Genomic DNA, 72089 nt, shown 5'->3' on the forward strand with positions numbered 1-72089 from the left:
ACAGGCAAAACATTGTCTTTACAGCTGAGTGAACAACATTTTGTTATGTTTATTAGTGTTAATAATCTGTTGTGGTGTAATTTTTTTTATTTGCTGCTATGTTTAACTTCATCTGGTTTGACAATGCAAGGCAGTTTGTACTAGTTTGCGTTTTGTTAGTATGTGAGGTCACATTTATTTCAAAAGGAAGGTGCAGCGTGCAACACACCCTATAGGACAGGTGTTTAAAGAGAGGAAAAAGGAGAGGGTTGCTTACAAAAGAGGGATATGTTTTGTACATGGATGTTAATGGGTTAACTAATATGGCTAAAACAAGCAGAGTATTTAGTTATCTTAGGAAGGAAAATTGAACCTTAGGTAGCAGCTTTATGAGAGATTCATTTTGATGTTTAAGAGCATGCTACTTTGAAAACTAAATATTGGTCTTGGGGAGCAACATCTTCGTAGCTGCACAGAGAAGAAGAGTGGCGCTCTTGATTACTAGGAAATATCCCTTAAACGATCTTCTATTGGAATAAGTGGTATATAGGAATATCGGTTATTACACTATTTGCTGTTTTTTTACCTCCAGGAACCACACAGAAAGAATTTAAAGAATTGTGAGAGAGTTGCTTGCTTTTCCAGATGGCACTGTATTTGGGGAACTGGAGAGTTAGTAATGAAAAATGAATCCAGTCCCCTGGGGTGGAAATAATACCCACAGCTTTCTACTCTTATATTACCAAAGGTGAGTGTGCTACCTGGTGAGTTACCAACATGGGGGATAGAGGTGGGCCTAAGGTTTATAATACTTCATATATCAGGATAGGTGGAGGAATGCATGATAGAGTGATGGCACTTAGTTCAAATATAGATTCCAAACTATAGCCAGCCCAATATGCATTTTCTTCTAATAGATACAGATCTAGAGCATGATTTGCTATGATTTTTGTAATGACTAAGTATATTTAGCTAACAAACATGAAATGTTATCAAATCATGATTTCAGATCATGCACATCTGGATTTTTCTCATCATACTTTGGCACTTTCGTGTTTGGAATGACATTTGCTGGTTCACTACAAATTATGTAAAAGAAGATATCTTTGCTAATTAGTGTAAATATTTGTTAAAATAATCTGATGTTTTGGGAAAGGATAGGCAGACTTTAATGATTGAATGTTGCCAACTTTAGGTAAAATTAAGACTGAAACAAGAAATCATACTAGTCAGCTGAGAAGTAAAACTAGATTAGAAATGAAAAATAAAATAAATCAGCTGGTAGAGTTGCAGAATAAATTTTATGAAGGATCATAACAGTTCAGTGAGAGATGCCACAGTGAAACAAGAGGTTGAGGAGTTGTTGGATAAAAGAAAATATCAAGTTTATTTGGCAAACACTGAAAAGTAAATGTTTCTCTAATTTAGCTGATTATGAGAAACCTTGGCAGTAAGGCAGAAGTAGCAAAAATCTATAAGTATTGTAGCGGACTTAAAAATGAAGATAAATCTCATTTCAGTAGAGGGTGATATAAGAATAGTTCTGACAATGTTACAAGCAGTTATACCCTACGAAACACGGCAAAATGAGCATGAGATCTGGGGTACCCATACTAAGTTCAAAGGTAACGTTGTAAGTTGACAGCAAAGATGCTCCTGGGAACCATTTAATGAGACTGTGAGAAATGTATCCTAAGTAGAAATTACTGTAGCCTGGAACATTCTGTGCAATAAAGTGATCTCAGAGTTATAAGTAAGAAAGGTGTGGTGGTGCAGGACAACCTGCCCTCTTGCAAAAACTGCTGTTTATGTATAACAGTGAATTTCATACTTTGCCATTATTTCAGGTGAATTGCAGTTCATTTTTCATAGAGTCAGGATTTGCAGTATCAAGTCTTGAACTTCCAATTGGTTCACTGAGATTTAAATAGTTTTTACAAGGCTTGAGGCTGCTGCAAGTATTTGGAATGTGAGGTTGATTGTGTTATGGCACTGATTAAACAAAATAACTGAGTGCTGTTCTTAAGGGTCAGGTTAGAGGTAAAACTCTTGGAATTGATGACATACAAACAAAACTTTAGGCTGTTTATAAATCTTCATACCAACAGTTGTTTAATTTCTTAATGCAGTATTAGAAGTTAAGGTTACTCTTTTTCCTTGGAAGGATTGAGTGATTGCACTGATGCAAGGAGAAGAGAAAGACTTAAGTTTCCCATCCTCATACAGGACTACTTTATTGTTGACTCAAGATTATAAATTTTTTATTTCAATTTTATGGAAAACCTGGCAAGAAAATATGACAGTTAAATGGTAATGATTGCTGTAGATCTCTGTGAAGAAGACAAACTTTTAGATAACAAACTGAAGACTGATATGCAGATTAAATTTACCCAGAACTAATAGAATCCACTACTGATAGGGAGTTTGGATGCTGAAAAATTCTTTGCTAAGTTAGATTTGTGTTATTTGATGCACTGCTTGGATTTCTTTTCACAATGGAATTTGTTGATTTATTAAAGGTTATTTATGTGGCCCAAAGACTAGAATTAAAAGTGGCCTGGCATGACACTTTCCTCCTCATTGTCTAGAAGTACTTAGGAAGGATGTCTATTGCTATGTCATCTGTTTGCTTTACTTCTTTAGCCTTTGGCTTCATCTGAAGAAGGAATCAAGACTAGAAGACCAGAATATAAAGAATAACTTGTCTTTTAGACAGCTGTTTTCAAGCTCCTGAAGAGTTTGGGCAACAGAAGATGCCTTTGGATGCTGGCCAGCTGCTATATCCAATACAGCCTATAACCCGTATAGCTAAGATTACTGCAGTAATGATCAATATAATGAACATGCAAAATAAGAAAGAAAATACAACATGGGTATATTCTGTAAACTTAGTAACCAAACTACTGAAATCCAACAGAATACCACCAGCCGCTTTTATTAAATAGTAAAAAATGTTACATACTTTTATCCACAAAATGAAAGGACTTCATCAGAACAATCAATTTCACTCATTTGCATTATTTAAATGCAGACCCAACCACCTGACATCTCATTAATTAATACTTAAAGGAACATTTACCTATTAACACTGGTCAAGAAAAGTTAGTTGAACATACATAATAGCAAATTGACCATGGAAAAAGTTTAAAAAAAAAACTATTCAGTACACCTTCTTATAAAGGTAAATTCCACATTGTTTGATGGGAAGCTTTTGTTTGTAACTATTAATGTCAAGGATCTTAATTCTGTTATACCTCAAGGTTTGGTGGTAGAGTGGTTTAGAGAATTTTTAACAGAATTCTGGGAATTAACTAACCAAAAAATCAAAAGGAGCTGGTACTGAGTAATAATTAAATTTTTTTCAAGGGCTTATGTTACCATCAAAGGACAGGGGTAGCCATGGGGGCCATACATACCCCTGTTTTGCGAATATATTTCTGGCATATTGGGGAAAGTATTTTGTTTTCAAATTCTCTTTTGTTGGAATTTTTATGTCTGCTTTTAGGATGACATTTGTATTTTTTGGAATGCCAGTACAGAGAGGTTGGAACAGATTTTGGAGTACATAAATAGTACTGTTGGCTTTTTGGAATCTACCCATACTAGTTTGGATAGGAGTATTACTTTTTTGGATGTCTGACTAACTAAGGATTGGATAAAGCAGACTTTCAGTTCCAATATATTCAGAAAACCCACATATTCCAATAGTGTGTTGCATTTTCCATCTGGCACCCTTTTTATCAGAAAAGGGCAATAAACAAAGGGCATACGGTCTAGTTGGCTTGAATGGTATCTGAAGAGGATACCTTCTTAGTGGAGAGTAGGAGGCTGAGAGAGATGTTCTTCACCAGGGGGTACCCAAAGTGGTTGATAGATGAGGTGTTAACAGAGGTAACCATCAAAAGGAACAAGAGTGTCTCTATTTCCCTACTGGGTATTGGCCAGGGGACAGTCAGTTAAAATAAGGTTCATAAAAATAATGATTTTCAAAAGACAATGATTATGACATAATCTGGATACTAAAGGAATAAGTATTTTAAGCTACAATTGGAACTTATTCCAGGTGAAGGATGAATTTTGTAAAATCTTGGGGGATGAACCTCATATTGTGCTGAGAAAAGATAGAAGTTTTAAAAACATGTTGGGGAATCAAACACCTATCATAGGATATCAAAGGAACAATAACAAGGATACCTATAAATGTGATAGATGTAATCAGTGTAATTATACATTGGTGGGAGAGGATATATATTACATGATCGAATGTTTAGTTAATAGAATAACTAAACGTCGATCACTAAATAGCGAAGATCCAAAACAGCGTATGGCACCCGTGGGAGATATAATGTACATGTTCAGTGTTAGTTGGGTAAATAGAGAAGTTATTACAACTATCGTTCAAAAAGGGTTGTGCATGTAGTGATATGCAAAGTATGCCCTAGTTTTTATATAGATAAATCAGAGAAGCTACTAAGAGAATGTGTATATGGGCACATGTATGACATTAAAAAAGTAAATCTTTACAATGCCCTAGCCAGACATGTTGTGGAGTTTTCTAAGAACCATTTTAATTTTTTTTGTATTTGACTCAGCTAATGCTGACCCAAGAGGAGGACCATGGAAACACAGGTTGGAATTTTTGGAACTAAAATGGCAAATTATCACAGCAGCAGACAAGTCTCGGGCTTAAATGAAAGTGTTTCAATAGGCAGTGCCTCAAACTGGGACAGTTTAGGTTATAAAAAGAATATAAAAATGTTGTAAAAAGGTTTTATTTGCTGTGGGGACATCTATGGGACTTTATATACTGAGTAGTTTTTAAGACTATATATAGTGAGTAGCTTTTAAAAAAGCTTTTGACACAGTCAATTTACTATTATGTATTTTCAACTAGCTTTTATTTAAAGGTATGAATAGGTAAATGTTCCTTTAAGTATCAATTAATGAGATGTCAGCTGGTTGGGTCTGTATTTAAACAATGTAAATGATTACATTTGATTGTTCTGATGAAGTCCTTTCATTTTGTGGACAAAAGGGCTGAATGTTTTTTTCTGTTTAATAAAAGCAGCTGGTGGTATTCTGTTGGGTTTCAGTAGTTTGGTTGTTGAACATCTAAAATGTCATTATTTGGAGGTAATCTACTGATATATTTGATTAATATTGAGAAAGATATTATTTTTGATTAACATATTTGGTAAAAGTTTAGGATGTAAGGTTATCAAGAGAAAAACAATTGTGATAGGGGTTAATTTTGTCCCTGTCCTGCCTTGAGACAAGCTTCTGGTATTTATGTCATGAAAAGTACAAAAAGTATTTAGAAATCTGGCTGAGGAATTCTTTTGAAAGTTCTAGTAGTAAGGCAAATACGGAATGGAAGAAAATATTAAAAGATTTTCAGAGATGGAAAATGACTAGATTTGAATTGGATGAAAAACTTCAGGTGGTATTTGTTTACCTTTATTGTTGCATGTATTAGGGACAAATATTCTTGGTGATTTCATGAGCTCTATTAAATACAATACATTTTTATGTTTGGGGTGGTAGTAAACTTACAGTTTCATGTGATATGTTTATATTTCTTTCTGAAGGTATGGAGGTTGAATGTGCCAGGTCAACAGCTACATCATGAGGCATTACATTTGAAAATAATGTACCTATTCTCCATTTGTGACAATAACACTAAATATAAGTAGTTGTTAAGGATAACTTCATGAAATCAGAGTAGGTTTGGTAAATGTTCTTTTTGGATGCATCTGACTCAAAGGCTGGAAATCTCATATTTTAAAACCAGTTGTGACAATTTTACGTAATTTATTAATGAATATAAAATAAGCCCCTGGTTAATTTACTTAGTACCAGTTGGTGACAGCAATTTGAGAAGTCTGGAGCAGATGGGATTGTGGCACTCTAGAGTCAGACTGGATGTTGAACTGGATACTTGGCTGCAGGTAAAATAGAGGTATGATTTGCACAGTTTTCCACAGCTGGTGTATCAGAGAGGATCTATATTATATTCTCGAAAGCTGACAATGTCGAATCTGACATTGTCGACACGAGAATATCGAACGCTCAGAATCTTGAGCGTGTAAACGGAAATCTCCGTAAGGGGAGATTTCCATTTACTGCAATATAGTGCGGTCTTGGAGTTGGTATATTTAAGTAGTGGGGGGGTGGGGGGCTGAGTGGCTTGCCCCCCTGCTTAACCCTATTACGGTACTTTTTTCTTTTTTTTTTTTTGTCTTTTTATAAGGTCGACGTTTGAAGACATCGACCATATGGTGTCGACCATATGTTGTTCGATATTTTCAACCATCAATCTTATAGTATAGACCCATCAGAGATTAGTTAGTACAGATAAGCAAACTGGTTTATTGAATGATATTCTACTAGCAGTGATTTCATTGTAATTACAGGCAAGAGGTAAAAAGTCTAATGATAAAAAGACTAATAAGAAGGGCATGTAAAGTATTTAAAGATTTAAGTAATGTGACATAACTGGAGTAATTCACTCTAAATAGAAAAAGATGCATCTGTGTGGAAATTAATTCATCTGTTACCGAGATAATGCCAGAAAATCACAATACTTTAGCATTTCTGCATGAATGTGATTACACAAATGTTTTGGTAGGTTCATAGGTGAATACTAGCCTTACTGCTTTGAAGGGCCATTTTAAACCTAACCAAAAGCCTAAGAGCAGGATTAATTCATATGCCTTGTGTCTATGAGGTGAAGACCTTAACCATTATTTAAGCCACAAACACACCCACACACACACACACACACACACATTGTGAAGGATATTTCTGAATATAGATTTCCACCATTGGAGATTTGAGGAAGGGGTGTATGGAGCATGATGCCATATTTTGGTATTGTGTAGTTTTATCTGCTTTTAAGAAAGAACTGGAAAGTTTAGTGTTCAGTACCACAAAAAGAGATAAAACTTGAAAAACATGCTTATATTCTGTTTATTATACAAATGTTTTTAAAACATGCAGATTCATCTTAAACAAAAGTAAACTGACAACCAGTACCATCAGAATAGTTTCAAACTGCTAGGTTGCATTTTCTTCATGTGTGTGTGTGTGTGTGTGTGTGTGTGTGTGTGCGCACACGCGCGCGCACAAGCACGCGCCTCTGTCTGTGAGTCTCTCAGCAATTCAGGGCTCCTTTAACAAGAACAAATTCCAGCTTCTTTCTGGTGTCTTCTTCCAGTTTACCAGAGCTGCTGCTCCAGACATTGTCTTTTCACAAAGGGCAAACAAATTTTGCAGGGAATTGTTTCAGCTGTCCTTTTGCATAGAATCAATTACTTAATTAAGTAAACCTGTACTGGATAACACAATATGTTTCAGTCTGTCCCTATAGAAAAAAGCTTGCTATGGTAAAGAAGCATTCCCACTTAAAGGACAACTACACCCTAAGCACAATATTTCCTTTCCCCAGAGTGTATTTTCTTCTCAACTGAATGATCTACATACTTTCATATATTAAAAACATTACTTAGGGGTTTCTTCACCTCTGTGGCATTTCTGTTCTAGTCAGATTCCTTTCTGCACAGCATGTTTATATTAAATGAAATCTTAGGCTACTTTTTTAGGGATTTGTCTCTCTTGCTCTTACATCCGTTTTACTATCACATCTGAACATTTTTTGCTAAGGAAATTTCAAGTAGCAAAGTATTTGCAGTTTTTTTTGGTAATTGCAGTCCCTTAAGGTCTTAAAACTATTCAAGCTCTAATGATTCACAGCTCTACTATCATTTATAGCTGCATTCTTTCCCTTCCCTGGGACCAAAAGCTACTGAGCCTTTTCATAGTGCTGAATGTTATGTACACACCCAAAATAATCATACTTTAAACATCTGGGAATATGTACAAAATAAAGCAATGGATATAGGTAGCAGAGAGGCATGTCATAAGTTACAGAGTAAGTCACTGTTTAAAAGATGCATAAAAAAAACATTTTTATGTAATACTATGTATGAAATAAAACAGTTCACTTAATACTAAATGATTGTTACTGTGCAAACATATATGCAAGAATACAGAATATGATTTAAAATTGTGTATTTTACTGGGCACATTTCTAAGGATACTTTGATTTTTGTATACTTATGATTCCTAAATGCGTCATCTGATTTAATCTAAAACTGAGCAAAGGAGAAGCTGTAAGTAAGATTTGCTGTCAGGACAAAGCACAATGATTTTGTTATGTGTGTTGTTATTTATGATTGACTAATTAGCTATGGGTTTCCTAGGCAGAAAATATGATGCTGTTGATAACTGATAGAAGAAAGGTGGAGAATACCAAGTGTGCCTTTCAAACGATATAGCTTACTTCATACATTTCTCTGGATACTTTGATTTGTGTGTACTCATGAGTCATGAATGCATTGTCTGATTTAATGTAAAAAAAAAAGAAAACGAAAAAAAAGAAAAAATAAGAAGATCCAAGTCAGACTAGAAATGGCCAGTTGTCCTGACAGCACCAGAAGTAATTATTTTTGTGTGTGCGTGTGTGTATTGCTATTTATGATTAGAGAATGGGCGGCCTGTACATCGGCACCCTGATTGGAGTATGAATGTTCTCCGGTAGGATGTTAAAAAAGAAGTCTGCTGCTTCAAGGCAGCATTTAGGCTGCCACAGAGCTCGGACTGAAAGAAAGCTTATGGCTGCCATTATTTTACATTCATAGGTAGCACCTTTGCTGTTTAGCAAGTGCAAAATAAAAAAAAAATTAAAAAAAAAAGGAATAGAAAAGCGTGCGTGTGTGTGTGTGTGTGTGTGTGTGTGTGTGTGCATTTGACTGTGTGTATACTTGTTTCTGTTTCTGTCTGTGCATGTGAGTATATATGTGCATGAAAGTGGACGTGTGTTTCTCTGTGTCTGTCTGTGTGTGATGAGTGAGAGAGATCGAGCAGTGGCACTGGCAGCAGAAGTTAAGAGGTATGCTGAAAAACAGGAACAGATTGTAATAGTGCTCTTATAAAATTACAAAGTTGCTTGAATAACAGAATTTGTGTTAGCATGCATTTTCCAAAGTGCAAATGTGTTTGCATGTGTGTGAGAGAGTGAGATTGACTGACCAGTGGCAGTAGCAGTTAAGAGATCTGCACACCTTTCTACCGCTTAGCTCAAGAAATCTGAATAAAGCCTAAAATAAAGGGAGAACAAAGGCTAAAATTAGGACAGATTTTAAATATTGCTGTTATAAAATTAGAAAGTTGCTTGAGTAACATGATTTGTATTAGCATGTATTTTCTGAAGGAAATAAAGTCTGAAACTCAAATGTATCTCATTATTTAGTGATTTCAATACCCAGTGACTGGCAGCAAACCATACATTTTAGGAATAAGGGACCAAAAAAAAAAAGAAGTAAATATCTGGATATCTTTTGAAACACACACAGATGGATATTGTAGTATAGTGTGCCAGATCCTGCCAAAATACAAAGTGCAAGTGACCCAAACATTTGTAAATAAAGACTAGAAAATTCACTCCGGGGATCACTCCAGTGGCTCTACTCGACAGAGGCACTGGGAACTAAGGTCAGGTGGCACGATGCCAGGGTAATCCTATGGGCTGCTAGGCTTGTAAAGGCTCCAGGGCCATTAGCCTAGTACACACCTATGAACCTTCGAACCTATGTTATATTTTGGATGTAAAATGCTTCCTCCAACACCATTTACATATACTACAGCAAGTGTGAAACATTAGGCAGAAGAACTATTTTACATCAAAAGTATACAATAAAAAATGATATAATAATGAAATAATAATAAAAGATAAGTAAAACACAACAATTTAGCTGATAGCCCATTCTCTAAGCACAATAATGCCATCCAAGGTGTATGCTACTGTGTAAATAATGCTCTTCCAGGGGTATAAAGGGCCTCCACCTGTGGCTTCAGGCCTTATAACACACCTGGGTTGATGTTATTTACACACTATTTCAATTCTAAGTGAATAGAAGTTTGATTCGACAGTAGAGACTACGGCAATATAAGTTCATTGGCTGTACTCTCATAGTGTATCATTGGCAAGATGTAGCTTTTCAAGAAAACAGCTTATTTGTCTTTATGACAACATTCAGGATTGTAAAAAAAAATTGCAATTAATTATTGTGGAGCTAGCAGGTTTAAACTGTGTAGAACTTTATGACACGATAAAAAATTACATTAAATTATTTTTTCAGTTTCTGCTCATAGTGGCCCTTTAAAGTTCGTGTTTTATTTAAAACCAATTTACTAAAACCAAACTAAGTACATTATTCTCATCTTTATTTACAAATGTTTGGGTCACTTGCACTGGCATGATCTGGCACACTGTACTACAATATCCATCCGTGTGTGTGTGTGTGTGTGTGTGTGTGTGTGTGTGTGTGTGTGTGTGTGTGTGTGTGTGTGTAGATATATATATATATATATATATATATATATATACATATATATATATATAGATCCCATTTGATTAATCAAAATTACACTACTTGTCGCCTCACAGTTAGATGTTGCCCATTCGATTCTCAGTTAGAGTGTCTTCTATGTGTCGACATGCGTGAATGGGCGTTCCTTCGTTGGAGGTTGTGCGTTAGGCACGGCAAGCCAGCACGTAAAAATCAACTGCCAATCATTAGCGGACCGGAGTTCCACTGTGGCGACCCCTAACCAGGAAAAGCCGAAAGACTATGCATGATATACACTACATTGAACTCCAAAATACTGACTCCACCTACCCAAACTTCAAGATCCCACTACAGTGATGGAAAGGATACATCTCTGATGCCCACTGTACTGCAATCTCCATTGAAAATCAATGACTGCTGTTAACATAACTTCAGAATATAAAGCACATCCATCCAAAAGCACAGCATAATTACCTTTTTTCCAAAAATGCTGTCATATCTGCTGAGTTGTGTAAGTGATATGGTGTACAACAATGTACATACATACTGTACCCTTCTACTTGCCGTATGAACACCAGCAGCTTAACTGTTTCTCTGAAACATAACTTGAACAACTACTACTTCAGCAAAATGGGGTTTCGGCATAATGGAGGCAGTATTTTGGAGTTTGATGTAGTGTAATTTCAATAAATCAAATGGGATATGGGTCTCATTCAGAAGATCGAGTCAACAGAAAATCGATCATCATATAACCAAGACTATATGATCGACTTTCTGAAATGTTGAAGCTTTTCAGTGGAGATGATGGTACAGTGGGGATTAGGGAATTTACCCTTTCCCCACTGTAATGAGATCTCGGAGTTGGTATATATAATATGCAGGAGGTGTGGAGGGAGCAGTCCCCCTCATGGGGATGCAGGGGAGCTTCTCCCCAGTACAAATGTAGATTTTTGTTGCTTTCTATTCTTCAACATTTCAGAAAGTCATTCATATGGTCTTGACCATATGAAATTCAACTTTCTGTTGAGTCGATCTTCTGAAGTAGGTCCATACATTTATATACTCACACACACACACACACACACACACACACACACACACACACACACACACACACACACACACACACACACACAGTCAAATGACATGTATATCAGTTATTGCCTATAGAATATCCAGCTGTTATGGTTGAGGTTTTTTTTTGTTAAAGGTTATGATGCTTGCTCACTTGATTGTATTAAGTTGTTTAAAAAATACATTTTTATTTATAATCATCCTGTGAGAAACACTTCACTTGCATTATTAACAGAATATATAATTTTGTGCTTTATGTTGAAATTTGACGTATAAGTTAAAATTGTTTGATATAATTTACACCTGTTGTCTATTTGAAAGCAGAATGCAATAAAGATCTTCTTTCAGCTGTTCCCATTAGGGGTTGCCACAGTGGAACATCTGTTTCCATTTATTCCTGTTCTCTGCATCTTGTTCTGTCACACCAACCACCTGCATGTCCTCTCTCACCACATCCATAAACCTGATCTTAGGCCTTCCTCTTTTCCTGTTACCTGGCAGCTTCATCCTTAGCATCTTTTTCCCAATATACTCAGCATCCCTCCTCAGCACATGTCCAAACCAGCGTAATCTTGCCTCTCTGGCTTTGTCTCCAAACTGTCCAACCTGAGCTGACTCTCTAATATACTGATTCCTAATCCTGGCCATCTTCGTCACACCCAATGCAAATCTTAACATCTTTAACTTTGCCATACCCAGGTCTGACTCTTGCCTTTTTGTCAGTGCCACCATCTCCATACCATATAACATAGCTGGCCTCACTACCCTCTTGTAGATCTTCAATTTCACTCTTACTGGTACCCATCTGTCACAAATCACTCCTGACACTCTTCTCCGCCCACTCCACCTTGCCTGTATGCTCTTCTTCACTTCTCTTCCACACTCACTATTACTCTGAACTGTTGATCCCAAGTATTTAAACTCATCGACTTTTGCCAACTCTACTCCCTGCATCTTCACCATTCCTCTATCCACTCTCTCATTCACACACATACATTCTGTCTTAGTCCTGCTGACCTTCATTCCTCTCCTCTCGTCTCTAGAGCATATCTCCACCTCTCCAAGGTTTCCACAACCTGTTCCCTACTCTTCTGCAAACATTATAGTCCACAGGGACTCTTGTTTGATCTCACCTGTCAACCTAAAGATATTCCTTTTTAAAAATATAATATTGTGTCTCTTTAAATATATAGAAGAAATTTTTCTGTATAGATATTTCAGTAAAAGCTAAGAGACTAAACTATGCTTCAGCAAAACTTTTTAACTTCTGTATTTATTACAAAGTATCTTTAAAGTATGACAACCTTGATTGTTCAGAGGGTACAGAACATTGTAAAAGAGGCAAACTTATGCATAGACCAACTAAGCAGCAACATTGGGTGCCATGATTGTAGGGACACCCCTAACCAATGTATTTATTTATTTTAGAATAATGCTTCTTTGTACTAAAAAATTAAGAAATAAATAAATAAACAGCCCCACTGACAGAAAATGAGCTAATGGCACAGTGGGTGCTCCAAAGGGAGATGCTTCAGTGCACTCGACTTCCAAGTCACCTCACATTACTCTTGAACTTTGTAAGGTTACAGACTAGAGACCTCTCAACTTTCAAACGTAGGTAAGAAACCACCTGAAAGGTTTTTTTTTTTAATCTCAGTTGCCTAGCTATACTGAATAACTAATATGCTCATCATTTTGTCAGAAAAAACAAGGGACAGAGAGGTCAAAGTTATGAGACAACATTACTGACATTCGGCAGTTGAGATGAGAGGAATGATGAGGTTAAAATAAAAATGTTATTATTATTTTTAAACTCACACTGGCAGTGATCAACCAGGCAATCACTGAATGAAAAGGTCATTTAAAAACAAACTCTAAAATGCAACTCAGAGCATACAGAAACTCATAGCTTTTGGGCGCTTTGCTGTCTCCAGATCTCCAGCTGAATGTCATAATTTCCTCCATAGTTATCAGTGTCATCTTGCCTAGACAGAACATGTTGAGTGAATAAATAACTGCATGAAAAAAACTGAAGAGTAAAACTGTGAGAAAAGGGAAGAAAAAAGTAAATTGAATAATGTGAATAGGCCAGGATGAGATGGGCTGTGTGTGTGTGTGTGTGTGTGTGTGTGTGTGTGTGTGTGTGTGTGTGTGTGTGTGTGTGTGTGTGTGTGTGTGTGTGTGTCTGTGTGTGTGTGTCACTATATGAGCTTTTGTAATAAATATGAATATGTACTTCAGCCTCCTGCTACGCACTTTGTTGGTTAACATTGTATAACTGGCTTTGCCATCTTAACTGTTGAAATGCAGTTTCCAGTACTGCACCCAGTCTGTCTTAACTGCCATAACAAGCAAATCAGTCTGACTAGTTGATAAGATTGCATTGAGGGGAATATCCTAGTATCTGTCAGTAGTTTGGTTTTGCAGTTTTCCATACTTGTCTTCTACAGAATACCTCCATTAATTTTCTGATCGCAAAGAATATACTAACCAGTCTGAAGTGCCCACTTTTTATTACTGTATCTGTAAAACAGAACCTTGGTGTCCTCTTCTAGTCCTTTGTGGCAATTACTGTCTTCAGATATTTGCAGAACACTACTGCCACTAAAAGTCTGCATTCTTTTATTAAGGTACTGGTACTGTTTCTTTTATACATTTGGTTAGTTGTTTCTTTAGAAATGTTGATGATGTATGAAGCTATATCACTTTACATAACATATCTGTGAGCGCATGCTGTATCACTTTACATAACATATCTGTGAGTGCACACTGTATTACTTTCTATAACATATCTGTGAGCGCACGCTGTATCACTTTCCATAACATATCTGTGAGGGCACGCAGTATTACTTTACATAACATATCTGTGAATGCATGCTGTATCACTTTCCATAACATATCTGTGAGTGCATGCTGTATCACTTTACATAACATATCTGTGAGCGCACGTTGTATCACTTTCCATAACATATATGTGAGCGCACGCTGTATCACTTTCTATAACATATCTGTGAGTTCATAGTGCATCACTTTCCATAACATATCTGTGAGTGCATGCAGTATCACTTTACATAACATATCTGTGAGCACACACTGTATCACTTTCCATAACATATCTGTGAGGGCACATTGTATCACTTTCCATAACATCTCTGTGAGTGCACGCTGTATCATTTTCCATAACATATCTGTGAGTGCATGCAGTATCACTTTCCATAACATATCTGTAAGCACACACTGTATCACTTTCCATAACATATCTGTGAGCACACACTGTATCACTTTCCATAACATATCTGTGAGCACACACTGTATCACTTTCCATAACATATCTGTGAGGGCACATTGTATCACTTTCTATAACATATCTGTGAGGGCACGCTGTATCACTTTCCATAACATATCTGTGAGCACACACTGTATCACTTTCCATAACATATCTGTGAGCACACACTGTATCACTTTCCATAACATATCTGTGAGGGCACATTGTATCACTTTCTATAACATATCTGTGAGGGCACGCTGTATCATTTTCCATAACATATCTGTGAGGGCACATTGTATCACTTTCTATAACATATCTGTGAGGGCACGCTGTATCATTTTCCATAACATATCTGTGAGTGCATGCAGTATCACTTTACATAACATATCTGTGAGCACACACTGTATCACTTTCCATAACATATCTGTGAGGGCACATTGTATCACTTTCTATAACATATCTGTGAGGGCACGCTGTATCATTTTCCATAACATATCTGTGAGTGCATGCAGTATCACTTTACATAACATATCTGTGAGCACACACTGTATCACTTTCCATAACATATCTGTGAGGGCACATTGTATCACTTTCCATAACATCTCTGTGAGGGCACATTGTATCACTTTCCATAACATATCTGTGAGTGCAGTGAACTATGTTTTCCATAATAAAATTCTAAACATTTTTTAGAAGTTCAAGAAGTCACAATAAATCTGTAGTATAAAATTGCAACAAAAGCACAAGCAGCTAGCATTTAAAATAATCATATTTTCTTTAAGCTGCATTTATGTCTATTTGTAGGTTGTTGTGTAATGGGTGGAACACTCAGGTAAACTGAAAGCAGTGGCATTTCCCAATACAAAACTCCTAAGAAAGTGCTAAAGGAAATGAAGCAGAAGGTATGTACAGTTGGGCTTGCCAGGTGGGTATGTAATGGCTGTTACACCCAGAGAAACTGAAAGCGGTGCTTTGTCTTGCTTTATACTTATGAGAAGGTCACAAAACAGCAATAAACAAAAGGTGTGTACATTTTGACACACCCTTTATATTTTTTAGGCTAGTTGTATTGATTAACAAGATGCCATACGTCTTGTCCTCAGTCTAAATGTATCTGTCATAATGTTACAAACATGACAGAGTAGATTCCTTAGAGCCAATGACTCTTCTACAGGTATGATCCTGGGTCTGATACTATAAAGTGATGGAAGGACACGTAGATCAGTATGTGATCGTTTTGTCACTGTAAAATCATATATATAACACACCACAGGAAACAGCATCTGAAAAATAGGATGCCATTAGTCATCAGTAATATTGAATAGTCGCTTGTACCATGGGCAGTGAATATTGACACTGTACACAATACTTAGCAATTTTCATCAGATCTTTTATGAGGCACATGTTAGTAACATGAAAGGTGAGGCTTAGAGTCAGTTAAGCTTATAGTGCAGTAAGTTTGTTATACACTTTGTTTTAAGTTACTCCCAGATGTATCTACATGCAACAGGCAGATGCTTCTTAATCCCAGTACTCAAGTAGGTGACAATACCTGTTGAGTCCAAACTGGCTACATTTACACTATAATATAGTCCATCTCATCAGCAATGCAACAAGAACACTCCCCAAAATCATTTAAAACTCAGCTAAAGTCCTAGCTACTCACTTGCTAACTCTTTACATGTGAAGCTCCTAGATAATTTCCAGATCTTTACTATCACCACTCTTTTATGTACCTGGCCATAATACAGCTACTTTATCACACTCTGTAACCATCCATCTTTTATCCCTCTCCACTACTATCTGTCTCTCTCTTTTATCTGTGCATCCTCAGTACTGCTTCATAATTTGTAACCATCTTCATCCCATAATTACTTCACTGTCTCCTACTCAGTGTCTATTTTCAGCTGATTCCATTTGATAGTAATTAGACTCTTATAAGCTTGATACTAATATTTTATTGTATTCTTCATGTAACTCCCATATCATTACAATTCTATGCTCGTTTACTATTATATGTATGTACATTTATTATTTGTTGATTAACTGTCATATTATTACTAGTCTATGTATGTAAATTTATTATGCAAATCTTGTACAACTGCCTTCTACTCATTCTGTAAAATGAAGCATTTCTCTACAGGCCTCTGCTGTAAATGGGACTTGTTCCCCGTCAGACTTTTTTTTTTTTTTTGCCATTGGACAATTTCTTTTACGTTGCAAACTGAGCTGCACAAAACACATTCACAGTAAGTTGTTTTTTTTTTTGCTTCACATTGTCCTCCCTCAAAAAAATTAGTCTTTATTGAAGTCTCCTCAATTGTTTTGGAAAATGTCTCATCATTGAGCTGTGAGCCATGGGAAATCAGAGCACGTCACATGACTCTGTCTCCATAATATCATCTTCTGTCTGGGTTTCTAGAACACCTTCAATGAAGTAATCTGATTTATGAAATCAAGCTGGCCATTCCTACTCTTAAGTGTTACATGAACTGACCATCCATTGCGAGAGGAGTGTACCGTTAGAGATCCATTTGTTTGGGGTATGCTATATGGCACATATTTTTTGTGTTGTAGCCTTTGACATCCCCTCATGATTTGTAGCCTTTTTTATCCATAATAGGCACTTTCAGTTGGCTGTTTGCCTCCTCCGTTTGTTATTTCCCACACTTGCTTTGATGACTAACTAAAGTCTAATTCTTGAAACAGCTTGTTCTGGCTGCCCTATGATATTTCTATAGATCTGCGACAGTCCTTATTGCCCTAAAACTTCTGCTTGGTTTGTCAGCCATGTTCTGAGATGTCTTGATTTGTACTTTTCTCTTGATATCTAGCTTTTTAAGTCTCTACAATACCTCATGTTTGGACTGAGGAACAGCTTTATTGGTATCATATTACTCATTGTACACACTGCAGTATGATGTGTAAAAAGAAAATTACCCCTCTTGTCCTGGTAATGGCTTATAATAATGAATATAGTCTTAATGACTGTCTTAATTATTTGCACAAATCATTCTGCCAACCGATTTTTGGTTGAATGGTCTGAAATGTATAATGTGATTTTGCTTTCATTACATTTGGAATTCTTTTATATGAACTGTAGCTAATTACAATGGCACATATGATCAGCAAGCTGTTCCTCAAAAATATTGTCCAGAACACTGCAATAGTTTTCTCAAAGGTGGAGGATTTTTTTTTTAAATAACTGCTGGTTAATTGGAAATTAAAACAGCAATCAAACCTCCAGAATTGATAAATGGTCTCCAACAGTGAAGTGTTCCTTTACTGACATGGCATGAACAAGAATGTCTGAATAAAAATGTGGATGTTATAGCATATTTTGGACAACTTGGCATCAATGGACTTGTCCATACAGGCAATGGAATTAATTTTTATAGCCAACAGATACTGTATGTGGACAGTGACTAACACTCTGGTGCATAGTTTAGAAAGAAATGTGTCACTGGGTCCCCATACTGGGGCCATTGGAATCTCCAGCTATACAGACAATCACTCTTTTTTTAGTTCATATGCATTTTGCAGTAAATCATCTCCTTTTGACTAGCCTTTTGCAGCAACCTCATATGCACTGAATAACACTGGATTATACCTGATTCTCTTTAGATGACTGTATTTAAATCTGGTAATTGTCCAAGGATTTTGGTGTAACGCACATACTGTGACTTAGTACTTAGTGCTTGTTTTTTTCACTTCCTCATATTTTAAATGTGAAAGTCCCTCAGCATTAATATATGTTACTGTTCCGCTTTGACCCTAAATGTTCATTAACATACAGATGGCCTCGTAGAAAAAATGCCCATAACTGCAGGTATATTCTTGTTATTGCTAAGGCAACATTCCCCTAATTAAAAATGTTCATTAAGGTTGATGATTTGTTGCCAGAATGAATAATCTTATATGCAAGTGCTGATGGCATGTCTTCATGACACAAGTTTGAGTGTAATTGTACTCACTTGTTATACGTTTACTTAATCACTTCATAACTTGGAACTCTAGACCTATTTTCAGCCATATCCCAGGCATACCTGTCAGCTGCCTCCCCACCCAACACCTTTTTGCCTCGTAATTTTGTCTTATATTTTTTTTATTCATAATTTTTGCTAAATTACTAAGGATTATAGTCAGTCAGTCAGTAATGCCATACAAATTAGTTTCATACTTATTGTTCAGAAAATGCAAGTTGATGCAAACCTGCTGTTTGATTAACTTTTTAAGTAAATTAAATTATTACTTAAAATTGTGTCTGATTGTGTGGCTTTCTCCCCCTTTATGTTTGGCTTTGTACAGAATTCTTAAAAAAAGAAGTTGAGAGGTATAGCTACATTCAAAACACAATAGGCAGCAGAGAAGTGGACTTTTGGTCATAGACTTACAGTCAGTATAATAGCACTAATTATACAGAATGTAGCAAAGCCACGTCATTAACTAATCATTGTTAACTGGGTAAGTTAGCCGATATTGTTTGAGAAATAAATACAAGCAATTTACCTCACATGCAATATTTTGATGGAATAGCAGTTTAGCTCAATTTTCCATATTCCTTCTCTGCGATATATTGGTGGTCTTCCATCGTTCAGTACATGCAAGTCTAATATCTGTTACTGGTACACTGATTTCACTGTCAGACACCATTTTTCTACATGCATATATCTTTAAATGTACTGCTATATCTTTTTAGGGGTATCTTCATAAACAGTTTGTTACGATCTATACCACAAAATTTTCCAAGGATGTTAGCAAAGATAATGTGGAGAAACTGCACGTGTGCCATTATTCACTAGTGACATCATTATTTAAAATTTTGTTTAGGGGAATACAAAAGATAAGCAATTCATTTAATGGTGTTGATAATGGGCAGGAAATCAGAGAAGTAATTTCAGCTGTTTCGGACATTTATTTTTCCACAGTTTCCTAACAGACACTAACGGACTCTTTTACAGTATTGTGGCTCAAAGCAGACTTTTCCCAAAATAAGCCTAAACCATGAGATTACGAAACTGATAATACAGAATTCATTAAATTACTATTACATCTTTATTAGACTATAGTGTCAGATCATAAGAAACATGGTGAGAAATTGTTGTATTAGATGCCAATGATATCAAATATAGACACTGGAGATGAAAAATATGAAACAGGAGTGGTCATACTATTGAATTTATGATTTTCTTCAATAGGCAGATGTGCTGAATTTTATCAATTTTTTTTGAAAGTGTGAATAATTTCTATCTTACAAGATTCTTTTTGTCGATTTTCAAAAAAATGATAGAATTCGTAGAACATTAACAACTTCTCAGTAAGTTCTGATGACCAGATACAATTTGACAATTATTTAAATCCTTTCTTTTGAAGATTAGTAGATGGCCCTTAAAAGGACATAGCAAAACATGCTAGTAACATTTGGACAGCATGATTTATAGCTGCAGAGAATACCTTGGCAGTGCAAGGCTATAATGCCCTTCAGACAGTTAGACTAGCTACTACACAGGCAGGCATTAAAGGTAGACGGGTCTCAATTTACACCTGCAGGCTGGTCAGATAACAAGCCACCCTGGTGGAATCACAACATCAATAGGATAAATAACAAAAGGAAGAAAACCATGGCAAAAATTAGGAAGTGTAGCACCCAGCTGGATAAAAGTCCTTCATCAAAGTAAACAAAAAACTCAAATTACAAAAAAGGTCTACCAAAGTCACATTTGAGGTAAATCTGGCCTCCCAAGGCAAGGACAGCCACAAGGCATTCTTTAGATATGTTTGCAATCTCAAAGGTGATGAACAATTATGTATAGAGCTCATTTGTTAATAAGACACAAACAGTGACCCAGAAGCTCCAACTTTATCCCTCTCCCCCCCATGCTAGCCTCCCATCAAGAAAGAAATCTAATGTAACTCCCTCAACGATCACTATAGAACAGGTCCTCAATGTTCTATCTAAGGCCAAGAACACTGCATCAGTGGGCCCCACCAACATCACAGGCTTCTTTCTAAATAGCATGAAACATGACATATCAGGCCATCTGAAATCAATGTTTAAGCATAGCCTCCAAACATGCTTCATACCTCATAAATGGAGAATGATAACCATAATCTCTCTGCACAAAGGTGGGACATCTGTGGTCCTTGGAAATTACACCCATAAGTCTGACTAGTCTCATATGCAAAGTCATGGAAAGAATAATGGAAGTGATCAGTAATGACAGGAATCCCCCCGACTCTGGGCTTAACCCAGTTTGGCTTCATCAAGGGCAGGTCATGCCTACCAAACCTGGTGGACTTCTTTGTGAAGGTACCCAAAACAATGGATGATGGTAAAATGGATCACACTGCCTACCTTGACCTGACAAAGGAATTTGATACAATACCCCACTCAGGCATTGCTCACAAACTCACAAGGTTAGGTATAAACTCTTATATCACCAGGTGGATAGCCAGCTGGCTCACAGACAGGACCCAGAAAGGTACAAATGGGGAGGCCACCTCTAGAACAAGGCCAATCAGCAGTGGCGTCCCTCGGTGATCTGTCCTGGGACTACTTTTTGGCATCTATTTTTCCAGAGTTAAGGCCAATGTCAAGGGCCTCTAACTGACCAAATTCCCACAAGATTGCAAATTAGGAGCAGTCATAGAATCCCCCACTGGCATTAGTGTTCTCCAAGAAAGGCTGACACAGACAAATAACTGGTGTCAGAGCCATGGACTAAAACTAAATTCCAAGAAATGCATAATAAAATCCTTCAGGATGTTGGCCACCCATGGTAACTATCATACTGATGACACACCCGTAAGAGTCAAGCCAGCAGTCAGGATACATGCAAGCAATAATGCCCAACAGGGTGTGTATTAATGTGTAATTAATGCCCTGCAAGGGATGTTCGGCATCGGGCCTCTACACCTCTAAAAAGGTATTAATTACACATTAACCCACACCCTGGATGGCATTATTGTGCTTAAACAGTGGACTCTCTGTAAAAGTCTTGTGTTTTACTTAGTTATGTATTTTTAAGTACTATTTTATTTGTTTTATATATTTTTGATGTAAAAAAGTTCTTCTGCATAATGTTTCAAACTTGGAGGAAGCATTTTACATCAAACATATATAAAAAATAATAATAGTGCTTAAAAAAATAAGAAAGTGGAACACAACAATTTTACATACAGTCCATTCTCTCTCCCATAAACACATACACAGTCTCTTCTGGTTTCACACACATACATGTACACACACAGTCTGTTCTTCTTTCTTAAACACGTTCAATCACACAAGTTCACTCTCACTCCCTCTCAATCTCTCTCTCTCTCGCACACAGTATTCTCTACTTACGTGCATGCACTCAGTCACATCACTCTCGCTTTCTCTCTCACTCTCTCGATCTCTGTCTCACACACACACACACACACACACACACACACACACACACACACACACACACACACACACACAGAGTCTCACTGCTTTCAGAAACTTAAACACACTTTTCTGTTTAGCTTGCTGGATTGCTCTCTCTCTCTCTCTCTTACTCTCATACACGCATACACTCTCACACACGCACGCTTTATTTTAAACTTTTTCTTTTTTTATTATACACTCGCTAAACAGCAAAAGTGCTGCCTTGTGAGTGTAAAATAACTCTCTCACTCTCACTTTCACTGACATGCACATATGCACTCAAACACAGTCTTAAACACACACATACACATACACATGCGCACACACCCCTACCTTTTTTTTTTTTTAGTTGTCTTCTTTTTTATATTTTACAGTTGAGTGGCATTCAAAAGGCATGTGTGCCTTCATTGAAGGTTGGGCGTCAAGCTGGCACCTCGGCACCATAAAAATCTACTGCCAATCATTAGCGGACTGGAGTTCCGCTGTGGCGATCCCTAACCGGGAAAAGCCAAAAGAAGAAGAACAACAACACTTGCTAAACAGTACCTAATCAGGCACATCCAACAATTAAAATGCCCACAGATGTTCTTCACTCAAAGTATACAGGGCATAAATAATATCTCCTATGCAGACCACCTCAAAGCCCTATCTCTGTATTCTGTCTGTTACAGGGTGTTGAGAGGAGAGTTATGCCTGGCATACAAGGCAGTTTTGGACCCAACTCTGACGGATCTCCTATATATCTGCAAAATAAACTGCATCAGAAGTACCCATTCTAAAGACATAAACCTTACCTGTGATAAAGATAAGGCATGTTGGAGAGACAGGTATGTATCCCAGACACTACCTCTTATGTTGAACAGGCACTCTATGCATGTGAAACAGAGTTCTTCCCTAACCTAATTCAAGTGTAACTTGGACAACTGGATGGGGAATTAGAAATTTACCAGTAGTTTGGCACCTGTGTCTCTAACTGACCCAGGCAGCCTGTAAATGAGTAATCTCCCAGGCCCCTCCTTGTAAATGTTTCATCTCCCAAGACCCTGCTTACATTACCAAGCAAACTAGAACTTGTCAGAGATTTCAGATGCATGGCTAAGCTTAAAAAGGCCTCAGTAGTTGTTAGTCTAGTACGTACCTGTGAACCTATTAACAAAGAATTTAGTAGGACAATGCTATTTAACTGAATTATCTAAAGCATGAAGAATGTATGGGTGCAGCGGTTACATTGTCACCTCACAGCAAGAGGTTCTCCGGTTCGATTCTTTGCTGGGGTGCCTTCTGTGCGGAGTCTACATGTCTTCCCTGCATTCGAGTGGGTTTCCTCCGAGTGCTCTGGTTTACTCCCACGTTACAAAGACATGCATCTGGAGCATTTCTCCCCAAGCCTCCACTGAAATTGGCTTTGTTCCAAATCTGAATTTCCCAGTAAACAAATATTAAATAAATAAATAAAATAATTTTTCAAGGCAGCAGAAATTTAAAAATCTTTCCTATGTATATTAACACTGAAAGCCTGTTCAACTTCTCTTACAAAAGATTAAATGTCATAGGTTCCATTAGTAGTCCAGGGGGCAGTCCTGGATAATTTTTCTATTTCCCATCCATAGATCCAATTTGCACTTCAATATGGACAGGGATGAACTCTGTTTTATGTGGATAGGGTGTTTGTTCCAGAATAGTGGTATCCTCTGTAAGATATATCTGTCCTTCCAAATCATTCTGTTGATATTGCAGGAAGAGGTTTAGATCCCTGGACCACGTTTTTCTGCTACAGTCTGATTTGGTGGTGTACAGTAGGTCCCTCAGTATTGGGTCAGAGGATGACTTGCATGCCAGACCCAGGCCGATTGTATGGTTCCCCTGCATTTTGCACTGCTGGGGCTGACCTTACCTTATGCCTGCCCTACAACTTCAGACATTTTTGGTGATCATTTCCCTACCTATATCACAGGAAAATTCATACATCTGTATGTGTTCTTTTAATTATTATTCAAGTTATGTAGCCTTAAGAGACTTCCTAAATGCATGAATGAGTCCAGCTTAACACTGTTAGTTAGTCACTACTAAATGCATACCTCAGAATAGAGGATGGAGCTATGTTTTACCCAGTTTTATAGTCAGCTTATTAAATCAGTGTGCCCTCTGCTACAAGCAGGGATGTACATGCAGAAACTAACAACAGCAGACACCACCTCAGTAGTTAGACATGCCATGTCTGGAAAGGATAGGGCTTGGAGAAGTTACTAAACAGAAGGAAGGTAACTGCACACAAGCATAAGTAGCTAGTAGCTGTGCATTAAATGCCAGTATTAATCTGAACTGAGAAAAAAGTATTCTGTGTTATGTTATAACATAATAGTCTTAGCAACCCATCTAACGTTTGCAGGGAATGTACCTCTCTAGCTTGGCAAAAATAGCTCTGAATCAGCTACCAGCTATGGGGATAAATCACAAATGAATGCTGGTAATAACTTCAACATTTATTTCTCATATAGTCAGTACCCTAACTGAAAGCTTACCATTCCTGGAAACTAAAACTAGATCTTATTAAATAAGTAATCATTGCTTCAGTTTCTAGCATACCACTGTAATCACAGTAAAGACAGCTCACAATAAAATGAACACCTATTGATTTCTCTCAGCTTATAATCTTCCATTACCCTTTATCAGACCACTTGAAGTACAATCTATTCGCACTAGGGCAACCCTTATAAACAGGTAGCTCCACGAGGACAAACTTCCTACAATATGGAAAGAGAACAAGATGATTGCTGGAGGGACATAATCCTTGTAAGATGCACAACTACTGGCCCATCAGTTTCCTAACTCCACTCAGCAAAGTTTCAGCAATTCACCAGAAAGTAATGGCACACCTTTTTCAGTATAGTCTGATATCTGACACCCAGCTCAGTTTTAGAACAGGTCACGATACAGGTACAGCTGTTACTCAGGCAGAATGGCCAGGTACGTTGGTGGCATTCTATGCAGGCACTGTATTTTTAGATAATCCAAAGTAGTTGACAGTTCACACTCTATCTCATCCATTTCTGATTGTTATTCTAGTGGCAAACGGCTGTAATCCCCTCTTATCATTTTCAGACCCCTAGTAACCTTTCTGACTATAGTGAGTTCATACCACACTATAAATGTTACACAGTGCTTTCCAGTGGTACACCTGCTCAGTATTAGGACCTGCATTGCTCTTATCGTTTTACCACTTGCATGAGGTAGTGTATTGGAGATACAACTTTTTTCTTAAACACCTTTATTAAATTATCACTTAAGATATAGGCAAACATACATTAACAGAAAAGAAAACAAACCATATTAAGATTTTTTTCCATTCATATACATTATTTATCACATATCTTTTCTTTTTTGTAAATATCATCAGTCCAATATTACACAAATTGCTGAATTCCTGTGTTCCTTTAAAACTCCCTTTTCCTCCTCCTCCTGAGTATTATTCTGAATGTAATGTTCCCACAGTTTCCATTTATTTCTTTGTAATTTCCTTTCCCTTTTCTAAAGATCCATCTTCCAGTTCTTTTATCTCTTTTATAATATTCAATACTTCAAATACAGTTGGTTTAGACTTTGATTTCCATTTTCCAGTAATTGTTTTTTTTGACAACCACCAAATTACACCAAATAAGGTCTTACTATGACTAGGCAATTCTGATCCTGTTTCCCAGCTCAAAAGAATAATTTCCTTAGTTACAACCATTTTCTCACCCAATATTTCTGATGGAGCACTCTGCACGGAATTTTTATAATCTGTCAACTCATTATACTCCCAAAACTTAAGTTCCCAGTTAACTTTTTCTTCCCCATCACACCTCCAACATTTGCCATCTACCTGAGGAAAAATTGGAGATGCAACTTTAATCTGATATGTAAATAACTCATGCCCTGCTGCCAGAATTCCATCACTCTGTCATGGTACACAAAACAGCTTTAGTTCTCTGTCATACTAGTGCTGCTAAATATAAATAATGCAAACCCAGTAGTATTTGACAAGCAGTTAATATTATAATAGTACATTATATAATATAATATATAATATATAACAGATTGTGTTAATATCAAAACATCTCTGACATAGCATTTTGTTTACTTCATCATGGAAAAAATATAGTGTCTGAACCACATACAAATTTCTGTAATTTAATCGGAAACTGTGCTTTTCATGGAATGAAGAACTAACTTACGCCAAAAATGATTGCATAAAAAGGAAACGCTTGTAATTTCCTAAAGTTTTGCAATTTCAGGGTTGCTGTTGTTTATGTAAGTGGGGGTTGGAGATCACTGTTACTGTCTTGAAGATCTGACTTTTTTGAGGAGTGCAGTATGTTGCTGTGGTTCTGCAGATTCCCTACTCAGATATGTGAAATTATGGCTTTGACCAAGTGTGTCATGGAATTATACCCCTATGAAATGATTTTCCATTATTTCAAGTAGGTTCCATATACCCCTTGTATTTAATGGTAAAATTCTAACTTTGTTATTGTTGTTCCTGTACACTTTATTCAAAAAGCATCTCCATAGTCATGACTGTTCTTATCATTGCATTGTATATCCTGTTGGCTCGGACAGCCTTCCTCACGTATCTGTAACCTGCCAAATGTTTGAATAACTGTGCATGTGTTTTCATATGTCTCTAAAACAGGTCCTCTGAAAATGCAGAATATTGTTCCATAGAATGTTATATTTTTGTGAATGAAGGAAGTTTTTACCTGCACTCCCTTCAGCAAAATAATATTGTGCCTTTGATATTGTTAAAGTAATATCACATTGGCTTGAGTATAGATTTTTAACAGAAGTATTTAGCAGGAGTCCTAAAACCCTAAATATACTCAGAAGGTTTATGATGTAAAGTTCTAACACAGCATATAAAGTAACAACCACATTAGAAATTATGAGATATAAGGTAATACTCTGTTTGAACTGTTAACTCTCCAGGCTTATGTTTTTCTTAGCTGAGAGGAAGAAAAATCATTTACTTATTACTTTGTATTTGAGAGTATGATGTATGCTAGCCCCGAATAAACCCACAAATTTCTCTTACAGGGAGGCTTTTGCCTATATAAATAATTATTTCAAAATGGATTCCTAGCTCCGTAGTTAATTGTGACTCACTTACTTGCCACCAGTTAACTGGGTTATATTTCTTTCCTTGTTTGTGTATATACAATACCAAAATGGGGTGCTTCTACACTCTGAAGACCCATTTTAATCAGACATACTTCACATGAGTCTTTTTTAAATAACTATGTCATATTATTTGTGTCTTACATCACACAAGACTGGTGTAGAATTGTTTCTTGACATCTTTATTACCATTAAGTGGAAAAAGGAAAAGGAAGTTCTCTTTCTTGAACTGGGAACACGGCCTACAGTGGAAGCTGCTGCCCATTCAGTTTAAAATCTATTGTAGAGAAAATCATGAAATCTCAGCTGAAGGAAAGAGTTTTGGACTATCTAGAAGGCAGTGTGGTATAAGAACAAAGGTACGTGGAATTACAAAAGGAAGATTATGCCACACAAATGTAACTGTGTGAGTGCTGAACAAGAAGTCATTTAATAAAATTCTTTGCTTAGGTAACCAGGAAATTAGGCTAGATTATGGAAATATGAACCACTGAGACTTTACCAATCCTTTACATACAGTCTCACATAATTAGTTTAATGAAAAAAATCTGGGGAACTTTGGTGAGTTTGGTCCAATGGTAGGTAGTTAGGCAATAGGATACAGAAAGACATAGAAAATGGCGTTCTCTCAACTGAAAGGATGGTGACAGATGAGTAACACAAAGGAGCAGTACCAAAGTTAGTTCCTTTGTATGTCTGCATAGATTGCATTCTAGAATGACTAAAAGGTGAGGTTTATATTTTTTACTGATGACATAAATATATACCACAAGGGCAAACACCAACAGAAGTACAAGAAGAATGAAAAGAGACTTTGGCAGCATATCTCTCAACCTTTTAGAGCAAGAAATCTGGACACAGCCCTAGATAATGGGGTGGGGTGGGGATAAAAGACCAGAATAGGGACAATTGTTAAATATTGCTCTTACAAATGTAGAAAGTTGATAGAATAACAAATTTTGCGTTAGCATGCATTTCCTGTAGGGTACTGAAGTCTGAAACTCAGATGTCTGTCAGTATTTCCTGACTTTAATTCTCCATGATTTAACAACGACTGGCCAGAAAAACAAACTTTTATGAGGAACAGACCAAAAATATTAGGCAAAATCTGGACAGTTGAGAGGTATACATGGCAGGATTGGCTGAATGATATCAGACATATACAGCTTCAGATAAATGAAAGAAACCCAGCACATCTGGGATGCAAAACCCCCCAAAGGCATACAAAGATGGAGAAGATGTAGTAGCAATAAAACATGATGAAAGGTACTCAGAGATAATCCTTACATTAATAAAATTTAAGAAAGTATCATGAAAGAGCAGCAAGTAATGCTAACTGTACACTGGATCTACAGGAAGAGACATCTCAAGTAAAGAACTAAAGCCTAATATTATTTTACAAATCACACCATTGTTAATGGACCCACCTATGCTAAGCTAGAAGATATAGCAAACCTGCTGGCAGACACATTCAACTCTAACTGTACCCTTCTCCTCAACAGTCTCCCCACAGGAAATAACATCAAATGTAACCCCCCTACTTTCACCAGGGAATAGGACCTCAATGTTTTCTCTAAGGCAAAGAACACTGTATTGATGGGCCCCAACAATATCTCAGGTTGCCTTCTAAAGAGCATGAAACATCACCTATCAGGCCCTCTGGAATTACTATTTTAACCATCACCTCCAAACAGGCTTCATGCCTCACAAATGGAAAACAGCAACCATCATCCGTCTGCACAAAGGCAGGCAGCTACAGACCCTGGAAACTACAGATCCATAAGCTTAACTAGTCTCATAAGAATTATCACGAAAATGATTAATAATAACATACGAAACCTGAAGACACTGAACCCAACTCAGTTTGGTTTTGTCAGGGGCAGGTCATGTCTATTCAGCCTAGTGAACTTCTTTGAGAATGCCACCAAAGCAATGGACAAGGGCAAAATGGTTCACACCGGCTCACAAACAGGACCAAGAAAGTTAGAACTGGGGAGTCTACCTCAACAAGGAGGCTAGTCACCAGCAGAGTCCCCCAGGGATCTGTACTAGAACCACTCCTTTTTGGCATCTGCTTCTTTCAAGTCGAGGCCAATGACACCAGCCTCTGGCTGACCAAATTTGCACTGGATTGCAAATTAGGAGCAGTTGTAGAATCCCCCACTGACCCTAACATTTCCAAGAAGGGCAAATATCTGGTGTCAGAGCCATGGACTAAACCTAAACACCTAGATATACATAATAGTATACATGGGGAAGTCATCCACCCCTGGTAACTATCATATTGACAACACACCCCTATCATTTGGGAAGTCATCCACTCCTGGTAAATACCATATTGATAACACACCTCTTAAAGTTGACCTAGTAGTCAGGGACTTGGGGACACACATAGACAGTAACCTAGCCTTTAATTATGATGTGTCTATGGTAGTGAGGAAATCATTCCATGTTGTACAACTTATAAACAAAGGTATGGTATCTAGGTCCAAGGATGTCATTGTTCCACTCTATTCAGCATTCATCAGACCTATCATTGAGTACAATGCCCCCTTTAATATATGCCTAACAAGGCACATCTAACAATTGGAATGTCCACAGAGGTTCTTCAGTAAAAGAATATAGGGCATAAATAACATGACCCATATGGGTCTATATCACTTGTTGAATCACTAATGAGCGAACGCCTATTCATCGAACCTTTTTATATCTAAGCCACTAATCATCGAACAGCAAGTTTTTCCTAGGGCAAACCAATGGTTGGCCACCTATGGAATTTGCCCTTTTCCCCATGGTAGTTCAATCTTAGAATTGGTATATTTAGTTGGGGGGGGGGCATAGACCTCCCCTCCCAGGTAGGTTTTAAATTTTATGATTTTTTTACAGTCGATTGGTTGGCCTACCATTGGTTTGCCCTAGGTACAATGTTCACTAAAATGGCATTTGATGATTTGTGGCTTCAATAAAAAAGGGTTTGACGAATAGGTGCTCACTGAATAGTGATTCAATAAAGTGATATAGACCCATCCCATGCAGACCACCTGAAAGCCCTATTCCTGTATTCTGTCTCCTACAAGCTGTTAAGGGGAGATCTATGTGTGGAATATAAGGGATCATCAGACCCCACTTAGATGGACCTCCTGCATTTCAACAAAACAAACAGCATCAGAATTACCTGTTCTAAATACTTAAACCTTGCCTGTGATACAAATAGGACCTGCTGGAGATACAGATATATATCCCAGAGGATACCCATTCTCTGGAACAGGCTCCCTGTCCATGTAAAGCTTGCATGGGGAATGAGAAATTCATCCCTGGTTTGGCACCTATGTCGCTAATGGACATAGGCAGCCTGGAAATGTTTTATCTGTCATGTCCCTGCTTACACTTACCAAGGGTACCAGAACTTGACAGAGATTTCAGATGCATAGCTAGGCTTAAAAGGACCCCAGTGGTCATTAGTCTAGTGTACACTTGGAAGAGCTTGACAACTTATTTTTATATGATGCAAGAAACTACAACTGATGTATTTAGTGGATGAACATAGTAGCAAATGCATTCATTTAGGTAGTGAGGTAGTGGAGGTTCAGTCTTTCATGCTGTCATGGCAGGAATTTTCAGCTCTGAGAAAAAAATATCAAATTTCTGTCCTTATTGACAAAATAAAATGCAAAAACAACACATTTTGCATCAAAACCTGTAGCATACCTGTCAACCTCTTAGTACAAGAAATCCAGAAAAAGCCTAAATAAATGGGGGACAAAGGCTCAGAAATAGGAACAGATTTTAAATATTACTCATAAACTTAGAAAGTTGATAGAATAACAGGATTTGCATAAGCATTCATTTTCTGTAGGATAAGAAATCTGAAACACAAATGTATGCCATTAGTTAGTGACTTCAATTCTCAGTGATTTGCCAGAAAACCACAAACTTTATGAGGAACAGACTAAAAATATGAGGCAATAATCCGGACCTTTTGTGAAAATCTCTACAGCTGAGAGCTATTTGTCATTGGGTATGGTAAGGAGGATATATTCATCTCCAAAGGCTTGCTGGTTCTACTTCCTTTAGAACATGACCAATACAATTTAACAAGCTTGCAGTTTTGTGAAAAAATCCACATTCCTTGTCTATCTAATCTTCTTCTTCTTCTTTCGGCTTTATCCCGGTTAGGGGTCGCCACAGCGGATCACCTGTCCGCACATTGAATGGCAGTGGAGTTTTACAGTGTCGAGTTGCCAGCCCGGCGCCCAACCTTCCACAGAAGGCACACTCACACGCACACCTAGGGCCAATTTAGAGTGTCCAATCCACCTGCAGCATGTCTTTGGGATGTGGGAGGAAACCGGAGCACCCTGAGGAAACCCATGCAACCACAGGGAGGACATGCAGACTCCGCACAGAAGGCACCCCAGCCGAGGATCGAACCGGAGAACCTCTTGCTGTGAGGCGGCAATGCTAACCACTGCACCACCGTGGCCGCCCTTCCTTGTCTATCTAATGATTTCTGATAATGAGTCTTCCCATAATATTGTCAGAGCAAGCACTTTTAACTTTGAACAGGGCAGTGCTTCAATTCATTAGATGGCTGTTTATAAGAAATTTAAAAAAATGAATTAATTTGTATATGGAGCAGGACAAGGAACTCACAGAAGTAATAAATATTATCTGTACTAAGTTAGTAGACAACCTCTGTCAGTCTGCCAGATGATATAAAAGATATATTGATAATATTAATGCTTCAGCAAAGGTGTGCTGGGATATTCTTAGGCTAGAGATTTATTGTGAGGGCAATACAAAACAGAAGTAAATGCTGTAGTAAGAAGAGTCATTCCTGACCCTTGCATTTTATTTTAACCCAGCATTCTTCTTGCTAGGTATACCCAAATCCTGTAGCACCTTGGCTACAGAAACATGATCAGGTTACTAAGAGCTGCAGTAATTCATCTGATACACCCATCGCATCTAATGCAGCCATTGTACTGCCTTTATGGCTTTGCCTATTTTTAAATTAAAGGTTGCCAGTGTAAAGTACATTAACAATAAATAACAGAAGTCCTACATGGAAACCAAGAACACTGATCCAAGCTGTGTGATTTAGAAAGCTGAAACAGCAAGGCAACACTGGAAAACAGCTAGGCACTGAATTTTGCATAGTACAAAATGTGTGATACAGCCGAACACACCCAGTATACTTGCAACCACCAGCAGCAACCCTATAAGTTCTTTATGCCCAGGCTTTGCAAAACAAGTTGCCATGTTCTTTGTACACCAGCATGTAGTAAATGAACTGCCAGTGTCTGTTGTTTTACATAGTAAGGCCCATGACAAGCATGTTGCCAGTTTGCTGCTAGTGTTAACTCTGTAATATTAGTCAACTGTTGTGCTGCCCATAGTAAGGGTAAGCCAAACATGCTTTTCCATCGTATCCACATAAGTTGACTACCATTCTTGCAGGGTCTGTTACCCACAGTATGTGAGCAACACCACAAAGCTACACTTCCCAAGATAAACTACCCATAGCATTTGAGTAACACTTTCATCTGCACTTTCCTAGGTAAACTACCTATAATATGTGAGTAATATTACTCAGCTGCACGTCTCATTGTAAGGTACCGCTGCAACTGTCAGACCCTCATTAGTTAAAACTGACCACAAATTAGTCACCTTCATACTGACACTAACACCAGAACTTACAAAGGGTGAAAACACACTAAAAAACATCACCAAGCCAAGCTATACCCTCCTAGGTGAAGGTATAAATGCATTCTAAGCCCCAGCCCAACCTGAAAGTGGTAACTATGCCAAAGCTTACACTAAAGCCCTGTACAATCACTTATACAAGTGTATAAACTTGGCTGTACCAGATAGAATCAAAACCAGAGCCCCAAGTAAAATCAAGCTGCCATGGTGGACTTCCAGCATCTTTACAATAAACACAAAAAGTTGCTGTCCAAGAAAACAAAGACAAGGACCCAACAATAGAAAAGCACCCTCTACAGCCTTAACAGGCAAATAAGCCAACTTGTCAAATCATCCAAGAGCTCCTTTGAGAGAAACCTAGTAAGTACTGCCAAGGATAACCATAAGGCCTTTTACAGCTATGTACATAACCTAAAGGATAAGACCCAATCATGTGCAGAACTGATGGCCACGGTATCACACACACTGATCCCACAGAGATAGCGAACCTCATAGCAGATAGGTTTGGTAAAATTTCCTCCCTTATTCCCTCCTAACTTACAACAAACCCTCCCCCAAACCCCCCTCCCTACCTTACATATCTGAAGAGCAGGTCCTCAAAGCCCTATCCAAGGCAAAGAACATGGCCTCTATGGGGCCAGATGACATCCCAGTCTGTCTTCTAAAACAGGGTAAAACATAAACTAGAATCATCACTAAGTACTCTTTTCAATCATAGCCTAACCACAAGGTTTGATCCTGCAGAATGGAGAACAGCTACAGTTATTACCCTCCCTAAAGGTGGCCTACCAACAGACCCAAGGAATTATAGACCCATAAGCCTGACCAGCCTCATCTGTAAGGCTATGGAACGTATCATTATGGCCCTCATAAATAAAGACATAGGTGACCTCTAAACCCTGGATCCTGCCCAATTCAGCTTCATGAAGAGGAGATCCTGTCTGTTAAATCTGGTTGATTTCTTTGAAAGTGTGACCAAGGCCATTGATGAGGGCAAATCTGTGCACACAGCATACCTCGACTTATCAAAGTCTTTCAACACAATCCCACATTCAGGCATTACTGATAAACTTAGCAAATGGAATGTAAACCCCTTTGTTGTAAGATGGGTTGCCATCTGGCTGACAAACCAGACACACACTATCAGAATGGGTGACTGCACAATGAACAGCATACCTGTTACCTGTGGGGTGAAACAGGGGTCAGTGCTGGGCCCCCTACTGTTTTGCAGATACTTCTCAGAAGTTCAGATCAAAACTAAAGGGTTGTGGCTGACCAAGTTTGTAGACAACTGCAAACTAGGTACAGTCATTGAATCCCCAAATTATGTCAGTATTCCTCAGGATGGTCTCATGTAGACCATTGACTGGTGTATTAGTCATGGTCTCAAACTGAATGCAAAGAAATTCATCATCATTCCCTTTGGCACAAACAATCTCCCTTCACACTATCAAATCAATAACAATACCCTAAGTCCCCATGAAGTGGTAAGGGACCTGGGATCACAGGTTGACCACGATCTAAACTTCGACCACCATGTGTCTACCATTGTAAGGAAAGCTTTCTAGGTAGCTTACTTGATTAGTAAAGACATCGCCTTGAGAGCAAAAGACATTATAATCAACCTCTATAATCAACACTTATCCAGCCCATAATTGAGTATAACGCCCCATTTGGTATGTACCACACTAAGCATCTATTGCAATTAGAGAGACCTCAGAGGTTTCTAACAAAGAAGATCAAGGGCCTCCAGCATGTGCCTTACACAGTCTGACTAAAATCCCTATCACTATAGTCCATATCTTATAGACTTCTTAGGGGAGACATGCCTGGCCTACAGAGCAACCCAAGACCCAAACCTAATGAACTTACTGCATATCCATAATGAAATGGGTCTAGGGCTACCTGATCCAGGGACTTAAATATGTCCTGTGACTTAAATAGGACATGCTGGAGGAATAGATTTATCTCCCAGCGACTGCCACATCTTTGGAACAGGCTACCAATTCGTGTGAAACAGAGCAAATATATAACACTGTTCAAGAGGAACCTGGATGAGTGGATGAGGCACCATAAGTTCTTACTGGGGATAGCACCCACAACCCTCCTGGACATGGGCAGTGATCACTAAATTGAATCATTGGTACTGACCAGTACCTCTATTGTATTACACTGGGTTGAAAAGGCTATGCTTAAAATGACCTCTGGATCTATAGCCTGGTAATCTTCTATGATCCTATGCAGTGTGTGAGTAACATCACTCAGTTGTACTTCCCAATATAAACTACCAATAGTATGTGAGTAATATTACTCTGCTGCACTTCTCACAGTATGTGCGTAACTCCACCCAGCTGTACTTCTCATAGTAAGATACCCACAGTATGTGAGTAATATTACTCAGGTACACTTCTCATGGTAAGATACCCACAGTATGTGAGTAATATTACTCAGGTACACTTCTCATGGTAAGATACCCACAGTATGTGAGTAATATTACTCAGCTACACTTCTCATGGTAAGGTACCCACGGTATGTGGTAATATTACTCAGCTGCACTTTTAATAATAAGGTGCTCACAGTATGTAATAGTATCAGCTGCACTTAAACTTCTCATAGTAAAATACCCATAGTATGTGAGTAACATCACTCAGCTTCACTTCTCATAGTAAGGCACCCACAGTATGTGAGTAGCACTACTCAGCTGCTTTTCAAATTGTGAGACAATTTCTAAAATCAGATCCTTTGCTGTGTGCACTAACCTTTTTGACATCTTTCATCATGTGCCCACACAGTAAGTCTAGTGCCAGGATCGCTAATCTAGAGTGCCCATGTTATATGTACTGGCAATAGTATGTGTGCACATGATAACACAGATCACTGTCTTATTACAGTATTATTCTGGCCTGCCTATGTGTCTGCTTTATTGCTGCATGTGAGAGAGCCCTCACAGTTTGCAGGAAATCAGTGCCTTGACCACATAGGTTACTATGATGTGTAAAGAGGCATGAATGCACTGCAAATTCCATTCTTCTTCAGTACATAGAAGTGGGATCCACACTTCAGATATATAAGTCTTCCATTTGTAATGTGTGAAGTATGGGACCTCTTTAGCAACTTATTACATAAGTTGCTACAATACGGCCTGGATCATATCTAGTATAGCTGGTTGAATGTAAAGAGCATCATATTTCTTGGCATTTAGCTTCTACACTTGTTTTTATTGATTTATGTTTGATGAGTAGGTGTGTGGGCTGGTCAAAATGGACCCTTTGCAGTCAAGATCTAGATATAGACGAGTAATATATTTTAGCACAAAGAGCGATAAATACAGCGTTTCAGTTTTCTGAAAATGTACACCTTGTGTCTGTATACTGTGTCACATATGACTGCCTGTCTGGAGCACACTTCTGAACAAGGTATCTTGCTCCTGTTGTCATCATGCACTGTTCATATACATCATCATGGACATGTTGAGCAAGAACATTTGGCAGCACGTTTACTGTGAGCTGTGGACTGAGTGCTACTGCTGATTTACCAGGGGCAAGAGACCCGGCTAGTGTTATAAGAGTATGACTAAAAGTGTATCTTGGATAAAACTGCACATGGCATACAGGTTACCACTACTGTGTCAAAGCACTTCATTCTCCAATACATTTTTTGGCTGTGGTGTACACTGGACTGTGTCTGCATGCCTTTCTTGTATCTGCTCTGGCCTCATCCCCAAAACAGGCCATGGATGAATTGATGAACAATCAAATTGGCTCTAGATGGGCATACCAAGACTGAGTATATTTGAGCATTCTGCAGTGGGCTGCTGGTGGCCCTTCCAGGGTTATTTCCTTTGCCTTTCACTTACTAAAGATAGGCTATGATTTTACCCTGTCCCTTAGTCATATCAAACGGGTAATCAGAGCATGAATAAATGTATTTTGGCCTTTATTTGTTTTATTACATTTATTTTTGTATTTTGTTCATCTTATTGTAATGAATATTTTTAAACGCACTTGTAAACTGAAATCCCATAATATTTAGGTTAATTTTTACAGTTACATTTACTATGGGTCGAACAGTGGAGAAAAGCAATTGACTTGTAGATGTAATGTGAGAGTAATACAGGCAAGGGATTTACCACAGCTGGTGCGTCCAAGTAGTGCTACTTGCATGTAGTGACAGCCGACCAAGCACAATAGGCAGCAGATTTACAATGGGCCGTGCAAGATAATAAATATTATGTAATTTGGGGAGTGGTTCGAGCACGATGTGAAGTAGCTTTATTATGGATAACAGATTTGGGGAAGAAAGGGCAATATTCACTGAGGGCAGCATAACTAAGTAAGGCTGGCAATAGAGTTACTATAAGCAGTGTGATAAAGCAAGGTTAAGTGACATACTTACAGGCGGTGCTTCAGAGCAGTGATATTCATCTGATGTGAACAAGAGATGAAATGAGCCAGGCATTGTACTCATTATGTATAATGCAAGGAAGCATTCATTAAGAAATTACAACAAACAGCAGACTGAGTAAGGCAGGCAATACACTAACTCTGGGCTGCAAAGTACAAGGCCTGCCAGTTGACATCCCACGATCAGAATCACAGCACTAACATGAGCAGCCTGCCTGAGCAATGTTTGTTGTATTCACTCCTTGGGTAGCATCACTACAGTGACATAACTAACTTTTGTATACTTTGGGAGGCTGCTTTTCCATTGTATATGGACACAGTTTGCCTGTAGTTATGTTTGTAGATGTCTGCTACTATGTACCTTGTTTCTCAATAATGCATGCACAGTTTGGCATTTATTTTAAAATTTGCATATCCTTCTGATTTGCTTATGCTATTCTGCTTTGCTTAAACACTGACCTTGAAAATTTTTTACCATGCTGATCAGTTGTCTCTGAACTTCTAGCATAAATTGTTTGTGGATTTCGTATGTTATTAGAAATAGTCTTTTCAAACATTACCACAGCTTTCTTTATGGCCTTGTGTGAAGTTTACCTTTGACTGAGTACTGCAGTCCTGTCACAGATGTATCGCCTGCAAACAGACTAATCTTTACTCTTCCCATCACAGTACATCCCACATTTCAGAATTCTCCTTTCAGAAACCAAATTCATTTAGCACTAGTGACATGCAAATATTTTCTGTTAATTTTTAGAACAGATATACAAGACCACAAAAACTAAAGAACTACTATGTTCAAACGTAACTGAAAGGCTTGTATCAACATCATTTCATTTTGTGTGCTGCTTGCTCTGATCTGACTTTTGGAGAATATACTAGAGATATTTATAGATGTGGCCCCAGGGTCTTTGTTCAGTCCTGATGTCAGTATATGCTGATTAAAATTGTCTGACGTAAGCTGACATTGCTACAAAAGCTAGTGCGCTTACAATGTTACTGTTCTTTGTGTGCTATCTTTGTATGTCTGTGTCCCTGGTTATGGCTGAGAAAAGAAAATATACCAGCCCTTCTACCCAATTTATAAATGTAAAAATAATAAATAAATAAAGTGCAGATGTGAATAAGCTATGTCTAGATGCATATTGGCATTGTGTGTTACAAAATTTTCATTTTTCAAGGTAAGGGGGCAATCGAATATTGGAACAGTGGAATACTGGTGCTGCAGTTTTGTGTTTTAAGAATCTAAGTCTTGACTATGTCTTAATAGTTCTGACTCTGCTGTAATTTGACATAACTACAGTGTCCTCAAAAAGTATGTAGGACTGCTACTACTGTTCAAATTTTAACCCACCAGGAGCAGCTCTAATAAACTTGCCCACTACCAAGAGAGATAGGAGAGAGAGAGAGAGAGAGCGAGGGATGTATGGGAGAAGGTGGGAGATCTCTTACTGCAGGAATGATCCTATGTACCCTCACACAACTGTATTGTATACAAGGGATTACAAAGCATCAAAAGGATCCTGCCCCAAAACAGAGGATGAGGAATACAGCACACCCTTCAGGCAAAGAAGCAAATCCATTGCTGTTTTTGTACTGAATGTCCAGCATGTAATACTTGGAAAAATGATGGGTAAACCTCCACATGGTTGCCCAACAAATACTTTGACATGATACATTATTGGGGAAGGCAGCAGTAATAGCATCTCTCCTAATGGATAGAGCCCTGGTCTGACCTACTATGGGTATGTCAGGATGATCATAACAAAAAAGAGAATCCATTTGGAAACTAGCATGTCATTATTCACTAGCATAAAAAGATGAAGACATGATCAGATAGTCATGTCTTTAGTCCATTTAGTGTTTCCCAAGTGTCTGTGAGCACCCACAAAATAAATACTCCTCACCCCTTTTATCCTACAGTTAGGATGTAATGCAAGAATAAAAAGGACTGATTTAAGGAGATCTCCAAAACCAATGTAGCCAGGAAGGAAAGGTTGTTTTTTAAGTGACACTCTGTCCTTGTGGAAGATCTGTACACTTCACAACTTAGAATTCAGAAATCTTCCTGACAGAAATGCTAACTACTTGATATAAAGTTTTCCAGGGCAGAAAATTCAGAATAACAGAACCATTTTGCTCAAATGGAGGAAGAATTATTTTCATTGATAAAGTTTAAGTTTCAGGGAGGAAGGATAGGCTGCTTCTAAAAATGGAAGGTGTCCTTTAGAAACAGCTTAACACCAGAGCTGGCAGAGACTGAGAAGTTCAAAATGGTCCACATGGATCAGTATTCTACCCTGGTTAACAAATTCATAAATAAATAAACAAAACAAAATAAAACAAATTAGGCAAGAAAACTGAAATGATAGACGCAGCTTGATGAAGCCTAAACAAGGCCTTGATTAAGGAGTTCTGAGATACTGCAGCACCAGAAGGACTTATGAAGCTGGATCTATACGGTTTTACTACATCAAACTGAGGATGTTTTCGATATAGGTTGCTATGCCTTTCATGTGTTAAGTCTTCTAGCTTCCTGCAAAATGTGAGCCACCTCTAATGGGAATTATTGGTTATGAATAACTAGTGGGAAATCCTCCATGCTTGAAGTCTGAGACTCCTGAGATTGGGTTGAATCAATGATCTTCTTACTGAGTTAGCAGATCTTGCAGAGTTAGCCAAGTGCCATGTGAAGGAAAAGTTCCTGGTTCTTTTAAAGTAGTTTGGGTAGCCTTGCATTCCTTGTCTGCTTTGGAACTATTAGAATGAGCTTTACCCTGTTTCTATTGCATGTGTTAACAGAATTAGAATGATAAGAATGGGTGGGAAGGCATAAAGGATCCTCTCACACCATGGAATGGACCAGGTTTTCATTTCTCAAGCTCCTCTTTACAGGAGTCAAGAACATAATCTATGCATTTAGTAGCTGTCTGTAGAAGCAAATGTGTCCTTCCATAGCATTTCCACTTACTTATTTTCTGAGAAAGTATCCCTACTGTCCAGTTCCAATTCATATAAGTTATCCAATGTCCTGCTGAGGTATTTTATTCTGGATACATGGAATATAGGTTGCTTGCAGATTAAGAATGGACTCCCCATTTATTGATCTAATACATTACTGCAGTGTCATCTGTTGTAATTTATAACATAGCTGATTAGAAAATGACTTGAAAGTCTGGAGAGCATGTGTTATAGACATAATTTCCTTTGCATTTATATGACTGTTTCTGATTTTTCTAAGCAATCTGATAATAACTTTGAGATGGAGAATGTGTTTCTTTCATGCGTAGGCTGAGGCATCCATGTTCACAATCTTGTTTGGATCAAGGCATCAGAAAAGAAGGCTGGGATTGAACTTAACCTGTGCTGCCCACCAGCAAAGCTCCTTCTTGACTGAGGAGGATGGGTGGAGCTCTACCTCCAAAGGCAGGTTGTGCTTATTACATAGACTCTTGAGGAACCAGTAAGTATTCCATATATGAAATGTTACAGGGTGCCATCAGAATGGAGAGTGACCTGTATCCCACGGTTTTCAAACTTGTTCTGGGTGTTCGATTGAACTTCTCTGAAGCTTCCCGAAAGAAATAATTTATAAGGAGTATTTTGTCCTGTTTGAGTGTCATATTGAAGATCTTGGTTTTTGGAACTGTTCCTAGGAAAGTCTTGATGCTGGCTGTTAGGCTTGACTTCTGGAGGTTGAAGAAGATCCCCAGGCTTATGGGACAATGACAAGTATAAATATGTGCTTTCCCTAGCTCCTCTGTCAGAGGTGTGTGAATTAGATAGTCATCCATATATGAATAAATGCAAAAACACTTCATTCTTAAGTGGGCAAAAACTGGTGCAAAGCCTTTGGTGAAGAGTTTGGGTATAGTTAGAAAGTCAAACAACAAAGAAGTTAATTGCTTATTGAAATTCTCCATAACAAATCTGAAATATTGTCCAGAGGTCTTGTGATCATATTAGTAGGCAACCCGGTTTACCTTTACAATGTTGAGGTGCACATCTGTGATAGTCAGATGTGTGAAAGGCTGTTTTCAAAATTTTGTATTTGCAAATTAAAAATGCCGAACTCACAAAAGAGAATGCCAGTGTGCAGTTGCTGTTTTGTGAGTTCAGCATTCTGAGTGGGGATTGGGACATGTACTCCTTCCCTCACTGTACTGTGATCTCGAAGTTAGTATCTATAATTAGCAAGGGTGTGGAGGGTGCAGAGGGGCTCCCCCCCATGCATAACAGTTATTTGAGACACCTGGAAGTGAAAGGTGTTTCACACAAAGTCGACATTCCCAGAGTGTCAACATTCTTTGGGGCCCAGGCTTGCTCTTCCAAGGATTCGATGGCGCAGTTTCCAACATTTCAAGTCGGGTACATGAACAGTCACACAAGTGTGTTGCAACATTTTAAAGGTGAACTAGGCAACCCTCATGTCCAGCATAACTAAAGGGGCATCTTTTAGTAAAAGAAAAAGAGACTACAGTGTCAGCATTTTGGAAATTTTCATAAATGTAAATTTGTTTAGAAGAGACAGGTCTGACATGGGTTTCTAATATCTTTTTTCTTTAGGACATCATAACAGTGAATAAAATCACTTTTCTTTATCATATAATGGGGCCACATCTATTGTTTAGCAGACCACAGATGAGTCAGGATAGGTTTGGCCACCTGTAGCTGCTTGCTGGGTAGAGGAGAGATGCCTAGCAAGAGTGTAAACTTTCCAAATTGTTTAATGTAGCCCAATGTTATGGTCTCTCTTACCCATTGGTCAGAAGTTGGGCAGCCAGATTCCTACTAATATGTCATTTTTCCATCTAAAAGACACAGAAAGGAGGACTGGGTATTTGCCCCCAGTCTCCTGCCCCACTGTTTCATCTTGTCCTCTTTTTTCTATCCATGCCAGTGTTTTTTCTCACAGTGCTTTTTATGCATATTCTGTTTTGTCCTGGTCTGTGTTCTTTGAAAGGAACACTGATTAGGTGAGTAATTCCTGCTGTACCTTGGTATGGGTGGATGGAGATGTTTTTGGAATATATAATCTTTTACCTCTCTTCTAGCTTGATAAGTTTTCTTAGACAAGGTTTTACCTAAAAATGGCTATTTGACAGCTGACCCTTCACACCTTTAGGGAAGGGCCAAATCCTGAACCATGCATACCTTCATGTCACCACATCTGTGGTTAGAAAGAGGCTAAATCCTAAAACATGAATTCCTTCTGATCACTGTAGCTGTGGTTAGGGAGGGGTTGAATCTTAAACCTTAAATGTCCTCCGATCACTGTGGCTGGGGTTAGGGATGGCTAAATCCTTAATCTTAAATGCCCTCTGATCACTGTGGCTGTGGTTAGATAGGGGCTGAACCCTGAACCTTAAATGCCCTCTGATAACTGTGGCTGTGGTTAGGGAGGGTTGAATCCTAAACCATGCATGTCTTCTGCTGAGTGAGTGAAGATATGGTTAGGGAGGGTTGAATCCTGAACCATGCATGTCCTCTGATCAGCATAGGTGTGGCAGTGCCATCCTAGGTACAGCCAGCTACTGCACTGAATCTAGTTATGTAATGCTATTCTCCTTGGTTTTGTCTTCAGTTTCCCTTAATATGTTCCTCTGGTATTAGAACATGTGTGTATGGCAAGTGATTCCTCTTATCTCTAAAGCTGGTGGCATATAACCTATCAAGAACTTCAGTTTCTTTATTATTATGGACATTGCTGCGGCTTCACACCAACTTGCTATCCCTGGCAGCAGTCAGGGGCTGCATTTCTAGATTTGCTATTGGATTTTTTAAATATGTTTGCATTTCTCATGGACTATACAAAAGTGGTCTGGTCATTTAAGTGCAGGGAGCTGAGAATCTGACCTAGGAAGTTTTCTAAAAGCATTCTCGGCAGCTTGCACCATCAGACATGTAACTAAAAGGTAAAGAGTTCTTGTAGGAGCTCCTGATGTTTTTCTGTGTGACCATTTGCTCCCCTGATTCTTATTTAAAATGGTGTCTCATGAGGTTTATAGTCTTCCTTGAAGAGATATTCTCTGGAGGAGGCCCTGAAGGAATTGTCTTAACATTGTTAATATCACAGCCCAAAAAACAGTAGATCTTGTTTGAGTAAGCCAAATCCTCCTTTAAATGCTTTGGGGTATAATGGTTAAACTCTTTAAAAAGCCTAAAATTCTTAACATGTTTACAGTCTCTCCACTGCTTTCATCTGCCATTTAATTCTTCTTATTTTTATTAGTCCTGTGTTCTCTTCTTAGTCTCCAGATCTATTTCTGTATTCTCTATGTTCAATTCACTTCCATTTGAGTTTTAATTTTCAAACAAATCAGTTTTAAACCTTTAAGAAATAATTTCTTGTACCTGATGTACATCAGTAGAAATACATAATAAATGTATAATATTCTACTTTATAACAACTATATAACTGTATATGAAATTTCTAAAGTTTTCAACTATGCAAAACTATCATATTAAAGTATAATATTTGAAGAGTATAACTGAAGCTTACTTACGTGTTTTTTGCCTCTGAGCCTGGGTCATGGCTGAAAAGAGTTTTTGGACCAGTCGATCAAGCCAGTTACGTAACTAAATAATTAATAAGTAAATAAATGCCTGAATTAATGAATGAAAGAACAAACTCACATGATTTTTCTCATAAGAAATCTCTTTTCCTCTTTAACTGGGGAGTGATCCCTGAAGTGACAGGGATTGGGGTTATGCTTCTGATGGTGTTCACATTTACCAATTCACTATATATTCTTCAGCAAATTTTGGACAAAGATGCCCAGTATTTAGATTTCAATATGGCTGGTGGCATTGTGGTTGCAAGTCAGAGGCCTCAAAGCTGAGTCAGAAGGTATAATCAAAAGTAAATCCACCAGAAGCGTTGGAATCTCTTGTACAGAGGCTGGCTGAGAAGGAATGGAATCTATAGAATTTTTTGGAAAAAAATTTCACCTTCTATAGATGTCTGAGAAGCAGGTTCATAACTGTGTGCATGTAAGAATATGGAGGTTTGGCTTTCTTTTGAGATATCTATTCTACATCTGCCTTCAGAAAGACTGTTACAGGTGAGGCCACCATGTCAGCCTGATCTGGGTTTCATTCCTAAATAGGATTAGTGTCGTCTCTGTAGCCAGTTATCCCCCCAAAAAAAAAATGGCCTCACCAGTACTGCTTTGGCTCTCTTCATCACACTATGTTTATGTTTTCTTTTAGGTGATTCCTTTAACTTTCTGCTGGGGAAGGACAGAGATCCCTTATTCCAGTACTATACGTTTCTTGTGTATAGCAAAACAAATTGGAGGTTTTTCAGTTTTCTAAGTTAGATTTTCTTATTTACAGTTTTATAATGTTCAGAACCTGCAACATCATGATGCTGCTAGAGAACAAAATAAAGAAGTGCAAATGATAATCCTTCAAGGAATCTGTTTACTGCAGTCATATTTGTTATTGAGTTTTTCCATTGACTTTATGAGCCTCTGAAAAACTTCTATAAGAAGCAAATGTAGGCACAGAATAAAAGATACTTATCTCATTACAAAAGCTTGAACTGACAGATTCTAACAAAGCAAACAATATTTCACTCTTGGGGCAAAAAGAAGAAACAAGGTGGCTTGGTTGCAGCCAAGTTTCCAGCTGACATAAGTTAAGCAGCATGGACAGGTAACCTCATACCACTCTGGGGATATGCAGCTGCCTTGCAGTCTGGCTAGGAGGCATACCTCTCAACTTCTTTGCATGGACAGGTAACCTCATACCACTCTGGGGATATGCAGCTGCCTTGCAGTCTGGCTAGGAGGCATACCTCTCAACTTCTTTGCTCAAAGGTAAAGGAGTAAGTAAAAAATAATACGGAACAAACACCCCAAATCAGGGGCAGTTTTTATACTCAATTTCACTTTAAAGATTAATAGAATAATGGATGTCGCATCAACAATGTGCATTTTCTAAACAATAGAAAGCATAAAACTCTAATGGCTGGCATTGCTGACTGTAATCTTCAGTGATTTACCAGAAAAGCAAAATTTTACAAGGGACAGGGTAAAAATATGAGGCAAAATCAAGGATATTCTCAAAAATTTTGGACAGTTGAAAGGTATACCAGGAGCCTAATGTCCGCCTACGGATAATATTCCATGTATAATTAATATACTAAAGCAATGATGTCTGCCAGTTTAATTTTGTGAAATTAGTATTGCTTCAGTCCTTGATGTTAGATAAGGGTGCTCTTCTCAGCACTTGCAATGTGCCCAGAATAGACTCCTTCTGTAGTTCCTCTGGGGTAAATGCACTGGTTACATTTAAGTACGGTTGTAAATTCTTTTATATCAGTCCTGTTGCTCTTACTACTATTGGAACTCTCTTGGTATCCTTCTTTCACATCACCTTCATTTCTGCTTGCAAATTCTGGCATTTTATGACTTTGTGTGTCTCTCTGTACATAAGACACTTCAGTCAATGGTGTAACAATTTCAATGATCAGTGCTATTTTATCTTTTTTCATGGACTACTATATCTGCCGTTCTTACATGTATTTTTGAATTGTTGGTTATGGGTAGTCCCATGTGATATAAACTTCATTAATACCTATAATGCTTTGTGGTTCATGATTTCAATGCTCCTCATCCTCCTCCTCCTCTGTATTGCATTGTTTGCATAATCCCTGAATGCAACAGTCTTGCAATATCATTGTGCCTTTCAGTATACACACCGTATGCCATGAGGGTATCACACCCAGCAAAAGATGTGCAACTACTTACCATTCTGTTTTACAGAATCTGTATTTGTTTGTTTCTTCCACTTTTCAGTGGACTTTGTAATCCATCGTGCATGTAATCCACCATCCTGGATGGCCACTGTTAGTCTTTCAGCTTTTGGTTTCAGTCCACCTCTCCTTAACCATTCCTACATCAGATCTTGGTCAACATGAAAGTTTTCCAGAAGAACTCTATATTTGCCACAGTTGCTACTATATTTGTAGATTTTCCAGTTTTCTTTCCATCTCAGCTGATCTTTTTCCTTATGTTTTTTTTTTTTTTGCACTTTCAGTTGCTGTCTGAATTTTGTCTACTTCTGATTTGCTTTCCATCCCTGCTTTATTCTGAAATGATTCTTCAAAACAAAACAAAGATGTCCTCTTAGACTTCTCCTCCTCATGCTTTAAAACTTTCACTATGATTGGATCTGATGAAATTACTAAATATGTATGGAGTCTCATGATTGCAGATCTATACACGTAGCCAAATTTGAAGAGGCCCATAACTCCTTCAGAGCAAGATATAGATAAATTTGGTAGGCACTGTTTTTATATGTCATTTGATAAACATGAAGCATTTTTCTTGTTTTTGTGTTCAATTGATTCATTACTTTTTTGGGGCCAGTAAATTACACCAAAACTGTAAGTCAGAAGAAGAGGAGCAAATTGATTTATAGCTTGGACTTTGTTCCTAGACGTCAAGTCAGGTTTCGATATTAACTTTAATCTTTTGAAATGTTCTTTACTGTCTTTATTCTCATCTATTTCCAAATATTTATACTCTCCTCAAGTTCCTTTGTATCACATTACTGTTCTAGGCTGATATTTTCTTGGTGCTGAGATTTCCTTTTTTTAATGTTGCTTTTGCACATTTATCAAGACCAAATGTTATTCTTATATTGTCTGGAAAGTTTTAACCATTTGTAGTTTTGCTCTCAGTGTCACGTCTGATGAGCTATATAATTTTAAATCATCCACAAAAAGTAGATGAGATGTCTTTAAACAGTTTGTTTTTTCTGAGAGCTAAACCATAACTATAACCTACTCTGTTACGTAAACAGCTTAATGAGTTAAGAGCAAAACAAAACAACAGCAGTGGCAAAGAATCATCCTGGACTATCCAAATTACAGTTTTTATCCCTGGGGTACTAATTTGTCCTTAGTTACAATTTAGCTGTAAAGTGGTTTGGCACTGTTTCATAGTCACTGTAGTGTAATTCATCAATGTAGGGGGTATCTTAAACATCTGCAAATATTCCATTATCCATGAAAGCAGGATGCTGCCAAATGTTCTTTTGTATTCTATCAATGTCATACTTTTATTCTTCCCCTTTTTACAACTCCCTGTTTTGGCCTTGTTTAGCAATAAATAATCTTTTGTTCCATATGACTTTCTTTTATTACAGTTTTATTCTGTTGCATAACTGATTTTTTTTTCTAAATGACTGTCAACTCTGCATCAGTTTCAGTATACAATCTGTATATTGTTGGAAGGCAAATTATTGTTCACTAATTCTTAGGATGGCTTGCAAGTTCACTGTTAAGGAGTATAATTTTTTCCTGTTGTTAACCATGTTAATAGGCCTGCCTGTAGATACTACCCCCATGTATAATTACTATGCCAAAACAGTGATGCTTGCCTGTAGTTACTATCCCATGTTTAATGACTATACTAAATCAGAGGTGCCTACCCGTTGATAACATCCCATGTATAATGCCTATTCTAAAGCAGTGGTGCCTGCCTGTAGTTACTATCCTATATATAATGACTATTCTAAAGCAGTGATGCCTGTCTGCAGTTACTAGCCCATGTATAATGACTATACTAAAGCAGAGATGCCTGCCTGTTGATAACATCCCACGTATAATAAACATACTAAAGTGATGATCTCTTTGATGAACACCTAAGTATTTTTTGTCCCTTTCCCATTTAAAATTAAGGGATGAGTGCACTGCATTGATAAGTAACACCACTACATAGTAACAGGGTGGCACTGCTTTTTTTGCATGCTCTGGAATGGAATAAGTGGCAGAAAGATAGATGTGCTGGGTTTCAGTTCTACATCCAAGCACATCTGCAGATTTGCATTCTTCCAATTTGAAGGAACAACAACTTTTGTGAACTATTATTGGCAAGCCTCCCAAGTTATATTGAAAGTCATGAAACTGATGAGAAGTAATAAAACAGGAAATAATGTTCCTCATTCTTGTCTTATTAGCAACAAAACTGAGCTGAGAATCTTGTGATAAGGAGCTATGAGGCAACCATACTTGAGTGGAAGGAAAAGTGAGTATTACTATTATCAAGAAGTTACATTTTTAGAACTTAATTTTATATTAGTTGTCCAAAATAGTGAATAGATTCATTGAAAGAAAGGGAGAACAATTCTGAAGAAAGAGTAAACACATTCTTACAGAAAGAGAGAGAGAAAACAGATTGTTATGTAAAAAAAATGTGCAGCCTTGGGAACTGGTACATATTAGTTCAGGCCAGTCTTAACAACTTCAGGCCCAGTTTCAACAGTTTTGGTTTGGCCTCTAGCCATCCCTGCGCCCCCCCCCCCGGTAGCCTTGTGTTAACCCAGTGCTGCTTTTCAGAATTCTTTTTTTTTTTGTAAATATTTTTATTCATTTCCAAAAACAAGAAAACATGAATGCAGGTTATTTATGACAATGAAGTATTTACAAATTATTTAAAAAGGTAGGCTAAAACCTCTAAACAGATATCAAACATTAAAACCAAAATAAAGTATTTACAAGGGTGTCTATTGTTGACATATAATTGACTTTCTATACAATTGTTTCCTGATTATAATCTGCTGCAGTCATTATTCTCCAATATTTCAGTTACTTTTTGCCATGCTATGTATAATGATGTAGTTGTTTCAGTTCTTCCTTTAATAGTGTTCATTTCCAATTACGATACTGCTGACACCATATTCATGAATTGCTTAAAAGTTGGAGAAGCTCTGGATTTCCAGTTTGATGTAATGTTCTTCCTTGCAATAGCTAGGAGAGTCCATAAGATTACATATTTTGTTCTTGGCACACAGTCGGGTACAGGTGCATTAAACAAAATAATAGATTTGGAAATCTGGAATTTATCACTGAATACCATTTGCAGAAAATAATTTATTTTATCCCAATATGGTTTAATCAAATGGCATTCGTAGAACATATGTTGCCAGTCTGCTTTTATTGATAAATCACATCTCCAACAGCCAATATTTTTCTTAAACATAAGTTCCATTTTATGAGGGGTTACATAAGATCTGTGTATGAATTGCCATGTAAAAAGTCTCCAATGTAATGAGAGTGATGTCTGCTTTGGAGAGAGAAGAATTAGTTTTTTTATCTCTGTCATTTGGCACATGTCCATTAACTGATCTATAATAATTCCATATTTTGTCATTATTATGCATTTTTATTTTTTTGTTTGTTTTATAAATAGATGATAAGTATCCCTTCCCAGTAATGGGTTGATTCGTTAGTAATATTATATGTTCTATAAGGTTAGGAACATTTTGTCTTATTGATGGTTGCATTGTTTCTTGTTTGCTTAATATATACTGTCTTAATTCTTGTACATGTAACCACAAACTATCTTCCATATTTAATTTCTGTTTAATCTGGTCTATTGTCAGAGGTTTTCCAGAGTTTAGCAACTGATGCCAATATATTAATCCCTTTTCTTTAAGCATATTGACGACTTCCATATTAAATGTTATTATATTACCTTGTGTGTACGCTACTGGATATAAAAGAAATGACCATGCTTTAATATCAGGATTGCTATTAATAAGATTTTGGAAAAATTTTAATGTATAAAAATGTATTTGGAACTTATATTTTTATTCTTATGTATGATCATATATTCCTTCATCAGCCATAGAAAATTGTTTGGTACAAAATCTGTATACTTATTTGCTACTACAAATCCTGATTTTAACCAGATTCCCTCATGAACTAGCTTCCATTTTGATGTATATTTTGTATTTAGCCATAATGATATTGTTTTAATAATGGATGAATGCAAATATATTTCTATGTCTGGTAAACCTATGCCACCTATATCCCAATCATCTAGATGATACTTCATAGCTATCCTTGTTTTTTTTTGGATACCATAGGAAGCTTACCATTAAATTATTTAATTGTTTAGGTGTGATTTAGCTGGTGGCAAAGAACAAGCTTGTATGACATAAAGAATTTTTGGAAATATGATCATTTTAATTATATAAAGCCTTTCTTCCATTGAAAAGAAGAATTTATTCCATCTTTGTAGTAGATTTCTTGATGTTTTCAAACACACATGCATACACACACACACAAAACTGTGATCCTGTAAATACAGCATAAAAAACAAAATAATTTTTATTTCACAATAAACTGTGTAAACAAAATTATTTTACAGAAAGTGTTCCAAGTAGCTTCAGATTACAGTCTTTCAAACAAATGAGTCCTTTAATAGTTCTCTAGTTCTTTGTTAACATTGTTATAATTTGCTTTATAAAATCCTCCCTGCTAATATTAATATACTCCATCTAACTTTTATTCATTAACTGTCATAACTAACCATATTGTAATCACGAGTTGCCAAAAGCTCACATGTCTTATCCATACCTGAACTAATGTCCTGTGAGAATGAAAGTATTCAGTATTTTGGTTCTTGTATAATTTAGGTAAAAATGTAATTAGTTAAATGCATCAGATGCCTTTATAAACTCTTTTAGAAACTTTTGTACCTTCCTGAACATTTCAGATAAATAGACAGTGAAAGTTGTACACTCCCAGCAGCATCAAAGGCTCAAACTTCCTCACTGTCGCTATTCTTTGGTGCTACACTTAGTATGCTTTTATATTTAAAAATAAATCTCCTATACTTAATATATTAAAAAAAAAGTTTCAAAAACACATTGAAATCTCAATGCTAGTTACACTCTAGATGTAAAACTCAAAAATCAAGTGAAGTGAAGTGTATGAGACTGTATATAAAAATGAACAGAATACATGATACTCTTGTCCATAGGTTAGTACTAGGCTAACTGCCCTTGCAAGCCATTGTAAGCCTAGCCAATTATTCCTTGTGAGACTCAAACCCTGCACCTTGTGTTTGTAAGGCAAACACCTTAACCATTAGGCCACCCTCTCAACCCTTTATATTTCTTTGAATAACTCAGCCCTTGCAATAATCTGCAAGCAAGTACAGATGTCTTGATTTTGAATCTTTGAATATTTGAAATCCCATTGAATGGCAATGGGTCACCATTATCTCCCCTCATCTAACCCACAATATTCACTATGTTTAACTCATTTAGCTTTCACCTTCTTTCAGATTCTTAGATTCTCATGAATTTGTTAATGATTACAAAGGTCTTTTTTATGCAAAATAACAACTTGTGATTACTACTGTTTGTTCCAGGTCACTCTGTGCCTGTAGTATACATATCCATGTCTGAGTCACAAATGCTGTTCATGCTGAGAAGATGAGATACATGGATTTCTAGATACAACATTATAAAAACGTGAGTCATCATTGTTTTGGCCTTTACTTTTTCCATGTCATTCAATACTGTATGATTTGTGGAATGATGATAGATACAATTTATTTCTTCTTTGTCCACATGTGGCACTCATCTTAACAGGCAAGTCATTTTTTCTTATTTTCCAAATAAAGGTGCATAACCTTATTCTTATTTACCATAAGCACCAGTTGCTACATGTTGATCACCTTTGTAAACTGTATTAAGTCCTGTCGGAGGCTGGCTTCCTTATTTAACACTCTACAGTACTAAATACCACAGCTAGGTAGATGGTCTCATATTACAACTTTTCTAATATAGCCTTTGGGTCATCAGCAAACAAAAAGGCATTATCATCTATCCAAAGTGTGATGTCCAAAGAATTCTGAAGAGGACTTGTTCCAGCACCAAATCTTGTGTCACTCTACTGTTCCATGACTTTGTACCCAACAGTCTTTACCAACAGCTCCACTCTGACTCTTACCACCTAACCCATTAACCTTCTACCTCACATGTTTGGGTCCCTCACCCAGACCCTTTAGTTTTACCCCAGACTGTTGATGAGACACCATGTCAGAAGCTGTATTGACATCCAGATGCATTGTACTGACTGAGTTCATTGTGGTAGCTCCATTCATTCTTCACTAATCACATATTTCACTTCCAGTGCATCTGTCAGGCTCCAAGAGCCATATCCCACTGATGTCTGTCAGCCCTCTAAAGCCATTTACCATTGAAGTCTGAAGAATCAATTTTCTTTCTTCTCACCTATTAGTTGTATTACCTATATAGAAATCTGCTCAGTTTGTCTCATCCTTAAGTCTGACCCTATGTTTGGCACCAACTGACTCAACTGATCTAAGGCTGGCCCTGTATTGGTCTAACTGGCTGGTATATATATATATATATATATATATATATATATTTTTTTTTTTTTTTTTTTTAATCTTAAGGCACATGTTTAAATTTAACAACTACAATCAGACAAAGAAACACTATTTCCTGCTGGGTGATACAGTAAAAAATGTTTCTATGGCAACAGATACATTGTAGTTTTTGAGCTGTTATGGTAAAGGCTTGTACCTTATTACATTTAAAAGTTGTACTGTGTTAGCTCTACATTTATTTATAGGTTCATAGGTTGGTACTAGCCTATCAGCCCTAGTGCCTATACAAGCCTAGCCATAACAATTCCCTGGCTATTTCTTCCCACAATATTTATTTCCCTGGACCTCTGTCTAGTAGGTCGGCTGGTGTGATTCCCGGGGTGAACTTCTTATCTCCCATCCAATCGTCATCTTTCTGACAACTTATTGTAATCTGAGTTGGAACAGTGTAATTTGCACTTTAGTGAGAACAGACAGGAACCAAGTCAGTTCTAGGCTTCTAATTGCTAAAGAACCTTAAAGTGTGCTGTTCTGCTACTGGCCAAAGGATCATCTGAATGTTTGCAAAGCATTGTTGTAACTTTCCAGTGTTTGTGCAGCACTGGTCATCATGCAGCTGCAGTTAGCCGAGCCTTGGATAGACACAGGAACTTACAACCTTAAGTTTCCCAATAAAACTGGCCTCAGAAACTATTTGAGTACTTAGCATTCAGTAGCTGAGCAGTGACCCCTAGTTTGCATGAAAAGGCCAGCTGCTCTTCATTTGCAGACATAAATTGTTCATGTTACTTAGCTGTCCAGTAAACTAACTATAAACCCTATAGTACCACTCCCCTGCAGCCAATGTTAGTAAGCATTTGGAACTATGGACTTACACTTTTCAACTGTCTCTGTAGCCAGCTTGGTAGAAATGGGCAACCTGAGACAATGCATCAATTGTCTCATGTTTACTGGCAACCACCTACTGCTTAAACAAACTGATTTAGTATATGAGAGATTTAGTTATATAGTGACTTTGGAGGCAAAGCTCTCACATAAGACCACTACAATCAGCAAACATGTTTTCAGTAATATATCATAAAGCACTATATCTATCTCACTCAATACTGATCGAGCACTTAGACCTTCATATGCTGAGGCTCTTAAAGGTAACTTACTTAAATCATAATGGCCAACTAAATGTAACCCAAGAGCAGCACTTGTTGTGAAACCTATATCTAAGACTCACAGTGTCTTAGCTCAAAAGCCCATAAGAGAAACCTCCACACAGTTCAACATCCTAGTCATAGGTGACTCCATAATAAGACTCACTGCTGCACCACTGATCAGGCTGAGCAAGAAGTGGTTTATGATCTGTTGCCAGGATTCACCATATTACTCAAAGCTCAAGTCCTTGCACCACAAGTAGACATATGACACAGTCATAGTACACGTAGGAGTAAAGGACCTGAGAAGGATTTCCCGAGACTCTATGAAGAGAAACATGATGGATTTCTCGGAAAATCTATCAGAAGCAGGTATGAACCTAGTCTAGAACAGCATTTTAACATCACCCAGAATGATACCACAGTACAAACAAAAGATTACAGATTTCAGCAACTGGCTTAGTTCAACCTGGGAAGAGAAGGTAGAGAGTCCTAACTACTTTGTCAGGGATTGCCTGTACCTATCACCCAAGGATTTTGTATATTGGCCAAAAGATTGTCTACTCCCATTATGCCTTTTTTAGGGAATGTCAGTCTTCAAAACCATCCAACATAAGAAAACAGAATCTGGATAAGGTTTTGCTGTCCAATGCTAGGGGCTTTACAAAAAAAAGAAATTTGGTTGGGTGGCTCACGGTGTACCCCAGGGTTCTGCTCTTGGGCCACTCCTTTTTACCATTTACTTCCTGGAGGTCAATACTAATGTTAGGGCTTATCACTGACCAAGTTTGCTGATGACTGTAAATTATGTGCCCTTATAAACTCTCCAGAAGATACCAAGGTCCTCCAAGATGGACTTTTTCAAGCAAATGGCTGGTGTCAAAACCATAGACTAAAAGTAAATGCCAAAAAATGTATAATAGTATCTTTTGGCAAGCACAGGTCCCTTCTAACTATCAAATTACAAAAAAAAAAAAAAAAAAAAAAAAACCTTCTGAAATTGATCCTGTAGTCAGAGACATAGCTGATTCTACCAGTGCCCTGGGCTGGTAGTATGAGCCACTGCACCACCCCCTCAGCTCTTCAAGTGAAGACCATCAAGTGCTCCTCCCCTCCTGCCCCAGACATTCAGGTTCCATTTCTGTGCAATATCCCCAACCCTCATTCAACTTATTTTATTTTTAAAAATTCTTCTTTTAAACTGTAGCAAACTGTTTGCTACAAATTTAGTAAATAGCACAGTTTATACCCTGCCTGCACAGAGTGCTACTGCATTCACATTTTAGTTTAAACAAGCAAAAACAAAATCTTTTTAAACTTCTTACTATGACTGTAGCAGACAGTTGCTACAATTTGTACCCTGCCTGCAAGGAGTGCTATGTTACTCGTGTTTTAATTAAAAAAAAAATAATTAATTTTAAACAATAGCAAACTGCTTGCTACAAATGTATAAAGCTTATGTTTATACCCTGGTTGCACAGAGTGCTACAGCGATTATGTTTTAGTTAAAAAAAAAGTGTAGCAAATTGTTTGCTACAATGTAGCAAACACTTGTTGCAGTTTATACCTTGGCTGTACAGAGTGCTACTACATTCATATTTTAGTTTAAACAGAAAAAAAATATTTTTAAACTGTAGCAAACTTTTTGCTACAATTTAGTCCCTGCCTGCATGGAGTACTATGGCTCTCGTGTTTTAATTAAAAAATATATATTTTTAAATTGTAGCAAACAGTTGCTACTGTTTATACCCTGACTGCACAGAGTGTACAGCAATTAGTTTTAGTTAAAAACAAAACCTGTAGCAGACACTTGTTACAGTTCAAACATTCATACCCTGGCTGCAAATTACTTGCTACAGTTTAGACCACACACGGAGCACTATAGTGCTCAGGTTTGACCACAAATGCAATACTGGCTTTTGAAAGCCATTACTGCATTAAAGAGATATTGGGATTCACTGATTGTGTGCCCAACACTTTGAGCCTAGGGCAGTTGCCCCTCTCGCCCTGCCCTAGCTATATTGCTGCCTGTAGTTAAGAACCCAGGAACCTATGTAGATAAAGAACTGTCCTTTGATCACCATGTTTCTACAATTGTAAGAAAGTCCTTTTTTCATTGCACAGCTTATCAGTAAGTGTATGTTGCCCATGTCCAGGCTTGTGGCCATTCCATTGTCCTCATCACTATTAAGAGGATCATTGAGTATAATGCCCCTTTGGAATGTACCAAGCACATAACTCAAATGGCCACAACATTTTCTCACCAAGAAAATCAAAGGTCTAAATTCTAAAAACTGCACTGATCATCTCATCTTAATCTCTTTTGCAACATGAAAAGAACATGGAGGGATATATAGGCTTCACATAGAATACTTTTACCTATAGATTCACAGGTGTATGCTAGGCTAACAACCACAAGAAGCCTTATAAGCCTAGTTGTACAACTCAAATGTGACCCAAAATTTTGATTTCTATAGGTTGTGATTTATTTCTTTGGAATCATCTTCCTCTCCACATAAAACAAAGTACTTCCCTTATACTATTCCAACATAACCTGGATAAATGGATGGGAAGCTACAAATGTATCCGTGACTTAGCACCCTTGTCCATTATGGAAGGGGAAAATATCTAAATGTTCAGCCTGCCCTGGGTTATTCCCATTTAAATACAAGGCTAAAAACTTCATTGGGAATGCATGACTAGTCTTCCAAAGATCCATACGGGTCAATTGCTTAGTAAGTACCTATGACCCTACCCGTGAGCAGTACAGCTATGATAAATTATACTAGTCCCTTTTCACTCCGGTAGTGTAAAATTAGACAAACTAAGTACTGTTACTCTATGAGATGCTGTATGAAGTTCTGTACCATCACTTTTTAGTGCACTTCTCTATCACTGTTTCTATTAGTAATAAATCAAATATAAGTATCCCTAATATAGCACAGAACAGTCTTTAACAAACAGTGATTCACATAGCAACTAAAGGACAATGATGTGAGTTATGGGCAAGTGTAATTTTGAACAGATATAATTGGGCATTTAGAACCCATCAATAGAATATTGGAGTTATTATATATAACTAGGGTGGGTTGGGGGTGCAGGGGGCACAGCCCCTGCAAAAAAACAATATTTTAAAGTTGTATGCACTGTGTTTCTTTCTTGGCGCATGGATAGTAGTAGGTAGTCGAAGTTTCAGTTTTTGACATACAGTGGTTTACCTTCAGGATGTTGACATACGTGTTAGTTGACCAACTGAAAGTAAATCACAGACACACACACACATATATATTAACATTCCATGCAGTTGTTTGTTAAAGAATAACATTATGGTCCATATCATCTGGCAAATGACAGTGAAAAAAGTCCAGTTCCATATGACCATAAGAAACTTCAGCTTTAGGCTGTGTATCACTCCATCTGATATCCTGTGCAATGGTGACATCTGAAATATATGCTGGAAATACAAGCTATATGCAGCTCATCTCTGAATCATTCTTTCAGTCATCCCAACAACCAAATGTTACTTTGAATCAGGAGCAGTATAAAATAAGTTATTTAATCTGCCAGTAGTAAAGTAATGGCTTTTGGCTTTTTCCAATTAGGGGATCGCCACAGCAGAACTCTGGTCCGCTAATGATTGGCAGCGGATTTTTAAGGTGCCGAGTTGCCAGCCCGATACCTAACCTTCAAAGAAGGCACACCCATTCACGCATGCACCTACTGCCAGAAGTAAAATGTTTAAAACTTCTCTCTTCAGGGTAATTTGAGAAATGGAACTGTTAGAAGTTTGATTTATTATTGACTTCAGGTGGAATCATCCAGAAGCCCTGAGAAGTATGGGTAGAAGCCCTAAAAGTGTATAATACTGTTGAGTTTTGAGATGGAAGAACAAACAGTGTTGCAGTGATGAAAAGATTCAGAAGTACTGTGAGATGAGAACAAATCTGCTATTTATTTATTATTTGTTCTTCGCAAGGGCATAAGATGCCATAGAGTTTATTGATGCTTATACAATGAGCTAGAACAATCAGCAGACACTATTGGATACAGTGGTTTCAATAGGGGTGACTGAGTGTACTGGGACAGCCTGATTAAAAAATAAATAAATAAAAAAAAAAACTACATCTATTCATTGCTTGAAGTCCAAATTGCTAAGATGGAAAGCTTTTCCACTCACTAACTGTGACTCTTTAGAAGCTACAGTTAGGGAGTGGGAAACAAAAAACTAGCAGCAGTTATGGGGATATTGTGTGTGTGTGTGTGTGTGTGTCTGTGTGTGTGTGTGTGTGTGTGTGTGTGTGTGTGTGTGTGTGTGTGTGTGTGTATGTGTGTGTTAATACTACAGTGACTATTACTTATATAGTAATTCATACATTTGATTGCACAGATATGTGAACATAATCAACAAAGTGGTTATGTGTTTGTGTGTGTGTGTGTGTGTGTGTGTGTGTGTGTGTGTGCAGTGTATGCCTAGTAATTCATGCACATTTGAACCTTCTGTAAATGTGTTACAGACTATGTACCTGTACTTCTGTGTGTGTGTGTGTGTGTGTGTGTGTGTGTGTGTGTGTGTGTGTGTGTGTGTGTATGTGTGTGTGTGTGTGTGTGTGTGTGTGTGTGTGTGGATTCTATGAAATACTAACTTAATTTATGTTCTGGATGTAAAATACTTCCTCCAACAGTAATTACATATCCTACCTTAACTTTAGCTCGAGCTAGAGACAACTGTATGTCATATAAAAAAATCAGATAAGGGCAGATTATTGAAAGAATAGTATTGACGAGTGCAGAATGCAACAAATTGTTTCACTATATGTAAAGGAGAATTATAAAGAGTTTATTGAGAGTAGAATGAGTGATTTGTGAGATAGAAAAGCTAAGAACAAGTAAAAAGTCAATAAAATGAGTAATAAAGTATTTAGCAGATATAACAAGCAAGTTAAATATGTCATAGAGAAAGCTAAAACTGGCAGGTGTGGCTACAATCTTAATTAAAAAAAATCTATTAATTAAGCCTGTAGAATTTTACTAAACTGTGTGCAATGAATATAAATAAATACAAATTGCAGTTAAAGAAAATGCATCTATTAAAGTAATGAAAATTACTGTCTGTGGCCATAAATTATGTTGAGTATGTGTACAACACAAGTAATGATCAGGATGAAAATATACAAAAGTCTGGATCAAAAACTGATTTGGAAAGTTAGAGGAACATGAAAGTGCAAAGGTTAGATCAGTGATGGGATCAAAGCATAATGTAATCTCATCAAACCAACAGATTAGTGGATCTGACTGGGAGCAGACTGAAGCTTTCATTGCATAAATCTCTTACTTTTACTGGTCATTGTGTTAAATAAAATGAATCAGAAAGTACTTATGTGTGAGTACATTAATAAAAATATAAAAATGTGGTTTCATTTGGCTGATAATTGTAAATGCTTCTTCTGCACTGACATATGTTATGTCAGAAGCTTTGTATGGTGAATATAATTCACAATGTAAATATAGAATAAAACTATGGATCACAAAATGTTTTGTCTTCTGATTTGTTTAAAAATACTGAAGATTTATTTACCAGTTTAGACTCTTCATCAGAAGTTTGTCACATTCAGACAGATCCTCATATGAAGCATATAGAGCATAATTAAGACAAAGTTTCAGTAACTTTTAGGATATAAATATGAAAGTTAAACACATGGAGATATGGGTGTGTTTCAGAAGCAAATACAGCCTACTGAAATGGTCAACAGCATGGTAAATATAGTAAAGCTAGACAAAATTCATATTTTAACAGAGCAACAAGACCTGACTAAAGCTATACAATGAAAGTGTTATCCACTTCATATCACTGAAAAATAGAGCTAGTTATTCCAGGGTGACCGCAGAGCTGGTTATATTAGTAAAAGGGGGTGTGGGTACTAAGCCTCCCACATGCATAGATCAGGGATGTATCATTAGGTGACATTAAACCAAGTCAGGGAACCACACATTCAAGGAGACTGCATTTCAAATCATTTACATTCCAGGAGCCAAAGTAGATTGTGCTTTGAGATGCAATAGTGAAAGACTGCCCAGAGCATAAAGAGGAAATAGCTATATCCAAGGTTTGACATTAAAAGCAGAGGAATTAAATGCTGGTAAGAATATGAGTCATATTTAGGAGCTATGAGGTGCACAGAAAGTACATGTAATATGTTAGACTGGTCATGCAAATCAGTGCAAACTGAATAAGAAGTAAGTGATTGTTTTGCATGAGCCACCTAGCATAATAATCCAACTCAAGAAATGTTTTGTTTTACAGCACTGTGAAGATGATGGAATAAGGCTAGAACAAGTAAACAGCGTTGTTTCACTTCATGGATTGTGTGTATGTGACATTTGTTAATTATTATCTGAAAGTTCTAGAAATCAGGTAGTTAAGGGATACAACAAATATGTTTCTGAGACATGGAACACCTGATGCTGTTGTCTCAGTTAATGCACTGTATGCAAGTATGAAATCCAATACATTCTCACAACAGTGGGGATTTTCACATGTGATCTCTAGTCTGAACTATCTGGAGGCCAATGGTCAAGCTGAGATGATAGTTTAAAACTGTGTAACACCTCATGAAGAAAGTGTAAACACTAACAATGGTTGTTACATAGATCTATGCCTAGCTTTGTTAGTTTGTAGACATACTCCCTTGCAAGGTATGCATCTGTTGTCACTTCGGCCATTAATGGGTGATAGACTCAAGAAAGGCTACCTCTTCTTTCCTATTTTAGTCTGAGAATGTGGTTTCAGTACAGGAAGGACTGAAAGCAAAGCAGTCAAGACAAAAAAGTGCATTATGACAAAAGAGCAAGATACCTATCTTCTCACAAGAGTAGGATATCAGCAAAGTTCCACAGAAAAGCAACAGGAAGGAGTGGTTGTTAAAAAATATATGCCTGACATCTTTTGTTGGTCATTCTGAAAATAGAGAGTTGATGAAAAGGCACTAGAGATACGTTTTTCAATATAATTATTTCCCAAAAAGATTGTTTTGAATGACAGAAGCCTCCAGACAAGATGTGTGACCAGAATTGTCTATGCAGCTATCTACGAACATGCCTACAGACGCATATCCCAAAGCAGCAGTGGATGCTACAAGTAGGGGTCGCCTGAATCCAGAATACTCTGTAAGTCATCTGAAGTGAATAGTCCTATTATGATTGCTATTATATCATCATTAAAAGTAATGACTGTAGGCTGTCTCTGCTACTTGAAATATGCCAGATCACTGAGAAAACAAGCAAGACACTCAGAAAGGTCCAAGGACTGGATAGTTTTGAACTGTGTTTTGAAAATGTGGTAATAAAAATGTTATCTTTATAAGGCTTCCTATTGAAATGTTGGGTTGCTGATTCATGAAAATCTGACTTTCCTCTTTTAAACTTTTTGTTTTTTTGCAGGGGGCTGCACCTCCTGATGTGGGGGACAAGCCGCCGTGAACACACACACACACACACACACACACACATACACACACACCACACACACACACACATATACATACACACACATATGCAATATGGCTGTACAGTTTAAAGAAATTGCTATCTTACCCTGTATATCAGAGGATGATATGGCTAATGATGTGCAGAGTGTTGTAGTCTGAAGTCCGCGCCTTTCAAACTCACCAGATGTAAATAGTCTTTTGTCTGATTCTCTGAGCCATCCTGCTGTGCCAGATATTACAGTCCATAGAGTAGCAGGAGTGGGATATTGATGGACCACTTGACCACATAATGCATTTAGGTAAGCATGCTGCATGTGGCATCGATCTCCTTTCACAGAGACCATCTCTGCAAGCGAACTATATGAACTCTGTTAAAAGTGACACTTCCGTATAGTGTTACTGGAAGTTGTGTGAAAAATGGGTTTGCCAAAACTCATATAGCTTATTTCTTTCTCAAAGCTATTTTGGCCCTAGGGTTGATTTTATTAGTTAATAGAGACAGAGCAAAAGTTTGCTGTAATTTCCTCTAGGAACCTACTCCAAGATGATTTGCAGTGAGACATAAAAATCTTATATGTAATACTGCAGGTATAATATATGGGCTGAGGTGCCCATGCAACAAATATTATATAGGTGAAAGTAAGAGAAATTTTTCAGTGAGACTTAAAGAACATGTGAGGGATATAAAAAAAGGTGGGTTAGTTAACCCAGTGGTGGAACATTACCATAAATTTCATGAGGGGAATCCTCAGGGGTTACAAGCAACAATACTGGAACAGTGCAAGGAAGGTTTTTTAACACCAGAGGGGTTGAAATATGAATTGAGGCGAAAAGAATCTTTGTTTATTTTAAAATATGATACTGTATGTCCAAAAGGTTTAAACAAGGAGTGTAATTGGAAAAGTGTTTTATGATATGTCTTTAAGATGCAATTAGAAATAATTGGAAGATTGTGGGGTATGTTCTTATTAAATTGTATAAAAGGAAAATGTATTTGTGATAAACAATGTAGTCTGAAAAGACAGTGAAAGCCAAGGCACTAGAGAAGTTAACCTGTGGATTTTATACTGCTGTATTGTGTTGCTGTTTTGCTATTGCGGCTTTTTATTAAAAGAAAAAATAAGGAAAAAAGACTCCTGATAATTTATCGTGTTATTGGTGGAGTGGATTTACTGGTCTAACGTTTTTGTGGTAAAAGACTGCTACTTGTTCTTTTGAGTGTGGTTTACATAAAAATCTTATATGTATCAAATAAATAAATAGATATTAGAAACCAGATGAAGTTAAAATTACTTTTATCATCACCAGCATTTTATCTTCTGGAAGGTACTTATGGTGGTCTAGATCGATATATATTTTTGAAGATGCTAGAGTTATTTTCAGGGAGAAAAACTTTAGATACCTCAAATGAAAGCTATAATAGGTCAGCACTGTAAACCAAGACAGCCAACATATGGCCTATCAGAACTTCAAAGAAGTAGCAGTATTTTGATTAAGATATTTTAAATGTATTATTGTGAGGCAGCTGTTTTAGGTTCAAATTATTGATTTATAATTTTCCCAGGCATTATGTCAGTCTCTGTATCTAAAGTGCAACATATCACTTCTTAATGAAGATGATGAATTTTTAAAGATTTAAAAATTTCCCTTCCATTTTCACAAAATAGTGATTCGCAGCCCTGCTGGAATTATGGAAAGTGAAGATTAAAAAGCACCTTGATATCACATATGATGAGTGCAAGAAAGAAGCATTGTACCAAGATGTATTTCAGTAATATACCTTTTGAAATGCCTTTCTCAGGTCATACTTTCATTAACTGGTTGATTAGCAATTCATGGATTTTGAAAGCTAAAATGAAAATAAATTATATGCTGGTAGCTGCATATATCCAAATGTGTAAGAAGACAGGAAGTATAGGACTTCAGGTTATGTCAGCATTAAGTAAAGCTACCTTATTTTAGAAGTGCATTAATACACTCACATTAAATCTTCTAAAACCGTTAAATGGGTGACATTTATAAGTGAAAATAGTACAGTAGTTATTCAAAAAAAATAGTATTTGTTATAATAATATTTGAAAAACAATGGATGATCCCCTGTGACAACAAATTAAATGACATTACTTCTCCTACATGGCAATTGTTGTGTAATAGTAGTGATTAGAATTCAGACCTTGTGGTTAGAATTTGACCACAATGCAGACAGCTAAACAACAAGTTTGGTTCAGTAAGATTATAAAAACATTGAAAAGGAATCAGACATTTCTGAGAAGGTGCGAAGATTAAAGTGCAAGTTTCTATAATGCAAAATAAGCACCATGTTGCATAAATGAAAATTTTAACTGGTCTTATTAAAACAGTTATTAACTGGATATAGAACAGTTTACTGAAGCTAGTCATCCTGAAAATGGCTTTACTATGGTGGACTCATGGAAAAGTGCTAAAAATAATTATTTTGATAGTTGTTTTCCAGAAGCTTTGACTCCACACACAACTTTCCCATACAAAAGAAGTCTTGCCTGGACACTCTTCTGTACATTATTATCCACAAGCTCCTACAACTCTGAAGTGAACACTGCCCTCTTTTGTGCATTGTCTGCCTTAATAAAGCTAACTTCGTAAGAAAACTGAATATATGCAGTCTCCACATACATGGGTTGCTGGGTGGAGGTGAAACTATCCCTCTAACACTTTTTTTTCCTGAAACAAGAGATGATTAGATAGATGCCCTGGATCCACAGATGAATTATACTTTAGAACATGAGAGAATGCATCCGTTTCTTAGTTGTTGTTTGTCTTTTCGGCTTTTCCCGGTTAGGGGTCACCACAGCAGAACTCCGGTCCGCTAATGATTGGCAGTAGTATGGTGCCGAGTTGCCAGCCCGACGCCCAGCCTTCAGCGAAGGCATGCTCATTCATGCAAGTCTTTCAGAGGCCACTTGACCATGGGGAGGACATGCACACTCCACACAGAAGGCACTCCAGCCGTGAATTGAACAGAAGAACCTCTTGCTGTGAGGCAACAACGCTACCGCTGTACCACCGCGGCTTCAATGCATCCATTTCTTAGCATATGGAGAATAACAAGGAGGCAAAGACTCATACCATTACCTTCCATCTAGCAAGTTTTGACAGGAAAGAAGATATAATAAAACGAGTACAAAAGTATCTGAAATAGAAATTGTTATTAAAGAAATTAATGACTTGTTTTTTAAGAATGCTGAGATAATAATGTACAGTGTACTGTGATCATTGCATGTCACAAGGTACAAAGTGAAGATGGGCTGTGCATGAGGTGCCACCATAAAAAATGCTGGTCCTACCAGTTTACTGTGCTTTTCATGGGGACAAAAAAATGTGCCTCTTGTTTTTAATTCACTGGCAACTGTAGTATCAGTAAAATCTGAACCAATGAAGTGGTCAGAGTTTTTCTTTCCAGATGTAATTCTATTTCCAACAATACTGAGTATTTTAAATTAATAGAATTAACTTCCATTCTATACTAGTTGAGGCACTGCTTGATTTAAAGTCACAAGCCCATCTGGAAAAAGAAAGGAAAGACAGCTATCCTATGTGTGTGTGTGTGTGTGTGTGTGTGTGTGTGTGTGTGTGTGTGTGTGTGTGTGTGTGTGTGTGTGTGTGTGTGTGTGTGTGTGTGTGTGTGTGTGTGTGTGTGTGTGTGTGTGTGTGTGTGTGTGTGTGTGTGTGTGTGTGTGTGTAAATGTGTGTGAGTGAGTTAGTAGCAGGGATGTGGTAGATGCAACCCCTCACATAGTTGGGGCAGGGGGGTTTAGGGTGGCTCATTCTTCTGTAAAAAATGCTTTGTATGTCTGACAGTGAGCTGTGTATTTTGCTCTTACTTCTTATGGATTACACTTATTGAGTCTTGAAATTCCAGCTGGGTATTCGGCAACTGCCTACTTCATTCAGATAAGAAAGAATTTAAGAAAAGTTTGTATCATTCTTATGAAAATTATTGAGACAAAGTCTGATTTCAGTTTTCAGCCTAATTCTTTTTGTGGAAATAGATGCAGTCTTAGTTATTTTAATGTAAAATGTATTAAATGATCAATTATTTCTTTGTAGTCAAAATTTGTGGTCAGATGGAATATTTATCAGAATAATATATGAGACCCTCCTTCTTCTTCTTTCGGCTTTTCCCAGTTAGGGGCCGCCACAGCAGATCATCTGTCCGCTCATGATTGGCAGTGGAGTTTTACAGTGTCGAGTTGCCAGCTTGGCGCCCAACCTTCCACAGAAGACACACACACTCACACCTAGGGCCAATTTAGAGTGTCCAATCCACCTACTGCATGTCTTTGGGATGTGGGAGGAAACCGGAGCACCCGGAGGAAACCAACGCAACCACAGGGAGGACATGCAGACTTCACACAGTAAGCACCCCAGCTGAGAATCGAACCGGAGAACCTCTTGCTGTGAGGCGACCACCAGAGTGTAATTTGAGGCACCACCTCACTATCCATTCATGAACTGATTTCTTCACAGTCATGCCAAAAGGTCTGTGCATAGCTGACATTCCATTTACATTTCCCACACAAGGTATGCTCTGCAAAGCAGCCTTGATTGTATTGCAAAGCTCTGTGGGAAACTACTATAGTACTTATAAGAATGGCATACTTGGCAAATCTAACAAGCAAAACTTGTTGAGTCTTTCGGCTTTTCCCAGTTAGGGGTCACCACAGCAGAACTCCGGTCCACTAATGATTGGCTGTAGACTTTTACATGCTGAGTTGCCGGCCCTGACGCACAACCTTCAACAAAGGTACGCCCATTCATGCATGTCTCCACACAGAAGACACTCTAGCTGAGAATCGAACAGGACAACGTCTTACTGTGCGGCGACAATGCTACTGCAGCACCACCACTGACTAAAGCATGGAAATTCAATCTCTTTTTAAGAAGAACTCGTAGCCCTGTAGTATCATATACATTTAAAATGTTCTTGCATGTATTTTCTAATAAGTTCTTACTGTGTTTTTACCAGATGTTTTGATTAGCTTTGATAAAACATGTTGCATCCTTATAGTGCCAGAAAATTAGAATTGATACTAGTTTGCAGATTCGTGTTTGACTGCCCAAAAAATTGCATGCAGATTTTTGGAATGCAGCTCAGTTAAATATTTTCTCTTGCATTTAGTTTGCAGATCATGCACTAAACTAACTGACTGAAATATTTTGTACATTTTAACATTGCTTAACAAAAAGAGTATAGAAGTCAAAGTTATTGAAAACACCTTGAACTAAAGCATCTGAAGGTTGTCAGTATGAATGAAAAGGATATGTACATGTATGGCGAATAAAAAAAATGTGGTACATGTAATGGAGACATATCTTTGCAAACAACTAAAGTACAAGTTGATTTTAATGAAATGTTTGCATCTGCTGAACTTGCAAATGGCAGAAACATAAGTATGGCCACTTCAGTATTGATGTAAGATATGTAAATATGAGGAGTACAGACTAGGGCCATGTAGTCTGATTACCAGACAAGCTAAAACAGCCTCCCTTACCTTTCATTTAGCTGATAATGAGAATGTTAACTGGAAGAACAGGAAAACAGACAAATGTGAATCAGAATCCTGTATCAGGCAGTAGTGGAGTTGTATGATGAAGTTATATGTAAAAGGTAGGTGAATCTGTGTCAAGGCATCTTCAGAGCAGACTTCCAAGATGGCTGCACATTGAGTAATAGCTTAATTCTAGCTCTCATGGTGTGAAAACAGAAACTTAGCAGAAAATCCAGTGAACCTATACTTCTAGGTACATTTCACTAACTGACTAGTAAGTGCACTGCCCGGATGCCAGGAAAAAAGAAATACAGAGGACCTGAAGGAAAATCAACTACAAAAGTTGAGGAAAAAACATAGGAAAGTACTGCAGCTGTTAAGCAAAAAGCAGTGCAAGCTTCAGACATGCCTTCCAGCAATTGTATAAAATATCAACCTAGCAGTGTATGCATGTAACACAAAAGCTGGAACTAGACATTTAACAAAAAAGGTGTTATACATAAAAGATGGGAATAATACCTTTTAAAGATAGTGATGCTTTCTGTATTGTATTTAAATGTCAATGGTCTCACAGATAAATAACAAAAAGAAAGTGTAATGAACTATATTAAAAATGTAGAGTGCAAATAGCTATGCTACAGGAGACACACTTGGAAATAACTGAACATTTGAATTTGATAAAGGAAGGCACCTTCACAGCAGTGTGTTCAATTGTTTTAAGATATTATTTACCAAGTAACAGCTTTATTAAATTATTATGTATGACATAGGCAATCATACATTTATATAAATGGAAACAAGCCATATTGACATATTCTCAGTTACAAACATTATACATCATATGTAATCTTCTATATAGTCATTGTCCATCTAACATTACATAGTTCATTCAATCCCTGCCTTCCCTTAAATGTCATGCCTCCTCCAAAACATTATTCTGCATGTATTGCTCCGACAATTCCCATTTTTCTATGTAATTTGCTCCTAACCTTTTCTAAAGATCCCACTTGCATTTCTTTTATCTCTGTTACTATATTCATTACTTGTAAGATGGTTGGTTTAGAATTTGATTAAATTGACTTTTTTGGCAGTCACTAAAATTAAACTCAGCAAGGCCTTACTATAACTAGAAAATTCCAAATCTGTATCATAGCTCAAAAAATAATTTCCTTAGTTACACCAATTTGTTCACCCAGTATTTCTGACACAGTAGTCTGCAGAGAAAATTTAGAAGTCTGTCAACTCATTATCCTCCCAAGAAATATGTTCCTAATTACCTTTTTCTTCCCATTTACACCTCCAATAATTTTGCAACCTACCAGAGGAAAAATTCTTTGGAGTCTGCATGAGGTATAAAATACCTTTGCAAATACTTCCAAGCAAGGATCGTAAATCTTCTAGACCCTGTTGCATATTTGGAAGCCAAACATATATTCTACCATTGCTTATTTGTGAATTGCTTATGCAGTGTCTCTTCCCAACCAATTCTAAGCTTCTCTAATTGATTCCTATAGTCACCATGCAACATTTTATATGCCCTGCTAATTATCCCTTCTTTAAAAGCAGCTTCTGTTCTAGATTTTACTAAAAACCCTACCAGTGCAGATCTTTCACTTAGGATCCCCTATTCCTTTTAGTTTGCCTATACTCTGATATCAGTCCTTGATAGGGAAGGCAATCTCTATCCTACAGTCCACGTGCATTCTTGGTTTCTTTCTATTCTGTTACCTTTCCGTCTCTAATTATTTGTTCCCAATACCTTGGTTCCTTTGCCAGTTTGTTCCAGTAAATTTCTGCACACTCTTGCCTATTCTATGTATCCCTAATTGCAGTCATCCCTATTGAGAGGATCATAGGAAATTACTAGGCTGTTAACCTGGAGGTCATTTTAAGCCTAGCCGTTTCAACCCAATGTAATACTGTAGAAGTACTAGTCAGTACCAAAGATTGCATTTAGTGATGACTGCCCCAGTACAGGAGGGTTGTGGGTGTGATCCCTGGTAAGAATTTATGGTGCCCCAGCCACTCAACAAGGTTCCTTTTGAACAGTGTCATAGAGGTGCTTCATTTCACATGAATTGGTAGCCTGTTCCAAAGATGTGGCAGTCACTGGGAGATAATTCTGTCCCTCCGGCATGTCCTATTTAAGTCCCTGGAATGGGTAGCCCTAGACCCATTTGATTTACAGATATGCAGTAAGTTCATTAGGTTTGGGTCTTAGGTTGCTTTGTAGGCCAGGCATAAGTCTCCCCTAAGAAGTCTGTATGATACAGAGTATAGTGACATGGATTTTAGTCAGTCCATGTAAGGCATATACTGGAGACCCTTGATCTTCTTTGTTAGAAACCTATGAGGTCTCTGTAATTTCTGTAGGTGCTTAGTACGATACATACTGAATAGGGCATTGTACTCAATTATGGGCTGGATAAGTGCCAAGTATAGGGGGCTATAGCTTCTTTTGCTCTCAAGGCAATGCCTTTACTAATCAAGTGAGCTACATGGAAAGCTTTCCTTACAACAGTAGACATGTGGTGGTCAAAGTTGAGGTCGTGGTCAACCTGTGATCCCAGGTCCATTACCACTTCATGGGTACTTAGGGTATTGTTATTGATTTGATAGTGTGAAGGAACATTGTTTATGCTAAAGGGAATGATGATGTATTTCTTTGCATTCAGTTTGAGACCATGACTAATACACCAGTTATTGGTCTGTGTAAGACTCTCCTGAGGAATACTGACATCATTTAGGGGTTCAATGATTGCACCTAGTTTGCAGTCATCTGCAAACATGGTCAGCCACAACCCTTTAGTTCTGACCAGAATTTCTGAGAATATACCAAATAGTAGCGGGCTCAGCACTGATCCCTGTAACACCCCGCTGGCAACAAGTCTGCTGGTTGTTGTGGAGTCACCCACTTTGATAGTGTGCGTCCAGTTTGTGAGCCAGTTAGCAACCCATCTTACAATGAAGGGGTTTACATTCAGTTTACTAAGTTTATTGGTAATGCATGAATGTGGGAGTGTGTCGAAAGCCTTTGCCAAGTCGGGATATGCTGTGTGCACAGATTTACCCTCATCAATAGCCTTGGTCACACTTTCAAAGAAATGCACCATATTTAACAGGCAGGATCTGCCCTTCACGAAACTGAATTGGGTAGGATCCAGGGTTTGGAGGTCACCTATGTCTTTATTTATGAGGTCCATAATGATACATTTCATGGACTTGCAGATGAGGCTGGTTAGGCTTATGGGTCTGTAATTCCTCAGGTCTGTTGCTAGGCCACCTTTGCAGAGGGGAATAACTGTAGTTGTTCTCCATTCCACAGGAACAAAGCCTCTGGTTAGGCTATGATTGAAAAGGGTACTTACTGGTGATGCTAGTTCATGTTTTAGCCTGTTTAGAAAACAGTCTGGGATGGCATCTTTTCCCATAGAGGCTGTGTTCTTTGCCTTGGACAAGGCTTTGAGGACCTGCTCTTCAGATATGTAAGATGGGGTGAAGTTTGGGAGAGGGTTTGTTGTAGGTTTGGCAGGGATAAGGTAGTGAAATTTTCACCAAATCTGTCTGCTACCAGGTTCACTCTCTCTGTGGAGTCAGAGAGTGCGTGTGTGTGTGTGCGTGTGCGTGTGCGTGTGCGTGTGTGTGTGTGTGTGTGTGTGTGTGTGTGTGTGTGTGTGTGTGTGTGTGTGTGTGTGTGTGTGTGTGTGTGTGTGTGTGTGTGTGTGTGTGTGTGTGTGTGTGTGTTTGAGATACCATTGGCCATCAGTTCTGCACATGCTTGGGTCTTACCCTTTAGGTTATGTACATAGCTGTAAAAGGCCTTATGGTTATCCTTGGTAGTGCTTGCTAGGTTTCTCTGAAATGATCTCTCGGAGGATTTGACAAGTTGTTATATTTGCCTGTTAAGGCTGAGGAGGATACTTTTCCATTGTGGGTCCTTGTCTTTGCTTTCTTGGACAGGAAGTGTTTGCATTTATTGTAGGGTTTGTTGATGCTATGGCTGCTTGATTTTACTTGGGGCTCTGGCTTTGATTCTATCTGGTACAGCCAAGTTTATACACTTATGCAAGTGATTATATAGGGCTTTAGTTTATGCTTCAGTGTAGATACCACTTTCAGCTTGAGATGAAGCTTGGAGTGCATTTATACCTTCACCTAGGAGGGTACAGTTTGCCTTGATGAATTTTTTAGTCTGATTTCATCCTTTGTGAGTTCTGGTGTTAGTGTCAGTGCTTCCAGAGAGTGCAGTTTTTGTTTTAAGCTCCTAGCATTTAGCAACATGATCCTTATTTTGTTGTAATGGATTAATTTCATGTCAGTAATTTTGTTTTCGATACTTTTCCTAAAAAAGGTACTATGGTGGAGGCAAGAGCTTTTGCCAGCAGCCGAAAGCCTAGGGGTGTCAGGCACATACTGTCTGTGGCAAAGCAGTGAGGTTTATTGACCATGGTTTCCCATGCAGACAAGAACTGATCCCCTTGGAATGACACCAAAAACTAAGCCAATTGTTGAAGTTGATCATTTTTTGTTTATATTGTGGTATCATCCTAGGTGAGGGAAGAATGCTGCTCAAGGCTAGGGACATACCTACCTGGGGACATATATTCATAGAACTCAACCATATCTCTCTTCATATAGTCCAGTGAGGTATGTCTCAAGTTATTCACATCAACATGAACTATGAGGAGGCATAACAATACTTGTTGTTGAGAGACCTGAGTGAATGTGAGATCTGATGGATCCTAGCACCCAATAGACAGTTGACCGATGAGTGGGCCATCTGTGTGTCTCACAATGGAGTCACCTATGACTCAAAAATTTAGTTTAGATGTGCTTTGCCTTAGGGGGTTATTTGGTGAGACACTGGTGCTTGAGTTTTTATGTGTATTGAGTGCTGTAGTGCTGTATTAGGTGTAGCATGTTTGTGTTTGGAAAGTATCTATTGTTTAGGTAGGTTTCTGGTGAGTACCTCTGCATAAGATGGTTTATGTGTTGAGCGCATGATTTGCATAGGAAGTGTAGTACGAGAGCTGATAACTTGTTCAGTGTTACTGTTCTGTGTGGGAGAGAGCAAGAATTCCAGAGTCTTATTGTAGCTGCATCTCTCACAAATTGTAGTTGGGTGATTTATGAGCATATGGTTGCCAGTGTACATGAGGCATTTGCTACACTGCCTCAGGGCACCCATGTCAATCAGGCTGGTAGGAGATATGGAGGGAAACTGACCATCCACAATGGTAGGTTAAACCTTGGTTTCACAGTAGGGAGAGAAAATGGAGGGGTGTGGTTAACTGGGTGCTCTAACTGGGATGTATACTAATGGGGTGCTCTATAAAGGGTCTATACTAGCAGAGATTCTCTAAATGGTAT

The sequence above is a fragment of the Protopterus annectens genome, chromosome 15.part0, assembly GCF_019279795.1.
Source record: "Protopterus annectens isolate FY-2018-M chromosome 15.part0, PAN1.0, whole genome shotgun sequence".
NCBI lineage: Eukaryota > Metazoa > Chordata > Ceratodontiformes > Protopteridae > Protopterus > Protopterus annectens.